The sequence below is a fragment of the Prenolepis imparis genome, unplaced genomic scaffold (genome assembly GCF_030444845.1).
Source record: "Prenolepis imparis isolate NDT839.2.m4 unplaced genomic scaffold, iyPreImpa1.0 SCAF_110, whole genome shotgun sequence".
NCBI classification, from domain to species: Eukaryota; Metazoa; Arthropoda; class Insecta; order Hymenoptera; family Formicidae; genus Prenolepis; species Prenolepis imparis.
Genome location: NW_028141268.1, coordinates 32082 through 104170, shown reverse-complemented (window position 1 = coordinate 104170; position 72089 = coordinate 32082). Strand labels below are relative to the sequence as shown.

The window sequence follows — 72089 nt, the reverse complement described above, 5'->3', positions numbered from 1 at the left end:
TTCGCTCTCACTCATTATATGATTATATTACACATGTTGAGCTTCACTCATTTATTATATGATTTATTACACATATTGAGCTTCGCTCTCATTTATTATATGATTTGCTATACATATTGAGTCTTGCTCTCATTATAATATGATTTAATATTCTTATCGAGATTTAATTCACTATTCAAAAGATTTTATTGCACACGTATAGAGAAGTATTCATTAATCTATTATGTTCCATTTACAATAATTTAATATACACCTATATGATATTCTTACACCAACAATGACCTTGTTACACTAATTCTATTTGATTCAATATGTTTGTCACATGTCAACATTTCTATATTATTCATCATATGTATTAATTATCTATGAGGTTTGCCAAGGCTTAACATTATTATTTTAATTAAAGGACTTTGATGTGCTTATGTTCATTTATTACATTACTTAATTAGAATTGGATGTACCTTATCATCGGCATATGTATATCATCATAAATATTAATTAATACTTGAGAAGAGATTGATTCGAATTGATTACGTTAAAATAGTTACTTTATCAGTATTATGCGATTGATGCGACTTGATTTACGTTAAAATAGTTACTTTATCAGTATTATAATTGTATTGTTTTACATCCAGTATTGTTTTACATGTTTAAAGACAAGAGGTTTATTTGCTAATTATTCCAACAAATTTTGTATGTTCTATCAAAATACACTTGATTTATGTTTCATGCTTTTTTTAAAGGTTATGATTGTTTATTATTTCTTTATGTACTAATACTGTTTCTTTCAGACATATTCGTATGATTATTTCGTTTTCCTTTTTAAAGCCGCCTTTAATTCCAGACTATTGTTAAAAGCTCGACACGGAAACTAGAACATAAACGGCATTATATATATATAAGCCGATTGATGAACAATAAGCCACCTGCTTTATTCAATTTGATGTTTTGAAGATTCGAAGTTTGATGTACCTATTCAGCCTTATTCCACCACTATATTTTTCACAACCATTTTTTTCACAACTTTGAAATTTTGTATTTTGTAAACGAAGCAGTTTAGGGCATATGTATATACAATGTTTTCTTCATATAATATGTCAAATAATCCATTTTCTCGATAATTTCTAGATATAGTAGTTCTGAGAATATTGGAGTTTATCGAAAGAAACACATTAAAACTGTGAGTAATCCCTTCTGAGAAGATGCGTTGTGCAATCGATAATAAGTAAAAACACTTTGCCAGCTATATTCTTCTTTTCTTGATTAGTTTTCATAAGTGTCTTAAATATATTATTATACCAAAATGCGAAACCATTCGATTCTTTCATTGAGACATTTTCTTGTAGCAACGAGTAATCTGCTCTCGCAATATTCTGACACACTTTGATTTTCATTTTAATTAATTTCATGTTTATCAGACTGATAAGGAAATAGTTGTTACTATTAAATTTGTGCAAAATATAACATTTTATAATTTTCTTTTTCAAATCGTTAACGTCAATTTGTTGCATTGCGATTTTTTTACTTGTGTGTGCTAACAAGGTTTGAACAAGAGAACAAAAGAATTTCATGCGACGTCTGCTTTGATTATAATATAAATGTTATAATTACATATTTTCTTTCTCTAATCGCTGCCTAAAGTTTTAAATAAATTTTTCAGCATCATATTGACTGGCCTCATCATCTCTTTGAACAGGATTTTGCAAAATCTCACTTCTGTTTGGAGAAATCTAGTAGAATATCGTAACGGTTTATTAAATGCTTCACAAAACTATATATGTGTCTATCACTTGTTTCCTATTTTTTAAATTGAATTCGAATGCTTTCTGAGCTCCAAGATAATTGCGTTCCTCAATGCTTTCCATTCTCGATACTATTTATATAATTGTTTGTCAGTAGTAAGTGGGCATGTGTATGGCCCGTCATAACAAACCCCCACCACTCGGCCACTGGCGCCGGCCCCACACCACTCGGTCACTGACGCTGTCAGATATGGCCCGTCAAACTAACCCCCACCACTCGGCCGCTGACTCTAGAGAGGGGAATGGTGGAGGGAATGCCGATTGGTCCCGCCGGTGAGACAAAAAAAGGGTAATAAAACATATTTGCATAGGTCCCGGTGCGTCGAAGGAAATCTTCGATAATAAATACGGTAAGAAATAATTGAAAAGGAAGAGATTACGCAATATTATATTTAAGTAGACGACTAATGACATGACAGAGGGGTGACAAAATTATCCGACAAAATAACGATAAAATGCTAAAGTCGCCGTGGTATACCGAAATCATTGTAGGGAGTATGACATCCCCGTCTACCTCTTGCGGTAGAGCGAATGGGCACCGGCGTCCATGTATAGCGCTGAAAAAAATTAACACAAGCATTTATTTCGGCCGAGCGCTTACTCAGCGTCGCATTGCCAAATATCGTCGGTAACAAAGGAAACAAAAAGATATACAAAAAATACAATCGGCCAGCGTCCGTAATTATAGCTAACCGATTACTCAACGTCACATTGACGGGTACTATCGGCACCTCAGGTAACAAAAAGAGTTCTAATAAAAAACACGTGCATTAGCATTCTAGTAAACAATATAGTTAGGAAGTGCAGCATGGACATTTGTTGGATAATAAAACAGATATGATCAGGCATGGGAGTCTGAGACGCAATATTGAGACAGCTGATGTTATCGAGGTCGTAAATTACCCTAAAGTTTTTTAAAAGATCGAGTTTCTGTTTTGCTATGAGGTTAGAGAATGTGAGAAAAATAACAAAAAGTACAAGTAAAAAGTTTCACACACATTTATTATTACTAATTCTTCATATAAATTGATATTACAAATACATAAAGTTTAAATCGATACATAAAAGTATTTTATTGAAATTACTGAATTACATATGATATCAGTTAGCAACTACGTTAACACGCCTCTTACTTCAACGAAGAAAAATTTTGCGAAATAAATGTACGACTAATCGGTCGTTGTGTTCGCAATTTTCGGTAAAAAGAGTAAGAAACTGATTAAGATCGTAACCGACAGACATATAATATAGAAATACACAGCTATATTGTCCGCAAGTTTGTGAAAAAAATCCTTGTAGTTGTCGAGTGTTCCATCGGTGGATGATGGAGTTTCGTCGAAGACGAAGGAGAAATCCGGGCTCCAAGGGTGGTATTCCATAGCTGTCGAAGTAGGTGCCTGTTCCGTGTTCATCGAGGAAAAAGGCGACCCAATGTTCTCCAGGTCGATTATGATCGTCTGTATTAGCGACGATAGCCGTCGACCTCGTCCACACCCTCGGAACTCTGTTGGCGGGATAGACACCCGCATGCCTGACATTGATATGGCTCAATGCTCGTAGAATTTCGCAAGAGTTCATTTTTTTGGTACAACGACGAACGCGTGGATCCTGGTATTATTTGAATAACTTCGGTTTTTATTTCTCCCGCTATAACGTTTTCGCTCGTCAATTTGAGCTTTGCAAGTCTTTCTTCTTTTTCTTCTTTTTTTTCAATCACCTGCTCGGCTCTCGACAATTTTTTTATCTCTAATACATTATCCGTTTAAGCTTTAATATTATGAATTAGAACGGAATTGCCATTTACGTTGCTAGCAGAATAATCCTTGTCGCAGCTGGTTTTCACGCTTTCGTAGCTGACGTCGTCGTCGCTGTCACTCAATTGATAATTTTCGGGGGAACTACAAGTATCGGGTTGACTTACGCTGAGAGTATCGCTGCTGCCGCTATTATTTTGATCGAGTAGCCAACGTTTCAATTTGTAAACGTTATGTAACGCGCAATGAAAGATTTTTCGAATTCCGTGATGAGCGCAATATTGTCCGCACTCTTCATCTAATTAGATTTTTAAATGCTGGAGAGATACCTTCCAAATTATATATCTCTCTGGAAAGTAGATTTCGCAAGTAGTGTGCTTTTTCACTGCCTCTAACGTAAATGTGACGCGTGTGCCTTATAATTTCACATAAATGCAATGTAAAATATTTTGGATTAGTCTCGCCGTCGAACCATTCGATCCCATGATAATTTCGTGTGAGTCAGCAGTTTTGTCGTCTTACTTTTTCGGGTAATTCAGTGAACGGATGCGGCGGCATCATAATCCAGTGGTCGACGATCGACGCGTTAATCGCAACAACCGCGACTTCCTTGGGAAGAAACTTCTCGCTCGCATCGCGGAAGCCTTGTATGTCGATGACTATATCCATATTGCGAAGAAAAAACTTATACGTTTTTGTTGACGAGGTTTAAGTTTTTCACGATCCGTCGACGAGAGCGTCTCAAAGGAAACTGATATTTTTTTTCGTTACATTATAAGTTTTTTTCTCTTGAAACGCATCGGTGAATGAAAGTAAAGGAGGGTGGGGATAAGAAAAATACGTAAAAATTTTTAATCGAATATGCTGCAACGAGAAGCATACCGTGATAAAAAATTTAACCGGAAAAATCGACAATGACTTGACGAGACGAATCGATTTCTATTACATTATCAAATTCTGCGTAAACAATACAGTTAATTGTCTCGGTGAGCGCCTTTTCGAAACGTACCTCTAATCGTAAACTACCGTGTCTCACCCATAGACTGGGCTAGGCGCAGCCGGAAGCCGGACCGCTATTCCGCTACTCTAAAATATTCTCGTTACCGTGGCGCGAGAAATCGCGCCTGGCGCCCAATTATTTCACGAACATACCGGGTTACCGAATTGCAGTATATTACCGAGCACCCCGGTTACCGAAGGTTCGCATATTTAACGAACGCTCCGGATACCGGAATTTCTATCGTTAACGAATAACTAATCATTACCGTTGAACTTTTGAGATTGCACGAACCCCCCTTCGCGATCGGCGTTCGCGAGGCGGGTAAAGACGTCGCAATATATACATCACGGAAATCATGCTAATAATATTATTTGCTCGCATTAGATATTCTGCTGGTCGATTGCCTTCGTCATTTAACGACTTACGAAGATTGCTCCTTGCATTTTATTCATCGTTTATTTCGTAACATCACGCGTATTCAGTGATGTTAATATAATACCTGATATAAGGATATAAGAGAAAAAAAGAGAAAAAAGGAGAGAGAAAGAGAGAGGGGAAGAGAGAAAAATTATCTGATATTAATTTTGAATTCTAGAAGCTTGGAAATTTATCATCAATTAGATATAAAGTAAACCGTAACAATAGCGGAAATGAAACTAAAATATGTTGACGTATCAAATTTAATTATTATTTTATTATATAACAAATTCTTTTTAACATTTGTCATATGTAATTATATAAAATGTTAATTTAAAATTTTTAGCAATGTATAATATATATTTCTTAATTTTCTCTACTCGAATTTGTATAATGTATTTCTCATTTACTAATATAATGAAAAGTAAATATATAAAAATATAAATATAAATAAATATAAATAAAATGAGAATTTAAAGTATTTATTTTATTCTTAATGTATGTTTTAATACGTCATCGTTCTATATTTTATTTACTATTATGTTTATAAAGAAATGTATGTGCTTATTGATTCTTTCTAATTAAATCTTGCAGTTAAATTTTTTATAGGAAACTCTTAATAAATAAAAGTCTAAATGTCTTTAGCTGTCGATTATTTTTTTTCTCAATTATGTAATATGAGATAATCACAAACACATTGCATAATTCTTCGTACGTAATATCATCGATCTATTCTGAAAATGAAAAAAGATGTTATTATGCAAATATAAACACGAGTAAAGTCATTCACCAATACACTCTGTGGTTTATTTTTGCAAATTTTGTATTGAAAAATTTTACATTTTTCAATAAAGACATTATACTTAATTGTAATTAATATCACAAATAATATCAGGTTAATATTTGAATCATGAATTGAGATTCGAGATCAAATCTTGAGTTTTATGTCAAGAATGGTATTAAATATACCAATTAATATTTTAAAATATTTAACATAAAGATCTTTAATGTTACACATAATGTTACACATTTTTGCAAATTTTTTCTATTTCGATAAATCAAAATGGCTAAATTAAAAATAATTTTAACTTAATTTTGTAAAAAGCCAATACAAGTATGACAAACGAGTTTCCTTAATCATAAACATCGTCATAATTTTGCTCATCAGGAATAATTTACTCATACGTATAAGTCGCTTACAAGAATAAGCATGCGCATAAATTACCTACGCTTCGAATAATAACATAAAATATACATGTACATACATTAATCAGCATTACAAATGGCTGACGCATCAATGCGAAATTTGTTGTCTCTACACTTGAACATTTACATATTAAATATAAGGTTCATTTTTCAGAACATTTTTGCGTAAAAAACGGAAGAGCAAAACACAATTGGAAATCTCATTAAACTATATTATAAAACTACAGTATTATAAAATATTTAATATTATAATAAATATAAATACCATATCAAATAAGACTCGTTAAATAATAAATATTATATAATAATAAATATAAATGCCCGTATTAAATTTATTTTCGATATTCAATTCTGCAATATAAGTAAAACATCTATATTTGTAGAAAATTTATACACTATAATTTTTAGATTTTATATACAATTCTCGTGATGTTTATAATATTTATTTTGTACAAATGTGTAATATATATTTATTATATATTCGTACAATTTTACGAATAAAATTTTAATAATATTAAAGCATAATCGAAATAATTTTTATTACTTAATTTTTTCTATTACTAAATTTTTGCCTACTTTGGCTAAATTCGGCTCTCTTATTAATAATATTTTTGTCTCCACTTCTAAAAACATTGACTAATTCTAAAGAAACCAAACAATTTAATTGAACGTTCTGAAACAACAATTTCATATTGTGTCTCAAGACAGTTTCATAAAAAGGACTAGTAAAAGTCAGGCACTGATATTAGGAGCAATAAAATTCTTTTTAAATTTCTCTATACCTATTGTTTAACTTTCTGGTCCTTTCTTTGGATCATCGAAGAGTGGAAACGTTCAAAATAAGTATAGAAGATTTTAAAAAGAATTTTATTGCACCTAATATCTGTCCTTGACTCTTACTAGCTTCTTTCATACCTTAGTATCCAAGACAATTTATTGATCTCAAGACAAGATAAATTTCTTTATTTCACCAAAGTGTCGTGTCCTTGAAACGCTTAATTTGTCCAGCATCGTCGAGCCTTCGCAAGATCAATTTCCATGCATGGATGAATCAAAATCATCGCAATTTAATTTTTTTGAAGCCGCCTCAACTCGCGGCCGCCTGGAACGGAGTACGAGCAGCTGTGGAAAACGCGGAAATTTGTACGCAACGGAATAGCTACACATATCAGGAAGAGATCGTCGGCGGCGAGGACTGTCTTTACCTGAACGGCTATACGCAGCGCGCTTCCGAAACGCCGTCATCCACCGCCCATCGATATCCGGTCATGATCTGGTTTCACGGTGGCGGATGGCTCACCGGGGCTGGTCATTCCGAATTTTACGGGCCCAAGTTTCTGCTGGATCACGATTTTGTCCTCGTCACCCTCAATTTTCGGTGAAGTTCGATCTTGATTATTCTTTAACCTTGAAGGGGTCGCTATTAAATGACATTATTGATTGCATGATTGACATCTGTCATCTATTTTCAGACGAATTAAAATATAAAGACATATAGGGGTCATTCTTAGATTACGTTAGGCTTTTGGGAGAAGGAAGTTGAAGTAGTTCTTACGTAAGATTTTTTAAAATGTTCCTCTGATAAGATAAAATCTAATCAAAATTTTTCTTGTCAAAATAATCATAAAAGTTTTCATTTTCATTTATTTTTATCAACTAATTTTAATTATTTTATAAAAATAATGAAAATGTAACAAACTTTATATTTTGAAAAAGAGACTTACACTTTAGTACAATAAGTGTATTCAAATTTTATACCACGTGGATGACTAATGTCACTCTAAGATTAATTGTGTAATTTAATTTTTTACACGCAGAGATGTGTAATTTCTTATATTAAAATTATGTAAAAATATTATATGCACAATGAATGATGTTTGTTTTTACGCAATTATTGGGGAGGAGGAGTAAGAAAGTTATTACAATTTCTTTTATATACGAGGCGCATTTTTAAAGTAAGGTCCGTTTTGAAATAAAAAAAAGATCTTAACATATAAAAATAATTTATTTTAGCCAAAAAACTTCTACAAGCTTACTTTATTTTTCCACATAATCATCATTGACTTCCACCTATTTTTGATATAATTTCAACAGCTTCATAATTCCATTTTCTTAAAAGTCTGCCGCCTGTGTCTTGAACCACTTAGTAACGGCGTTTATGATGATTATGTGGAAAAATAAAGTAAGCTTGTAGAAGTTTTTTGGCTATAATAAATTATTTTTTATAGTTTTATATTGTTAAGATCTTTTTTTTATTTCAAAACGGTCCTTACTTAAAAAATGCGCCTCGTAATTCAAAGAGAAATCGATTTTTAAATAACAGATGTGTTATGCGTAATAACACGTCGATTTTTTGCATTAGACTTGGACCGCTGGGCTTCTTGAGTACGGAGGACCTGGAATGTCTGGGCAATCTTGGATTGAAAGATCAGCAGCAAGCCATGCGATGGGTGCAGGAGAATATCGTTTCTTTTGGCGGTGATCCGAACAGAGTGACTCTCTTTGGCGAAAGTGCGGGAGGCGCAAGTGTTCATTACCATATGGTGAACCCTCTTTCAGAAGGTAAGGTCTTTGGCAAGATTTTCATAATAAATCACATTAATATGTATATATATTTGCATCTATATGTGTGAAACACTTTTATTCTCTCCGGTCTTTGTGTGGTTTTTAATTCCTTATAATTTATCTCTTTAAAATATTTAAATGACATTTATCTTTAAATTTATTATATTCTTTCTTTAATTATATAAATAATTGATATCAATTATATATAAAATATTATATTATATAAAATATTATATTATATATAAATATTAAATCTATTATTATATTATAATTATTATTAATTATATAAAATATAAAAAATATTTATCTTTTAATACATTATATTCTTTCTTGAATTATAATAATGCATATAGTTTAAAATATAAATTAAATATTAATATAAAAATATAAAACGCAAAGGAGATTTATTGGTACCGATCGTCTTTTCTAGGTAGGTAAATGAATTTTTTAACATATTTATCTCTGATAATAACGAATCATTGTAGATGATGTCATGTATAATATTTTCAACAATAATAATATTTTATTAAGAGAGTTTATATAATATAATTAAAAAATATTATATAAATAAAACATGAATATGACAGTTATCGTAATGTTAAAATTAAAATTAAACGGGACAATTTAATATATGTAAAACGAAATATTATAATTAAAAAATACAATTTTTTTTAATTACAATTATAGATTATTTAAAAATAAACAATTTATTTTACTATACTTCTAATTTACTGGAGTTTTTCTTTCGTTAATATTAAATGAATGAATGTTGAAACGATCTCAATCATGTTTCTTAAATCTCGAAGTAAAAGGAAGAAGTATAAATAATTTCAATTATCGAATAATTTAATACAATTTGTTTCTTACTAATTAATTTCTCTGTCGATTTATAGGCTTCGTATATTTTTCACATAAATATAGGTGTCTTAGAGTGTGCAAATGTAACATTTAATTAGATGCAAAGTATGTATATATATAATCTAAGAACTTGAATTAACTGCTGGAATTTGACCTGAATATTTAATACTTTGACTGCTTGTTAAATGTTTTCTCGTGCGGCCTTCTTACGCATTTCTTTATTCTTTATTTCGACAGGTATCTGAAGGCATTCGTTAAGCTGCCAATCATGTGTGCATAGCGTTGCTACGTGTTGCATGAAATTTATAAATTTTTATTTCCTTCTCTCTCTGGCTCTTTATCTTTTATACCTAAGTCTAATAAGATATATATTTTTTTTTTATTTATTTATTTAATATAAAATTTTTTTTATTTCTTTAAAATAGAACATCCTGTATATGAATCACATTTATTATTTGTAATATAATCTTATTTAAATTATTAATAATTATTCTAATGTAATCTCTGATTTAAATTGTTAATTACTATTTTGATGTAATCTTTATGTAAAAAGTCGAGCACATAAATCAAGTCCAGTTTGTAGTGTGAAGTTGGCGTCTCATTTTGTGGAAACTCATAAATAAATAAGAGTTCTGGCTTTATTTACAATAGTTCTAGAGTTCCTGATAGTTTAAACAAATAGTTCTGGCCATTAAAGCAAAAAAATCGATTCGGACAAACTGAGACGCCAAGTTCACGCAGCGTCTCACCACTTTGTCCTACGGCGTTTTCCTTATCAGTAATTATCAGAAATGAAAAGATCTATAGTTCTACATGAGTTCTAAGAAGAGTTCTACCTTTTAAAAGCAAAAAACACTAATTAAACAACAATAAAGACAACCGGATACCAATAGCTATAGATGTCGAAGTGAGATGCCAGTCGATTTTCGAGAGTTCTGCTTATTCTAAAGCAGTTCTCGTATAGTTTCTGACATGTACAATACATTTTTAAAGAGTTCTGATAATTAAAACAATTAAAAAGTTTGTTAAACAATCATTTTGCCCGAAAATGCATATTTTCGAGTCTAAAGGTGAGACGCCAGTCGATTTTCAAGAGTTCTGCTTATTCTAAAGCAGTTCTCATATAGTTCTGGGCATGTATATTGCCTTTCCAAAGAATTCTGATAATTAAAACAAGTAGACATTTTTTAAAACAGTTATTTTGCCCGAAAAATGCATATTTTCGAGTCTAAAGGTGAGACGCCAGTCGATTTTCAATAGTTCTTCTTCATTTAAAGCAGTTCTCATATAGTTCTGGGCATGTACATTACATTTCTAAAGAGTTCTGATAAATAAATCACTTAGAACTTTTTTAAACTAATTATTTTGATCGAAAAATGCATTTTTTCCACTTTAAAGGTGAGACGCCAGTCAATTTTCAAGAGTTCAGCTTCATTTAAAGCAGTTCTCATATAGTTCTGGGCATGTACATTACATTTCCAAAGAGTTCTGATAAATAAATCACTTAGAACTTTTTTAAACTAATTATTTTGATCGAAAAATGCATTTTTTCGACTTTAAAGGTGAGACGCCAGTCGATTTTCAATAGTTCTGCTTCATTTAAAGCAGTTCTCATATAGTTCTGGGCATGTACATTCGCTGCGTGAACTTGGCGTCTCAGTTTGTCCGAATCGATTTTTTTGCTTTAATGGCCGGAATTATTTGTTTAAACTATCAGGAACTCTAGAACTATTGTAAATAAAGCTAGAACTCTTATTTATTTATGAGTTTCCACAAAATGAGACGCCAATTTCACACACACCAATTTGTAATATTAATATTTTGTATGCACGTGAACTATCTACTTTTACTATTTAACTTAAAATGTCATCTAAACACATTCATGCACAGCTGTTAAAAGCGTAACAGTGAGAGACAAGCTCTATATCTCTGCGCGTGCATCAGTTTCAGAAAAATTATATATGTATGCTTACATACTGACATTGATATGGTTGCATGATCCGTGAACAGTCACGCGAAGTCATTTTATCCCACTTTGGAATAGGCGTGTCCCGATGCAAAATTAAAATAAACTCGAAAAAAATTATGATGATAGATCACGTTTTCATCAATCTGCATATATATATACCGGGTGTCCCATTTTAAAGGATCCACTCAAATATCTCAGAAACACTGCGTTAAATCAAAAAATGTTTCCTACAAAAGTTGTAGGGTTTCGAGGGGGACATAACATAGTAATATTCATATGACCTTGGGCCACTTCTCCAAGGTCAAGTGAAGGTGAGAATAAATGTTTTAAATGGAAACCCATATTTTTATTATAACATCTTTTTCTACTAATTAATTTGAACAACTTTTATCTGAAGCATTTTTTTATTTTCTTCAAAATTCACCTTCTCACCTTCAAATTCTCACCTTCACTTGACCTTGGAGATGCTGCCCAAGGTCAAATGAATATTACTATGTTATGTCCCCCTCGAAACCTTACAACTTTTGTAGAAAACATTTTTCTATTTAACGCAGTGTTTCTGACAATGAGATATTTGAGTGAGTCCTTTAAAATGAGACATCTGGTATATATATATTCATGAAATTTATTAAAATATTTATTTATTTATTGTGACCGATATTATTTGTTTGTTGATACTTTATTTATTTAAATAGGCGCCGTAGGAATTTTTCTGACAAGATAATTTTTATTTATGAGTAATATGTGTTTTAAATAATCTAATTCAGTTACGAAACTGTGTGAATAAATATGTTCACAAAGTTCTGGCGATGCGAGAAAAACCAGTTTAACGAGACGTGCATGTTTTTCTGTATATGTAATTGACATTTTTATTCACGCTCGTGCATCGCACCTCTATCGATTGAAATTAAAAAAAAAAAAAACAGGAAACAAGTTGCAAGAGACTGATTAACTAAAGAATCGTCATCGCTAATTATGATATCGATAATAGAAATTTTCCCTATTTCTTGAATACGATATTCTGCATATTTTATCAATCATTCAAATGTTGCGCTATTAACGAACAGATGATTAATTCTGAGAAAAATAACATATGTTTTAGAAATCTGCATAAAAATGAATTTATTTTGTGTAGAAATAATTTTATTAAATATAAAAATAAAAACAAATTTGTATTTCTACATTGAACGATTAATATTGTAATCAAAAAACGTGTATTTTAGATTTTCGGTTTTCAATAAAGGCTAAACTGATCGAGTTTTTAATAAACGCGCAATACATTATAGACCGTGAATTGAAAATCACACAAATCGCTCGATTCTTTTAATCTTGACTTGACTTTATTTTTAATACTTTATTAGTTAATACTTATTTAATATTTATTATTTAATTTTAATATTTTAATGTTTTAATATTTTATTATTTAATATTTAATTATTTCAATATTTTTTCCTTTATTTTGATATTATTTTGATATTTAATTATAGAGTTTGTTTATCACTCTATTTAGCACTGTTGTTAATTAGTTTTCTTATGTCATACTTCTTTATTACCATTCAACAAAGCCTTATTTATCTTCCTATGAAACATATGTTTTTATTCCTGGTTTTTCTATAATTTAAATTAATTAATTATCCCTTGTTTTATCTCAGCATTATGGTTATTGTCCAATGATACCCTTTAAACCAGTGATCGAACCCAGACACACAGGTGTTATGGCGGAAGATCCATTAATTTCCGTGCGACAAGGCCGTATAGCTGATAAACCTTGGATAACAGGAATTACATCAGAAGAAGGAACCCTTAAGGTAGCAGATAAGGGACTACTAACTTTCTACATAGATCTCCAGTTCAAAAACCGAGAGATTTACATGATATTATCATTTTAGAATTACAATTATCGGAAAACTGCGCAGGATAATTTTTCTTAGAAACATTTATAAAATTTTGAAGATAATTTTTAGAATAAGATCGGAAAACTACTTCTTCCTGTAACTTATTTCAACAAAGCTTGCTTGCATAAAACCTTATAAAAGTATTTGTTTTAGAAACAAAATCTAGATAACATGTAAATACAGTTTTAACATCACACTTTTAACCGTGTTGCAAATTATTACATATTAATAAATTATTGGATAATTCTTCGACACAAGCATTATTAAAATTTCGATTAATCTTATTTTATGATAACGTAATATAAAATTTCTTATATAAAATTTTTTTTAAGTTGAACAAACAATTTATGCATAAGATGCTCCTTAGGTATTTACGGACGAGATCAGGGTGAACATGTGAAGAAATTGAATAGTGATTTTCACAATGTTGCACCTCTCAGCTTATACTACGAAGAGCGATACCGTCTTCGAGATACACAATTTCGAGATGAAATAAGCACTAGTATTCGCGAATTCTACTTCGGCAATGAAGACATCGATGAATCCGATGAAGCTAGATTCAAAGTCATCGATGTAATTTAGTTTTTACTAATTACTATTTAATTACTAATTAATTTAATTAGTTTCTGTATTAACCTAATAATTTTGCAGATGTACAGCGACGCGTGGTTTAATCACGGCACTCACGAAGCTATCCAAGACTTTATTGTGAATCAAACTTCATCAGTCTATTATTACTACTTCGCGTACAGAGGGAGCATCTTTTAGCTCGATATTCGACGATAGAGAAAGGAATTATGGAGTGTCACACGCGGACGAATTGCAGTATTTGTTCCCTGTGGGTGAACAATTGTTCGTGGAAACGGAATTGTCCAAGGAGGATAACGAGATAATTAGTATCATGACCGAACTCTGGTACAATTTTGCAAATTCCGGGTAAGTGTTAATATTTTTAGCGATAAAATTTATTACTGAATACAACCAGCTATCTCACAATTCGGATTTACATCGTGATTTTATTATGACTTATATATCAGAATTTGGTAAATATGCATAATAACGGACCCAGCCCCAATCACCTTGACCTTGACAACATATGTCAAGGTCAAGGTGATTGGGGCTGGGTCCGTTATTATGCATATTTACCCAGAATTTTATATATATATATAAATTTTATAAAAATGTGAAAGACCAATGTGTGTATATAATAAAATTAATATTTAATCACGATAATAGTTAGCGTAATAATGTCTATTTTTTGCATTATTTTATCATGATTATCTTATAATAATTATACAATGAGTTAATAATGGAGTTATAATAATTTTTTCTTTTGATTATATACGTTGAAAATGATGCATTAGTATATAAGGTACATATTATAATAAAATTCTTTAGAAATCCAACGCCAAAGGTCACGAAGGCAATTCCCATAAAGTGGAAGCCGGTGAAAACAAATTATTCACCAGAGTATCTATACATAGGAAATTCGTCTAAGATAATTATGGAAAACAATCTTCTCTCGGAAAGAATGACATTTTGGAATCAGCTAACACATCGGATGAAGTTACATAGTGCAGATTTAAAAAATTTTAAGGACGAGTTGTAATTTACAGTTGTAATTAACATTTTTATAAATTGTTGTACGAAGATCTTTCAGTGATTGCAAGAACTTCAAAATGTTGAGATCTCTTAAGAATTTTTAAGAATTGATTTTCAAAATTAATTTTATAAGAATATATTTTTAATCTTAATTGAAACTTTATAAACAATTTTAATTATGGGTTATTATAAAATTTTGTATTAAAATTATTTTAATAAAGATATTAAATCTAATGTATATGTTCTCAAGTTGCATTTTCTTTATATTTTTTCTACAAGGCTTAGGCTTATTCTTTTTTTTTTTCTTTAAGTCTAAGTCTCTCTTCATAAACATCAATGCATTTTATGAAATCATTTGGTATCAATGCACATTTTCTTAATTTCTTATTCATAGATATAGTCGTAAAATTAAGAGTCATAATTTTTATAATCTTCCTATTAACAAAAATTAAAAGATAAATATATATCTTGTGATTATTAATTTTCTCAAATAGTAATAACATAATCTGTGCACAATTTTTCTATGTTATTTCAACGTGAACAGTTTCCATTTTTTAAAGAGTATATGATATTTTTCTTAAATTTTCTGAATAATCTAAACAATAAAATATAATTATTATAAATTCGCATATTTATGATTATATATTTATAATTATATATCTAATTATATATTTATAATTATATATATGTAATTATAAAAATATATATAATTATTTATAGAGCATCATAAATGTTACAAAATTTCTAAAAAATATGTCTGTTAAAGAGTCTTGTGTATTACTATTAACTGCAAAGTATTATATTAATCTGTAATATATAAGACAAAAAAATCAAAAAGGATTTTAGGCCGGAATAAATAGAGCAATACATGGTTCTAATTTTTCATCAATACTTCGTGCAGCATCGGCATGAGGAAATATTGAACATCAGTTCTAGTTTTATATTTTCTTTTAAAAACTGAGATATACGAAGTAAAATGCTCTCTCCGTCAAGACCACAAGGACATTGTTTTCTTTTCTTCTACACAACTTCTACCTACAGTCAACCAAAAAGTATATCTTGTTCTCTATTGTCCTTCCTTGTCCCTACATAATATTATCTTCAAATATGCAACGCATGATTCATCGGACAGCAATCGCTCGAAGGCAAAAATCATACCTACGTAGGTACAAAAAATGCAAGCATATTTTTATCATGATTTTTCGTACGTTAGGCTTTCTCGATATACATTGGAAACATCGTGAATGGAAAATATCGACTCATTCGAGCAAGAATAGAGCTATTTAGCAGATAAACTATATTTTGCCGATAAACATATTGGTTTGCTTTCTTTATTTATAATAAAAAAAAAGAAAGCATTAAAATATATTCCTAAGGCAGTCGTCTTGCGACAGTACAATTCAAAATTTTATAAGTCAACGTTAAAACATCTGATTATTTATGGTTATACAAGTGAAACCTTTAAGTATTTCTGACCTTCACACACAAAACAATGAGCTGCGGCGCATCCTTTTCAATCGCTCTTTCACGTCGAATAACCGTGAAAGTAAACATCTTTTTATTATTGCATTTCTAAAACTAAACGGTTAATAATTTCAGTTTTTTACTAATATTTCTAGAGTGTAACATATTCCTAAAGTGTAATTTATTTCTTCCATATATCTGTCTTATATTATTTTCTTGTTGTTCCTATTAATTATTAAAAGCTAAAACATGAGATTTTCTTACTTTTTGTGTATGTAATATCTGAAAAAAATGCAATTTTTGAGCGATTATCTCGCGTTTGGAACGGTCAAGTATTTTTAAATTGTACAAACGTGTAGATATCATATTTAATAATAAATAGCTAAATTTTCAAATTTTTCTTATTAATTGCGATTCACAAGAAAACTACCTTAAATGTGCGGCTCTTGTGTGACTCATCGTGACAATAGTAATTACTCGATGTCAGAAATCGTACATGAGTATAAACAGAAAAAGTAAAGCAGAAATACTTTTACCATGATAATTCGCATCGAGATACATTAGATTTTTCGATACACATTAGTCATATCATAAATATATAAAATATATAATACAGATACATTAGGATTTTCGAGACACATTATTTAGAATGTTTTAACAAGTTATTTCGATCTCTCTCATTATAATTATCATCATTGTTACAAATTCGTTATTATTGAATTATGAAAGAAATTTCTTCGTAAAAAAATAAGTAAAAAATTGCTTATTCAAGTAGTGCAGTTTTTTCATTCTTATTCTCAAAATTATTATCAAATTGTAAAACGTAAATGATTACTATTCTTTTTTCATATATTTTTTAATAAAATAATATTTCTTAAAAAGTAAAAAGAGAAAAACAGAAAAAAATTAAAAAAACATTACATAAATTTAATTTTAACAACACAATCAAATATGTATAAAATTCTTATTTATTAAAAATAATTAAAGTCGAGCGATTCTATAACTTTATAAAGATTATGTCAAACGATTAAAAAGACTAATTTTAAAAAAATGCGATTTTATTCAAAATTCCTAACGTATGCAAATATAACATAAAAAAAAGATTTATCAATTTATCGAATTTATATAACAAATTTTTTATTAATTAAAATAATTTTTATTTTGATTATTTATTTGTAATTTATGAGCACAGTGCTTTTCTTAAAAAGCCGCTTGGCTCAACACACATCTTACTTGAAAATTTCTGCTTGTGACCTCTCTTATTGCATTTTTTGATATTTTTGCCTGTTAGAAATATACGCTCGTAAAAATTTTCTTTGAAAATCTTTACTTTCTCCATTCATTTATCACTTTATGTATACAATGAATACACAAAAGCTGAAAATGAAAGAAAACCTGTTATAGACGGCAATAATCTTAGACCTATGTCCTGCAGATGGTCCATATTTGTACGATTCTTTGCCTATGTCTACGAAATTTTACTTAACGCGATTCATTCTTGATATTATAAGCATTTCAGAAGATTTAAGAAAAGTAAAATCAATTTTTCAAAATTTTTAAATATTTCCTTATGCGATCTGCTATATTCCTGTGATATTCAGCAATTAGTCGGCATCAAAAATCAAATATTAACTAAGTAAATAGAAAAATGATATGTAGAAATTATTGTACAACCCCATAGAGATTTGTTTGAATACAACATTAGATTCCCTATATCGACTATTTCAATTTTTTAATTACATATTTGTGTAATAATTATAATATTTGTTTATATATAATATGTGACGGCAGACCCTTGTCACATGTTTTAACCGTTTCAGCTTTTCACGCGTTAAACTCGAGGCCTTTCGGCTCGATCTGTTGCGCTCGGCCCAACTGGGAATGCCCGAGGCAGTCTATTGTCTGACTCATTTGGCGCTCAGATGGAACCATTTGGAAGGACTAAAACGCCAACTTTCGAAAAAAATGTCTTCTTTTTGTACATAAAACGTACTCAGCTCTCGACTTATAGCTAAATCACCAAATCCTCGGATCTAGCGATAAGTGTCTTTATTAATAAATGGTTGTATCTACTTTACGCAGTATAATCTTTGATGTATCAACCTGCCTCACGCACAACCTTATATAGACATGTACAATATGTTATATAAATATGTTAAAAAAAAAAAAAATTAACACTACTGATTTTGACATACATATATCACCAATGGCATGAATAATGTTAAAAAAATTTTAGCCGTCGTCTGTATTTTATTAAAATATTTTCGCGTTTAATATATCTATTTATATACGACTAAAAATTCATTTTTACATATATGAAATTTGATTTTGGAAGATAATATAAAATAATTAACATCAAGCTATGTGCGTATTCGTAAATTATTATTAAAGATTGTCGAATATAAGACATTTGCAAAAATGTATACGTTTAATTGTAGCTGGAGCCTATCAAAATTTCGTACTTTACTTCAATAAGGTCATTTTATGCTACTGAAAATTTGCTGAAAATAAAACTTTTGTTTAAACTATATACATATATTGTATTTACCAAAACTACATATAATAAAATCTTAATTTTTCCTTCATTTCGAGTCAATTATAAATTAATAGTACATAATTAACTTACTTATATACTTGATTAATTCAATTGATTTTATTCAATCCGTTCTTGAAAAGCTAATTTTTAACAAGCTTTTTCAAATTTGTAAAAATATTTTTATAATTCTTTTTACAAAATTTTACAAATATAATATTTTTTTTAGGGATTTCACACACACACACACACACATATTTTCTATAAGTTAGTGCATGTGTCGAACATACACCATAGCTATCTCTCACTTTGTTGTTTCCCCACTGTTCGCTAGTTTCCCCGCTGTTCACTGTTTGTACCTGAGTGGAAGGAAGTAGAGTAACTCTGCCATAGCCTGTCCCAAGCCAGGTTAAGAAAGGAGGAGGGTTGGGCGTGGGGCTAACAACCCCACCCAGTAAAAAGACATGTTAAAAAAGCTAAACAAAGCCTCGGAACACGGACGGACTTACGAAGCCAAACGCGGACAAGGAATGAGGAGGATCTGGCGAGATTGCGGGAAGAGTGGCGACGAATAGTACGCCAGGCCGAGGCCCTTCAAGGACTGTAGAGCCAATGGAAGAAGAAGAACAAGGAGGAAAGAGTATATAAAAAGGTCAAAATTTCTCGGGCCTTTACTTCTATAACTATAACGCATAACGTGTCCTAGCTACATCATAGCATTCTATCGTGCAAAGTATATTGTTACCGTGTGTTATCAGAAATTTTCGTAATATCTATTATTATATTCTCTTACAATAAGTGAACTTCGTTCGGTGAACAAAAATCCAAAAAAAACAATAAAATATTGTAGTAGTGTTGTGTTTCGTGTGTTCTTTTTTTGAGTGTTAGTTATTTCCATTCATAAAAAGATATGGAATTCAATCCGGAGCTGGCCATAAAAGAACAAATGCTGAGATATGCTGAAGAGCTAATGAGAATAGTATCACAAAAAAAACTATTCTTTGTTCCAACAAAATGTATGGAAGTGAATTGTGCTTTTGGAAATATCACCAAAAATTATTTATTGCCAAAGCTTGAGAGTAAATCGACAATAATAGGTAAGAATATAAAGAATAAATTATATAAAATTGTGTGTATAATAATAAATTTTAAGACAAAATTATTTTTTAATTCTCAAATATTGCGTATTACTTTAAGGTACCGATAGTTCAGAGAAAATGATACAATATGCGAGAAAAACATATAAAAGCAGCAAAGAAATTGATTTTGAAGTATTTAACATTCAAACTAAGAATCTACCCAAGAAATATATAGGTCAATTCGATCACATTTTCTCTTTTCCGACGATACTTTCTCGCAATGATATTCTGTAAGTATAAATTAAATTTTATTATATAAAGAAAAAAAGTTTTACAAAAGTTGTTTTAAATAAATAATATTTTTATAGAACCTTTTAAAAATTTTCACGAAATTGCTTTTTTTTTATTTTTATGTTGATATTTATGCAAAATATTATATATAATGATAAAAAGTACAACATATTGAAACAATAAGCTCTATGTTAATTGATTTTGGTGCAACATTAACATAAGATTAGTATTAAATAAATTTGTTTAGTCCAAAAGTATTATAACACATACATAACTGTTAGAAATTAATTATATATATATATTTTTTTTTTTTTATTTAATAGACAAGAATTTCGCAATATTTATAATATGCTGAAACCTGGAGGATACTTCTATGCAATGATGGTTATAAAACATGCGTTTAAACTTTATGAAATATTACACTACAAAAAATGGCCGTGTTCGATGTGTGTTCAACGTGTGTAGAAATAACACATAACACACTTTTCTCACGTGTACTGAACGGCTGCTGTGTTGATACTACACACTTTGAATAGAATAATACGTGTACAATACACGTAAATGTGTAGTTTTAATATGGTTAGGTGTTATACACACTTCTCGATTACAACTCGTTAACAACACGTTAATTCAAACACACTTAAAGCGTGTTGATATAATACAGAAAGTACTATGTTACACATATCGTACGGTACAACACACGTTGATAATAACGCACGAGCGAAACTAACACGGAAAAAAGAAACACATTTATAAGTGTGTAAAAAAATTAATTGAAAAAAAATACAAAGAACTAAAGAAAATATATAATGACTAACTCTGTAATGGGTGACTAACCATGTAATAAAAATGTATAATATATAAGCTAACTAATATATAGACCTATCTATATAACATGCTACCTAACTAAAATATATATATGTAAACACAACTCTATACAAATATATGTATAACAAAATATTATAATTTATAAAATCATTAATAATTGATCAGATCAGTATTAAAAGTTTGTATTTTGTGTTTAAATTCGTATAAAAGAAATAAAAATTTAATATAAACATATAAATAAATTAATCCTACGGAAAATCCATACGAAAAATGAATCAAAAAATTGGAAATCCCGCTGTAAAACAATTTTAGGGGTGTTCGACGGCCGTAGAAGTAACGTGCAAAATGTTGCATCATGTACATCGTATACACATAATGCAACGAATACGCGTAAAACGTGTAAAAACAACACGCATAGATGCATACATTCAACACACGTGTGTTCTTATTTTACACACGATGAAACGTGTAAAAAGTGTCTACAGAATAACACGCTTAAAATGTGTAAAAGTAACACACTTGTTTTTGCAATGTACACACTGCAAAAAATGGCCGTGTTCGATGTGTGTTCAACGTGTGTAGAAATAAGACATAACACACTTTGCTCACGTGTACTGAACGGCTGCTGTGTTGATACTACACACTTTGAATAGAATAATACGTGTACAATACACGTAAATGTGTAGTTTTAATATGGTTAGGTGTTATACACACTTCTCGATTACAACTCGTTAACAACACGTTAATTCAAACACACTTAAAGCGTGTTGATATAATACAGAAAGTACTATGTTACACATATCGTACGGTACAACACACGTTGATAATAACGCACGAGCGAAACTAACACGGAAAAAAGAAACACATTTATAAGTGTGTAAAAAAAATTAATTGAAAAAAAATACAAAGAACTAAAGAAAATATATAATGACTAACTCTGTAATGGGTGACTAACCATGTAATAAAAATGTATAATATATAAGCTAACTAATATATAGACCTATCTATATAACATGCTACCTAACTAAAATATATATATGTAAACACAACTCTATACAAATATATGTATAACAAAATATTATAATTTATAAAATCATTAATAATTGATCAGATCAGTATTAAAAGTTTGTATTTTGTGTTTAAATTCGTATAAAAGAAATAAAAATTTAATATAAACATATAAATAAATTAATCCTACGGAAAATCCATACGAAAAATGAATCAAAAAAATTAGAAATCCCGCTGTAAAACAATTTTAGGGGTGTTCGACGGCCGTAGAAGTAACGTGCAAAATGTTGCATCATGTACATCGTATACACATAATGCAACGAATACGCGTAAAACGTGTAAAAACAACACGCATAGATGCATACATTCAACACACGTGTGTTCTTATTTTACACACGATGAAACGTGTAAAAAGTGTCTACAGAATAACACGCTTAAAATGTGTAAAAGTAACACACTTGTTTTTGCAGTGTAGTGGTCCGTATATTTTGTCGGTATCGTGTTTATTGTTTGGGAAAATTGAGGATAATTGTTACGCGTGTCAAGATTACGGTCAGAGTTGCCCGTGCGAGGGCCCGGATCACCGGAAAATTGTGAAGACGGCTTTCGATACGTTACTTTGGTACACCCGTTGCGTGAAGACGCTCTCGCGCTACCGTTCGGGCTCTCGAGAATAGAAATTCGCGGACGCCTTCGACGATCTCCGTATCATACACCGAAAAATTGAGTATCGATATCTCTTTGATTATCGCCGCACTCTCTCTCATATTTCCTTGCGATCCTTCTACCACATTGCATTCCCCCTAAGAAATCCGACATTTATATTACTCCGTTCTTATTGTCGCGAATATTGTTACCGGCGTATGCTGAACAACTGTACAACGAAGCTATTCTCCTTTTTAGTATAATATGTTCTACTTTCTTTCTATATGTAACGTGAGCTTGGGATTTATTACGACACTCTCTCTCCAGATTCCTCTCCCCCTAAGAGAACGTCGCTCTCCGCAGAGCTACCGAAAATTCGCGTGTCGCGTATTAGTGCGTTAATTGAGACAGCGCGATTACGTGCGCCTGGCGCCCAATATTACCTGCTACCGTTCGGGGTTTTCCCTGATACCGAGCTACCGTTTCTCTTTCCTTTTTTTTTTTGGCATTTTGGGGCGATTATTCGAGATTATCGTCAATTTGGCCGTGTGCCCTCGAACCACGGCGGATTCGAGCGGAAAACACGTTGCAACACATTTAAACTATTCTAAAAATTTTAATATTATTTTAAATTTTCAAATTATTCATTAATCTGTGCTTATGTAATGTATTTTATGTTTTTAATATTTAATAGAATTTGCACTAATAAAATAAGATTTACAACTTTACAAATTATATAGTTAACAATATTGCAAATTACATAAAAACAGTTTTAAAATATATATATTTTTTATTATAAAAGTTTACAATTATTAATACATATGTAATATATTATCAGATTTACATATAAATAATCATATATTATGTACAATTATATTATATACATATAAATATATTTATATTTATATATCGCTCATTTGCTGCAACAATGACATAACTTAGAAATCAAAAATTTTCGAGTTGAATACAGAGAGAAAAGTTGCTACATTTGTACTACTATTAAATCATGTCTCCTGAAAAATCACATTTTTTTAGTTATGTCATTGTTGCAGCAAATAAGCGCGTTATACATATGTATATATAAATTTTTTTTATTTATATTATATTATATTATATTATATTATATTATATTATATTATATTACATTATATATACTATCACATAAAATAAATGAATAAGTTCATATTGTAGATAGATTAAAATAGTAGTTGATTGATACAGATAATTATTGTATGTTATAATATATAATGATGAGCTATTATGTTATGATATATTATAATAATCTGTTATGTAGAAGATCTAATATATAGGGCTTTTATACGCGAATATTTCTAATGTGTCATATGCGCCAATGTTCTTTTCACCTAGGCAATTGTACGGCAAATCTTCGTTAATTTTTGGCATTATATCCCATTCGTGTTCTAAATGCCATTTCAACTCTTCTTGTTCCTCAGATTTCAGTTGCTGTATAAAGGGAAGACCGCAGAAGATATACGCTGTAAAATAAATAATTCTCATGAAAAACATATATACATACATAAAAAGTTAATTGATTTACTGATAATATAATTCACACCACCGTTAAATAGCTACATTAAAACAAATTTGATTTCTTAGATAAGATTTTAATATCTATATTTAATATACGTATGGTAAAAAATTAAAATACTTACGTATAATGTAATCTTTTGATTTATGTGCAACATCAAAAGTAAAACGACATTTCTTGATTTCAAATCCCACGTTTTTAAGCATTTGTTTTATATCTGACTTAGCATCAAGTGCGTCATGAAATTTCGACGTATATTTCTTCATGTATCATAAAAATACAAAAATAATAATTAAAAATATGTAACAGGAGACTTACAATTAGAAAATAATATCTAAAATATTAACAAATGTATATGTACCTTAAAGTATTTGCCATAAGATCACTGCAAAAAATGGGCGTGTTCGATGTGTGTTCAACGTGTGTAGAAATAACACATAACACACTTTTCTCACGTGTACTGAACGGCTGCTGTGTTGATACTACACACTTTGAATAGAATAATACGTGTACAATACACGTAAATGTGTAGTTTTAATATGATTAGGTGTTATACACACTTCTCGATTACAACTCGTTAACAACACGTTAATTCAAACACACTTAAAGCGTGTTGATATAATACAGAAAGTACTATGTTACACATATCGTACGGTACAACACACGTTGATAATAACGCACGAGCGAAACTAACACGGAAAAAAGAAACACATTTATAAGTGTGTAAAAAAAATTAATTGAAAAAAAATACAAAGAATTAAAGAAAATATATAATGACTAACTCTGTAATGGGTGACTAACCATGTAATAAAAATGTATAATATATAAGCTAACTAATATATAGACCTATCTATATAACATGCTAACTAACTAAAATATATATATGTAAACACAACTCTATACAAATATATGTATAACAAAATATTATAATTTATAAAATCATTAATAATTGATCAGATCAGTATTAAAAGTTTGTATTTTGTGTTTAAATTCGTATAAAAGAAATAAAAATTTAATATAAACATATAAATAAATTAATCATACGGAAAATCCATACGAAAAATTAATCAAAAAAATTGGAAATCCCGCTGTAAAACAATTTTAGGGGTGTTCGACGGCCGTAGAAGTAACGTGCAAAATGTTGCATCATGTACATCGTATACACATAATGCAACGAATACGCGTAAAACGTGTAAAAACAATACGCATAGATGCATACATTCAACACACGTGTGTTCTTATTTTACACACGATGAAACGTGTAAAAAGTGTCTACAGAATAACACGCTTAAAATGTGTAAAAGTAACACACTTGTTTTTGCAGTGATGGGTGCGACTGCACCCATTCTGTAGACACTTTTTACACGTTTCATCGTGTGTAAAATAAGAACACACGTGTGTTGAATGTATGCATCTATGCGTGTTGTTTTTACACGTTTTACGCGTATTCGTTGCATTATGTGTATACGATGTACATGATGCAACATTTTGCACGTTACTTCTACGGCCGTCGAACACCCCTAAAATTGTTTTACAGCGGGATTTCTAATTTTTTTGATTCATTTTTCGTATGGATTTTCCGTAGGATTAATTTATTTATATGTTTATATTAAATTTTTATTTCTTTTATATGAATTTAAACACAAAATACAAACTTTTAATACTGATCTGATCAATTATTAATGATTTTATAAATTATAATATTTTGTTATACATATATTTGTATAGAGTTGTGTTTACATATATATATTTTAGTTAGGTAGCATGTTATATAGATAGGTCTATATATTAGTTAGCTTATATATTATACATTTTTATTACATGGTTAGTCACCCATTACAGAGTTAGTCATTATATATTTTCTTTAGTTCTTTGTATTTTTTTCAATTAATTTTTTTTACACACTTATAAATGTGTTTCTTTTTTCCGTGTTAGTTTCGCTCGTGCGTTATTATCAACGTGTGTTGTACCGTACGATATGTGTAACATAGTACTTTCTGTATTATATCAACACGCTTTAAGTGTGTTTGAATTAACGTGTTGTTAACGAGTTGTAATCGAGAAGTGTGTATAACACCTAATCATATTAAAACTACACATTTACGTGTATTGTACACGTATTATTCTATTAAAGGTGTGTAGTATCAACACAGCAGCCGTTCAGTACACGTGAGCAAAGTGTGTTATGTCTTATTTCTACACACGTTGAACACACATCGAACACGGCCATTTTTTGCAGTGTAATACTTTTCATTCGCCCGCTCCCTCTGCGAAGTAACCGAGAATCTACGCACGATACAGCGGAACGTGTAATCTCGATCCGGAAAACGGTCGCTTCGCGTAACCCGAGTTTCTCTTCGGTAACAGAGGTCACCGCGAAAGTAGACTTCGGTTTAACTTCCGGACGCGGGAATGATCGCTATGAGGACATCAAAGAAATCACACACACAGACGGGAATGACTGTCGACGACCCGGCACCTCTGAGTGGGCTCGCTTGTACAAAAAAAACGGAATCGGTATCCGGCCCGCCTCAGCCTGTCCCCGAAGCGAATTTATCTCCAATTTATAAAATTCGCTCGGTAACGATACGGTATTTCGCGAAAATTCCTAATAACAAAACAAACGGTAATTGCCGGTCATACGCCGGATCTTTTCCGCGAGCTGAGGCCGGCGTTACTCCGATCTTCTACTTCTACGGGTTACCCCAAGTGGCGGCCTTACAAATTGATTTCGCCGGCTGTGGTCGTCCCTCGGAAGTCAAAATCTGGGAGGTGCGCCCTCACTCTCGATCCTTCGATCCTCGCGCATCGATTCACGCATTGGCTTCCCCCAACCGATCGCGCTTCCCTCGCTGGGAGGGGTGTTAGATAGCGTCCCGCGCCGAATTCTTCGATCCAGTTGCCCCTCTTCGGTATCGGGGTAGATTTTCTAAACGGTGATTTCGCTGGTAGGCCCGTCTTAATTAAGCCCGCTAATTGCCCTGGCGGTCCGTCCGGCTGGCCAGGCCGACAACGGATCCTTTCCTGGGTCGGCGGGGCGTTCGGGCCGTCCAGGCCGTCCACCTGCCCTGCAGTAGCGGTGGCGGTCCTCGTGGCCTTGCGTCTTTCGGGCAGCCACTCCTCCTTTTCCTTAAGCGTCGGTAATATTGCTGTAAATTTTAAAGCAGCATCATTTCTCGGCGGGAATCGCGCGGCGGTAACCGGGCGCAGAAGAAAGAGAATACATGACCTTTTCCGGGAAAAATTCTTCGTGTCGCGCGCGAGAGGCTCCCCCCTTGCTCCCTCCCTACGGTATCCAGCATCTTCTTCTTTCTTGCTTTGACATAGTTTTCCTTCCGCCGTTCACTGGGGACCCTATGCGACTCGCTAACTACAATGAACTGTAGACGCGAACGAGACTAAACGAAACAAAACGAAAACGAAAGATGCGAAAACGGTACAACGCAGAAGTCTGCCGAACAAAAATCGGCGCCCTCCCAGACAAGAAGAGGCGCAACCCCCGGATCCCCTCCGCGGTCGAGTTACCGCCCTTGTGACGGACGCGTACCAAAGCGTCACGTCACAGTGTTGACAAATTAAATATATTAAAATAACTGTAATCAGTGGCATACATAAATACTATATTTAAAGTATACAAATTAATATAAATTTCACGAAAAAGAATTTAGAGAAGTAGCACTACATAATTATGTAAAACTTAATTAAATTTTATTTTTATTTTTACGCATATTAATTCTTCGCTGGTTTAGTTCTTTATTTCAAAGTAAAAACTTGTTATATTTTTCTTATAACTTTTGCTATGCAATGTGTGATTCCAGAATATTAATAAGAGAATAATCATGAAATATATACGTACACTTATTGAAATAATATATTTATTTTAAATATATTTTTATAATTAACATATTTTATAATTTAATAATGTAGTAGTGAGCATAACGAGAGAGATAGAAATAGCTTGTAAAAAATGCATTTTACGCGCTGCTGCTGAATGTCAGCGTAAACTCACGCAATTTCACTGTCGCGTCGAGACACACATGTAACGTCTCGCTGGATCAGCCGAACTCTTACTTCTCTTTTGCTAATAACTTAAAGATATTAAAGACTATTACCATTATTACTTATTACTGCTACTAAAATTCTTGACCATATTTTTCATTTTTTTATTTTTTTTACCGATTTTGTAATAATTGTTTCGAAATAAGCACAGTTAAATATTAATTTTTTTCTTTTTTAACAATATTAAAAGTAAAAAAAATATTTAATGCCTTAAAAAACATAAGAAAAGTTTATATATATATAATTTATGCTAAATTTATAAAATAACATTGTTTAATTTTCATATTATTTCATAAAAAATTTTTTATTTCTGTATTGTTCAGATATTCTCTTCTCGGAAAAATTATTCATTAAAGTCTTCTTAAATTTGGTTTTGTTATATATAATAATAAATTTAAATAATAAAATACAATAAATTTGGCCTTGTCACACACACATATAACAAATATTTATGTTAGATACAATTTATAAAGTTATTACCACTTATTTTATATATATATATATATGTGTGTGAAACGTATATTGTGAGAACATTTTCAGTGAACAATTGTACATTATGTAGACCAAACGTCATTATGAGGACGGTCCTCATAATATTTTATACGCAACGTATATTATGTGGACCGGACCTCACAATTCCTTTACCGACTTTTGTATATTATGAGTACCATTTTTATAATTATACAAAACGTGCATTAGGAGGACTTCTTAATTTTTGTGTTTTGTATATTGCGAGGACCATCCAATTTAATTTGTAATAATTTGGACATGATAAAATTTGACAATCATGTTTTGTTCGTGCAATTTAATGCACATGAAAAGATATTACATACGAAATAATTTTAACACGATTATTTATGACACATTTCTATGTAAAAAATAATTTAAATAATTATTAGAAATAATTTAAACTTAAAATAGCGATTTATGTGATAGTACTATTTTGATAACACAAGAAATTATCGATTGAAAAAATGCAAATCATTATTTGTCATTGTCGTTTTAGTGTAAAATACATGCCGTTTCTTTTACAGTGCGATAGATTGGTATTAAAATAATATATTTTCTAATTTACGGCTAAGAGTTTGAGATCTTAATTTGTGGAATCTTTTTGATAACTTGAGAAATTGCTGAAATATGAATAATATTTATGGCAACAATATTAATTATAAAATATAAATTGTATATTTAATTATCATATCTTTATAGAATTTTTTTTTCATATTTATAAATAAATTTATATTACTAAAAAATGAAATGATAATGTAAATAATATTGCATAATTTTTGTCAAACGGCGTAATTATTCAAACTAAAAATCGCAAATGATTGATCTCGAGCAATGTCAATTCATCATATATGCACGTAACATGTAATTACTTCATTCAAACATTTCAGTCCCCGTCTGGACTTTCTCTCTTCAGTGAAATTATAAAGATTACAAAGAAATGTATGTTATGTTGATAAACAAATAAAGTAAAAAATAAGATAAATAAGGTAAAAAATGATCAGTTCAAATTAGAAAAAAAGTAATTTTTTTATAATATAATTATAATATATTTTTTCATAGTATATGTTGCTTTTCACTACTGGAAACAATGTTATAAAATTAGTAATAACAATGTAATAACATGCTGACAGGAATAGTTAGCGAAATATATTTATAATAATTATACCAATATAACAAAAAATTATACAAATATAACAAATTTGTGCAATATATTAATACCCCTAAAGTGATAAATTTTAATACTCCTATCTTTGATATTTATCATTGATACATATTTACAAATGGTACAAATAAATATGTGCCAAAATAATAAAAATGTGAGAAAAATACAAAATGCAAAAATGACGATAATCACATCACATATCAAAATATGAAAAATTCGGGCTCGAGTTGTTTAACTTAAGTTGTTTAACTACTCACAAAGGATATTTTACAACTGTCCGAAACCGATTTGATTTTCTTTTAAATATGTTAAACACAAAAATCTAAAAGACACGTATTTTTTTATATGTTCGGATATTAAGATTTAAAGGGTAAAACACTTCTATAAAAAAACGGTTTTTCTTTTAGGGTCGAATATCGTCGAAACTATGAGATAGAAAAAAATGTTAAGCGAAAGTTTAATCTTTTGGAGAATACTTTAAAGTAAAAAAAAACATTTTTTTACTTTTATTTGTATTTTTAGTTTTTATCTAACATTTGACAAGAATTATGCAGTATTTACGTTAACACATTTTAACATTTAGTTATAAAATCATTTATAAATATGAAATACGACTTTTCTATAAAAATTATAATTAAATATACAATTTATTTAATAATTAATATTGTTTCTATAAAAATTATTTATATTTCAGCAAAGTTTCAAGTTATTAAAAAAAATACTCGTTCATAAATTAAGATCTTACGTTTTTTGGGAGTAAATTAGAAAATATTTTATTTTAATATAGTATATTGATCTACCGCATTGTAAGATCAGCATGTGTTTTGTACTAAAACGATAGATAATGATTTGAAGAATAAAACCTCTTCAATCGATAATTTCTCGAGTTAAAATAATACTATTTCATAAAGCGCTATTTCTAAATTCTTTACGTCTAATGTAGAAATGTTATAAATTATCTTTTAAATTTATTTAATGTCTCTTCTAGGTATTTCTTTTATGTACATTAAATTGAACGAAACAGCAAATGGCTTTATCATTTTATCATATGCAAATTATAGCAAAATAAATTGGATTGTCATCGCAATATACAAAAGACAAAAATTAAGAAGTCCTCGTAATGCACGTTTCGTATAATTATAAAAATGGTACTCATAATATACAAAAGTCGGTAAAGGAATTGTGAAATTCGGTTCACATAATATACGTTGCGTATAAAATATTATGAGGACCGTCCTCATAATGACGTTTGGTCTACATAATGTACGATTGTTCACTGAAAGTGTTCTCACAATATACGTTTCACATATATATATTATATTATATATATGATATTTAAATATATATGTATAATATATTTAAATCAATATTTAAGTCAAATGTTTTTGTCATTACTTACAATTCGCAGCAATATATTATTGATATCACAAGATGCAATATGGCGTTTGAAATAGATAAGAAGGACATAAGAAATAAAAGGAGCACGTAATGGGGATAATATATAATAGATTTCGAAGTATTTTTAACATATTTATTATATTTGTTTTGACAATTAATTTGAAAAATGTACTAAGTAGTTGATAACAAAATTATATTCTTTATATGAAACATAACATAACATTCTTAAGATATAACATTCTTTCTTTGTATTTGCTTATTTATATTTATAGATATAAAATTAATAAAGCAGTTGTTTGTTTATATTTAAAAAACTTACTAAATTTTTATTAGAATACAACAAAATATGTAATTATTTGTGATTACTACTTAATAATGTTGATCAATTATAATTGACAATAAGAAGATAAGAAAAATTAGTTAAAATACAAATCTATATTACTATTTGTATACACCTTACTTTTTAAGTATTTTAAAAAAAATACTTACATAAAAAATTAAAAAACTTTAACTGTAGAACAAATATGTAATTCTTTAAAATAAAAATTGTAGAAATATAGTATAATTGAAATATATAATTAAAATTGTTCTTACATATATGTATATAAATAATGTAACATTATAAAATATCTTGTATTTTTAAGAATTAAAAACAAAATATTTGAAATGTTCTTACATTATAATAACATACATTATTAGTATATTACAAAATATATTTTATAATGTAAGAATATTTTAAATATTTTGTTTAATTCTTTTAATGCATAGTATATGCCAAACATAAAATAAATCAAGTAAAGCTAAAAATAAAAAAACAATTAGGATTTTAAAGCCCTTTGCTTCTGCTTCTGATTCATTAGCCACGCTTTTATTGTGACAGCAGTTCTGCGTTTTAAAGCGATTGGATTCTTTTTAATTAATTCTTGAATTTCGTGCAACGAGGGTAACTTTTTCGAAATATAACTTCCGAACATATCCAATACAATCTTTTTTTCGGTTTCATTCCAATATACTCTTTTACATTTCCCATATGGTGATGCTAAGTAGAAAATAGAAAATGATAAATAAAATAAAAAGCAGAAAGTATATATTACATATGTATATATATTATTATATCACAGTTCTTACACTGTATTTTCTATAAAACTTACTAGAACGCTTTTTTTCTGAGAGAAGGATTTTTCTGTATCAGTATCACTGTCGCTTGAATAGAAATTATTCACATCTAAAATTTTATATTAATTAAAATTAATAACAATAAAAAAATAACATAAGTCTGTATTATGTAAATTTTTCTATTATTAAAATTATATTTGTACATATTATAACTTTGAAAAGGCAAACTTTTATACTTTTTTCTAGATTTCTTATTTCGTTGATTTTGTTGTATAGAAATGTTATAATGTTAAACAGATAGAAATCTAAGAAGATAAGTCATATTTTAATATTTTATACTTATAATTTGTTGATAAATAAAATTTATTAATAATTCGATTATTTACATTATTACAAGTTAAACCTTTTTGAAGTAAAAATTAATTTGTAAACTCTATGTAATATTTTAGATTTTTTATAATTAATTTGTTTAAGAATTGCAAATAAACTACCTACCACAATTTGAAGTACTTGGAATCATATCATTTTTGAAAGCATTATTTATTTCTTTATCATTTCTTTCTTCATCATTGAGATTATTTTCATTTTCATTTTTGCCACTTGCAGATTCTAATAATTTGGACATTCGTAAAATTTCTCGATGAACTACTGGCATTCTATAATGTTCACGATGAATTTTTTCTTCATGTCCCATGAAATTGGCAAGATCCGTAATTTCAATGTCCGTTAAGTTTAAGTTGACTCCTAATGTTGCTACATGCTTACGCAGAGTAGTACCTCGTAAAGTTTCAGGCTGATTAGCTTGACATTCAATTGAAAATCTGCGCATTAGATCACATGCTTTTAAGTATGCATGTTTACGACAATCCATATTAGGAATACCAAAAACATAAGGATTTGACAAACTAACACCGGCTTTTTTTCTATATTGAAGAATTAGTTCTACACATTTTTGTAATTCAGAATCCAATAAAACAGATACAGTACGGCTCAGCTTTCCACGTATTGTAAACCGCACATATTCCATCGCTATTTTTTGGCATTCTAATGAAAGTGCATTAAATTCATCTATATTCATTTTTGGATCAATTTTTTGATAATTCTTATAATCTTCAATTAAGGTCCTTTCCATTTCTCCTGCTCTTCGTCTATTAAATAGCTGTATTGATATTAATGTACTCTCAGAAAGCTTAAGCCAATCTTGGAATAAAAACGTTTGTTTTAGATTTTTGAAAGCTGTAGTACGTTGCATTTTCAAAAAGTTATCCAATTTCTTAATGTCGTCAATGGAAGAAAGAATAACTTTCTTTTTTCTTTTTAATTGTTGTTGTGTTTCTAAAGCAATCTTATTGACTGCTGGGCCATATTCATTATTTAACAACGTTAAAAAATTTTCTACTTGTTTTTGTTTTACAACATTGTCTTCGAATATTGTTAAAGAAATTAACGTTTTTCCTGCAGTTTTTAATAATGTGCCTAATGAGTTTGCTAATGACGGAATTTTGTAAGTTTTTGTGGAAGAATCAAAACCAGCAAGAACATTTATGACGTCGATGCATATTCTATAATATTTTGGATGATAGACTGATGATAAATCATCTATATCTTGACAATGCTGTTTAATTTCTAAAAGGAAGCGACCAAGTTGCCTCAATCGCTGTCGTATCATATCATGATGATGTGGAGATGGATATTTTAGACAAAGTTTATTTCCATGTTCCATAATTAATTGATCATAACGAATAAGACGTGTTATTCTATCGTCACGACATCGTGGCATTACTATTTGGCGTGAAACATTGTTGGCCTGGCTTGCGTATCTACCCATGATTTGCCGACTAAGCACATGACAAACTTTAGTACCTTTACGTTTTTGATCAATACAATGTGCTGTATGGTGCCTTAAATTCAGTTTATTGAAGAATCCTTTACATTTTGGGCAAGCGGTGTAATCTCGTGCAGTGTTTTTAGATTTTTCAGCAGGTCTTCTGCAAATTATCAATTCACCAGTATTTACGTCATTGCTAACGTTATAATAAAAATCTCCTTCCTTTCGCAACATGTTAATCAAATTTTTTCTTTCGTTACATTGTTTTGGTAAGTCACTGAAATCTTTCACTCGTTTTTCGTGTTTATGTTTTCTTTCTAAGTGCCGACTAATTTTTAATTGCCATGTTTTGCAAAATAAGCAGAAATGTTTTCTAAAAATACGTTTAGATCCTTTTGATGGAGCTGATTCGATATACATTTCTTCATCATTGCGCGATGATTTGCCGTAAATATTGGTTGTTAATGAAACATTAAATCCTGAATTAACGGAATTATTGAAAGAATTACTTTTTCTTAAAATTTTATTTGCAGATGTATTTAAGACATGTTCATCATCTTCCTCAGATGAATGTTTGGATGGAACATATTCACTGTGTGAATCAGAAAAGTCACTGTTATCTTGAGAATCTAAAACAATTAAAGTACTAACGTTAATGTTAATTGAAATTTACTTGTTTAAATAATACTAAATTTAAATAAAAAAATTAATTACGTTTTATTGGAGAATGAACCATAAAATTTTCATCATGTAGTTGTTTAGAATCATTGAAATTAGTTTTCTCTGTTAAATTGTGTAATGTATCATTTATCATCCCTTCATTGTTGTTCCTAAAGTTTTATATATATTAAAGAAAATTATTAATCACATATAAGACATTAGCGCATTCTTAAAAAATGACTGCCTTACCAATCTAATCCAAAAGTTGAATCTTCTAATTGTTTATCCTCAATATCTTCGCATTGAGGTACTACTAATTCATTTTTATTCCAACTCCAAGTCAATTCATTATTTAATGACTCCAATGACTCATTTATAGCTGATATTTCACTTTTCGTTAATAGCTCACTATTATTTAAACAGAATATATATATATAATATTGTTAATAATAGTTTTATAAGGAATAGTTCTTTTTAAACACAGGAATGCAAAATATTATTTCTCTAGTTTTTATGCTGAATGCGATACCGGTTTCAAAAATATTCCATCACAATTTTGAAAAAAACTCAAGGTCAAGATTGTATAAAAAGAGTTTTTGATGTACTTTAAGATGTTAAAACTATGTGACATAAAAGTTTTCTCTTTTTTAAATATAGTTTACTATTAAGACTATTAACCTTTAAAAGAAATTTTTGTGTACATTACTGTTAATAAGATTTTCAAGATTATTTTAATTACTTAAAAAATTTCTAACACGTTATACATATATTATAGTTATATTATAGTTATAACATAAAGTGCGTCCAAATAGTTCTTTTTTTACAATTTTAATTTCTTAAAATTGTAACATGATAGAACATTTTTGAAGCCGACATCGTATTCAGTATTAAAAAATTATAAGAAATGATATCTAGCATTTTTGCGTTTTTTTTTATTAAATTGTGTAATTTGTTTTGATTATTATTAGTAATAAGTGTGTGTGTGTGTGTGTAATACAAAACTTTTTATTTACCTTTCATTCAAAGAAGTTGCTACTTTTTTCTTAGCTGGTAATATTAGTATAGATGTAGAAAAAGGAACATTACTAATAATTTTGGGTCCATTATTTGGAACTTTATCAAATACAGTTTTTACAATAGTATTTTTATCTATAATATTATCTATAGTGTTATTTATAGTATTATCATATATATTTTCTACAATAAAAATACATTTGGCATTTAAGTTAGAATAATTGACATCTGTAATTTCAGATAGAAATTCAAAATAGAAATTTATTTATAATTTCATGTAACAGAAAAATTTAAAAATTCGAAAAGCGCACGTATTAAATATATATCTGATATTATTTTGTATATGTATATATTCTGATATTTCTAATGTTTTCTGTGTTACATGCCACATAAAATTATCAATAAAATTCTATCTGGAATTTTGTCACGAATTATGAACTTTCTAAAGTGATCTTGAAACTGTATTACTAATTCAATGTTTTTAAGTTGTACAAAATATAAAGAAAATTATTATTGTTTGATTAATAGTTTACCTTTATCCAGTAAATTTGTGTTTAAATTTATTATCAAAGATTCGTTGCTATTCGTGTACGATGCTGTTGGAGCATTATTATGTGGTCTTAATATGCATTTTGTAGACGCGCTCTTAACAATATTATAGCTTTCCAAAGATGTCTGAGATTTATCTAACTTTTCCTTATCTTTTAATATATCTTTTATCCTCTTGTCTTCTTTTTCTAGTAAAATTTGTACATAAAAAAGTAATTAAAATATATAATAATATTATTACGATAATATAACTATTTCAATTAATTTTTTAAGAATACTTTTTTAGAAAATAATAGTTCATATTTAAATCGTAGTAATGTACTGTTATAGCCATTATTTAAAATATAAGTTTTTCATATTATTTATTGTTTATAAATATTTTTACCACAATTTGATCTAATTAATATATATAATATATATAAATATATTCAGAATAGAAATGTTATCACAATTTGCTTAACATTTAAAAATATTTCTTGTTGATAATTATCAATATTGTAAATTAAACTTTTAGTTTATATAATTAATTCAAAATTTTAATTGTACACTTACTTTCTGATGTAACTGACGTTAATAGAACTTATAGCACAAGCTGATGAATCAAGTTGCGTTTCTGATACATCAGTTAAAACAGAAGATTGCATACTAATTGTAAGATTAGAATTTTCAATTTCTTTCATAAAAGTAAACTTGTCTTTTTTAAGATCTTTGATTTTTACTTGCGGAACGTTAGTCTTCAGGTTTTGTGTTAATTCATTTAAAATTTAATAATTACCTGCAAATATAAATAAACAGACTGTATTACAGCATAAAATTCTTTAAATAAAAATCGATTTATTTTATTTAAGATAATCTAATGTAATTTAACTCACAATGAATAGCAATAAGTTGCACAGTCTCCTTATTAGATTTTTTGATAAATAAACATTTATCATGCTTTTTCTGCTTTTTCTTCGTAAGATCAGTATATTTGCAAACTTTATATTGACCATTATCTGATAAAATAGCAAACTTTTTTTTATTCATTTTATACAAGAGATCTTACTTTTTATATCATATAATATTGTACAACCTTATTGTCTATATAAAGGTTAGGTTAGGTTAGGTACACTGCCTGAGATATACTGCGATGCGGAGGGAATATAGGCGAATACTCATGGCGCCATAAACCAGCAGGGGCTGATTGCAGAGTTAAGGCCAGAGCACAGACTTTTGCATAACGCATTACGCATATGCATAAGAAATTTGATTGGTCCATAAACGTATGCATAAGAAATTCAACCAATCGAATTTCTTATGCATATGCGTTATGCGTTATGCAAAAGTTTGTGCTCGGGCCTTTACTGAGCTAATTACCAAACGTTTAAATATAGTACGCTAGGCTTAGAACATATATAAATGAAAGGGGAATAGCAGTCTGAAATGTGTCCCAAGGAAGTGAGACAGAAAATATGGTTGCCTCTCTCTCGTGATTAAGTAGCCGCGCATGTGCACTTTCGAGCAATAAGCCACTACTTACTACAATAAGCGGCTACTTAATCACGAGAGAGAGGGAACCATATTTTCTGTTTCACTTCCTTGGGACGTTTTTCTGTCGAGAACAATAGGCATTCCCCTTCCATTTATATATGTTCTAAGACGCTAGGGCGATAAAGAATACGCGCGTGATTTATTAGAAAGCTCATTCAAAATAATATTAAAATAATATTGAATTACAAAAAATATATTATTTACTTTAAATATTATGTTAAATTTTATTTACTATTTCCTCTTATCGCATTGCATAATTATAAATTTAAGATGAAATATAAATATATTTTAATTGTTTATCAAATAATTGTTTATGTATTGTATTATGTTATGTCTGTATATATACAGTCCTATGAATAATATAATGATAATAATTGAATATATAGCAATAATAGAATATAATAAAATATAATAATATAGGTATAATATATAAGAATATAATAATAAATTATATAAATATAATACTAAATAGGAATATAATAATAATTAATATATAATTGTATAAATTTATAATTATATATAGTAGATATAACATAAAGACATATACATATTCAATTGTATTTATAAAAATGTGCAAAAAATAAAACACTATATAACACTATAACAAATATAACACTAAAAATAAGTAGCTAGTAGTAGAAAAAAATGTAGTATAAAAAGATGAGAAAGAGAGAATAAACAAATGAATTATTCCTTAATGTTAAAAAATTTTAAATGTAATTCTTTTAATGTATTTCTATGTATTTCATTGGATACATGATACAATTTTTGATATAAAAGAAAATAAGATGCTCTCTATATTGCTTGATAAAAAATGCACTAAAATAATTGTGTTTTCTCACAAATAACCACAGTAATAAAATCTTAAAAAATAACAATAAAATGTAGAAAAATGCAATATAAAATTTTTAATTAATCTAAAAAAAATTCAATTTGAAGAAATTATAGTAGTAATCTATCTATTCTACTAAGCATGCTTGCAAAGCAAGAACAAAGGAGGACGAAGGAACGCTAGAAAAAGCAGGACAGAGAGAGAGAGAGAGAGAGAGAGAGAGAGAGAGAGAGAGAGAGAGAGAGGGAGAGAGAGAGAGAGAGAGAGAGAGAGAGGGAGAGGGAGAGGGAGAGGGAGAGGGAGAGGGAGAGGGAGAGGGAGAGGGAGAGGGAGAGGGAGAGGGAGAGGGAGAGGGAGAGGGAGAGGGAGAGGGAGAGGGAGAGGGAGAGGGAGAGGGAGAGGGAGAGGGAGAGGGAGAGGGAGAGGGAGAGGGAGAGGGAGAGGGAGAGGGAGAGGGAGAGGGAGAGGGAGAGGGAGAGGGAGAGGGAGAGGGAGAGGGAGAGGGAGAGGGAGAGGGAGAGGGAGAGGGAGAGGGAGAGGGAGAGGGAGAGGGAGAGGGAGAGGGAGAGGGAGAGGGAGAGGGAGAGGGAGAGGGAGAGGGAGAGGGAGAGGGAGAGGGAGAGGGAGAGGGAGAGGGAGAGAGAGAGGGAGGGAGAGAGAGAGAGAGAGAGAGAGAGAGAGAGAGAGAGAGAGAGAGAGAGAGAGAGAGAGAGAGAGAGAGAGAGAGAGAGAGAGAGAGAGAGAGAGAGACAATAAAGAATATGATCCTCTAATAATACTACTATTTTGTGAAGACTCCGAAAATCTAATATTTAAAAGCGACTATTTAAATTAATGAAATTAGTTTGAAAAAAATACATCTATTATTTTATAGAGTTAGAAAGAATTTATAAATACAATAAAAAGATATGTCGTTTCAATGAATTTTGCTATGCCTAAATAGATATTGGGAATTTACACCCATAAGATAAGTGGTTCGTGAAATAGGAATTTCTGGATACTTTGAACCGATAAAAAGCTCTTTTATCCTCTGAATCGTTATCACCGCTTTAACACAAAATTCTAAAAAATACACCGGCTTTTTTACAATAAATAACGGCGGTAAGTCTATATAAAAATAAAATTCTGTCTAATTTACATTTAAATAGCTTGAGATAGCGATTCACAAATTTTTACCGAACCACAAAATTTAGAATGAAGACAATCTAGAAGAAGCAATAAGGAATGCTTATGTATGAAAATTGTATATTCGAACATCTATAAATACTATATTGTATACATATTGTATAATATGCATATTATATATACTATATGTATACATGTCAAAAAAATAGCATAGTGAGAAGACGGAGTAAAATAAAGCAGAGTAAACGAACAGGCAAAAAAGAGATTACGGGAAAAAATAAAGAAAAGTAAAGAAAGCATAAAAGATAATAGACAGAATGAGATAATATCATTTATGTATATCATAAGTATGATTGAAAAATAGCAAAAATAAGTATCTATAATAAGAAATTATTCTTGGGCCTCACAATAAACATTATGTATTTTTTTTATTTTTGACGATATTTTATTTTTAATAATGTATATTTATATAGTTAATTCTGTCAGAAGCTCTAATTTGTATTAAAGATACTAAATACACAAAGATATTTCAAATTAAAAAATATAATTGTATTTTATCATAAAATAAAGTATCGGTCCTCGATATATACGATCACTGTATAAAGACAAAAATGCTTAATAACTTTGAAAAACAATATACATATATAAAATTTCATTGATATACTCATCTACATGTGGATGTATATCTATGTATGCGAAAAAATATATGTATTAGTGTCGGTCCTCACAATATACCATTCACATATATATATATATATATATATATATATATATATATATATTTATATGTTTATAATACAAGACTCTTAACAGACATATTTTTTTAGAAATTTTAATGCTTTTATGTTTTTTTTAAATTAAAAATAAAGAAAGCAAACCAATAAGTCATCGAAAAAAAGATAGAGCTAGCATTATGTAAGAACAAAGAAGAACAATAGAGAACACTTTTGTTTTAATTGTGCAGTTTGGTAGAAGAAAAAAAAATTGTAAAACAATGTCCTTGTAGTCTTTTCGGAGAAAGCATTTTACTTCGCATATCTCTGTTTTTGAATGGTAATATAAAATTAGAACTGAGATTTTCAATATTTATGACTCATGTCGATCCTATACGAAGCATTGATAAAACCAGAACTATATATCGCTCTATCAATCCGGCCTAAAATGCTCTTTGAATTAGCAAAAATATAATTTCTGTTTAACTAATTAATTTATTAAATCATCAAGTTGGTAAAAAAGAAAAAAGATGCGAAATAAAATAATTGTATATTATAATAAAAATATGTATGTGTGTTGCAATATAAATAAAAGAGAAACATATTATTATACTTATTTAATTATATTATTTATTTTATAAGTATAAATTTGAATTTTTATTTATAAGATTTTATCATTTTTTATTACAATTATTACAATCAATGAACAATAATCATTAAGGACAATTAATAATTAGAGTTATAATAATTTAATAATAATTATAATAATAAAGAATTAATAATAATAATAATAATAATAAAGAAATTCATATAACACTGCTGTTATACTCATCAAAAAGGCAAAAGTAAATGATTGTTTATCGAGGACACGCTCGAGGACACGCGCGCGGTGACTTCTCACTCTTCTTTGAAATTGTATAAAAATCAAAATTTTAAGCTGCAACCGATTACTGTAGCGACTTCTTCAGCATCTCTTTTAAAATTTAAACTGCTTAAACTTGAATAATCTACACAGAATAAAAAATAAAAATTACTGTATTAATCAATATTATAAAGTTTTGCTTAAATCATGTGCATATATAAATATAATACTAACAATAAATCATTATAATTTAATTAAAAACCATATTGCAAAAAATAAAAGTAAAAAATATATTTAAACTCGCTATACTGTGTAAAGATACACACACACACACACGCACACAATTGTTTCTGGAAATATATTTATTTTTTGTTATTTTGCAAATTAATATTTTATAAATGTACATCATTCATATGCAAAATATATATAAATAAGATTTGTTTCAGTTGCAGTATATTTTAAATACATACCTGTGTTGATTGTGTTGAATAAGTAGATGTGTTTGCAATTATTTTTACATTTGACAACTGCGATGACTTGCTTTTTCTTGGGATAACATGTTTTTCTAAAAATTTTAGAGACTCGTAATACCACAGATTAGGTCTATATACCTATCAAAATATTTATTAAAATATTTATTTAAAATATACAATATAATGTTTAACTTCATGATTTACATATTATTTTAATACTCACATTTCTAATGCCTATTCCACTCTTAAGTGATCTTCTCACTTTTGCATTTTCAGTGTTAAATTGGTTTCTAAGGTTATGTATTTTTACACTGCATTTTTTTCACTCGAATTTGGTCTAATTGTGGACACTATGACACTGATTCGTCTTAATACTTCATTTCTTAAATGTTTGTTGTGATAATTTTGATTACTAGTTTCATATAAACAAGATTCATCTTTGTATGCATTAATTAAAACCTCTACTGCTTCTTTAGTCCATCCTATTACCGACATGATGTCTATTTCTTATAACAGAATTGCTGTAATTAAAATACTTTGATTTATATATACACTTAGTGTTTTTCTATATTTACTATACATACTTACTAATTTTCTTACATTTTCTTTAAAACTCACTTCTCTTTCTTTTTTAATTATATTTTTATTTCCCGTGTCACCGGATGGTGACTATTAACGTGCCTTCAACCTGTCCTTTCAGGTTATGTGACACATTTTTTAATCATATATACTTTGAAGGTTATGCTTCAACTAAAAAAACATCTTGGATCTGTTGAACGGCAAATAATCGTATGAAGCGAAAACTAACAACACTGCCATCTTAATAGCACGCAACGCAGCCCACAGAATAGTGCGCAGCGAATCTATCAGCAAAACTAGCAACAAAACACGCACCGTGTGCCGTAGGCTTTAATCAACGGAACTCTTTATATAATCGATAGAGAACTTTAGAACTCTTTGGGGGGCAATCAGAACTAGCTCATTTTTTTCAAATTTGGAAAACGTGGGGTTAACTTCACTGAGGTTGATCTGGCGCGATCCGACGGGCGAAATACACAGGTTAATCGCGGGCGCCAGAGATTCTCCGCGCGTTCTCTCTCGCTCACTCGCACGCTCGCTTACTCTTGCTCTCTCGCTCGCGCTCTCTCTTTCACGCTCGCCGGTGGTCGCGAAATGCGCTCTTATTTTATTTATTTCTGTTACGAATTTATTTCGAAATATATATGTTTTCGTGTTATATATAATATGTATATACAATTCGCGCATCTTTCTGAACGTGTATTGCCGGAGGTCACTTGCTAAGTCAGCTCCTGCGCATGTTATTATTTTTGACGACAGAATACACCTCGTCATCGACGTTCGAATATATTCTCAGTTAGTCTTGCCAAAGCCACGAGAGGCGATACACATAAATAAATTACTCTGTTCCGTATATATTCGACCGCCTTTATTTCTTTCAACCTCTCTCTCTCATATTCACTGCATAAAAAAAAACCCAACAGGTTATGGGCCCAGGTATGCGCGTGAATTGAGAGGTTGTCGTGATTTTGTTAAATAAATTAGGCGAGTGCAGTTAGTAATCATTATAGTCAGATCTTCCAACAGTGGTGACAAAGAGAGGCACTTTCCTCCACCATGGGTGACTCATTTGATCTGAAAAACATTACTAAATTCAACGGAACAAAGGAGGAGGGTCAATAAGGGCGTTTTTGTGCCCCCTCTGGATTTTCATAAAACAATTTTTTTTGTCTTGTATGATCATTAGGAATGTCAAAAATAATCATTAGGTGAGAAAAAAATTCGATCCATAAAGCCAAAATTAATTATTAGTTTAGGTGTACCACTATGGTATCTAAGCCCTTTTTATGACTAATAAGTAAACTAATGAAATATTTTCGGTCATTATAATGCTTTGCCATAATATTTATGTCATTTTAAACTATAACATGCATTGCCTTAAGATGAAGGTGAATATAGCTCATGGTAAACATCATGCGTGAAGTTGTCGCATGAGTCGAATGCAGCAACTTCACGCACGACATAATTCGTTGTCTTTTATCCATATTATTGTTAACCTCTACCAGGATCTTATATTATTACTTTGTTTAATCAATATTTCAATAATTGAAGTTCAATTGTAATCATGTCAAAAAGAATAAGTGATTCAAGTGATCTGAGTTCTAAAAAGTTAAAAGTCTCGATAAAAAATAATAAAATAAAAAGATAAAAAAATTAAAACCTCTACAATGATCACAACCTTGACGCGGTGTAGAGGCTTCAGTCTGTAGACAACTAATAGTGATCATTTATTTGTTATGAACACCCCATGTCAGGAGTAATCAAAAATTTTTTCACTATGAATTGTATTCACCTTCATCTTGAGGCAATGCATATTGTAGTCTAAAATGACATAAATATTATGGCAAAGCAGTATAATGACCGAAAATATTTCATTAGTTTACTTATTAGTCATAAAAAGGGCTTAGATACCATAGTGGTACACCTAAACTAATGATTAATTTTGGCTATATGGATCGAATTTTTTTCTCACCTAATGATTATTTTTGACATTCCTAATGATCATACAAGACAAAAAAAATTGTTTTATGAAAATCCAGAGGGGGCATAAAAACGCCCTTATTGACCCTCCTCCTTTCCAGCTGTGGAAATTCCAAATGCTGGCAGTGTTCGAAGCCAGCGATCTCAAGGGAGTAGTCGAAGGAACCTTAGCAAGACCCGCCGAAGAAGGTGTAACGTACACAGCCTGGACGCACAAGAATGCGAAAGCAAAATGCATTCTTGCTTCCTCAATGGAGTTTTCCCAACTGGAGTATTTGATCACTTGTCAAACAGCAAGCGAAATGTGGCAAAAATTAAGCAGCATTCACGAGCAACGAAGCGCAACAAACAAATCCATACTCTTATCACAATTCTATGAATATAAAATGGGAATAAACGACAAAGTAATGCAGCACGTTGCAAAAATCGAGAGCCTTGCAAGACAACTAAGCGACGTAGGAGAAGTCTTGTCCGACGTGGCCATAAACACGAAGATTTTGATGACACTTCCCGGAAAATTAAATCCTCTGATCATCGCCTGGGACAGCGTTGCTGTAGAGAACCAGACCCGCGCGAACCTAATAGAACGCTTAATAAAGGAGGAACAACGCCTGACAGTCATGGATGCAGCAACGGAGGCGCTTGCAGCAACAAATGCCGGTAAATGGACTGTAAAATTACATAGTAACAAGAAATTTGATAATCCGAGTATATATAGTAAAATTAAGAAAGACATCGAATGCTTTTATTGTCATAAAAAAGGACATTACGCGAGAGAATGTCGTAGAAGAAAAAATTCAAAAAAATATGAGCGTGATAATAACGGTCGTGTTAATCAAATGTCGAACGAGCAAGAAGGTAATTCAGATAAACATGGCGCGTTTGTAATTACGAGTTCGAATGTCGAAGAAAATGTTTTGAACGCGGACACTCAATATACTTGGCTGCTCGACAGCGGAGCTAGCAAACACATGTCTTTTCAAAGGCATTGATTCGGCGAATTGACCGAGACGAACGAAATAGTCTGTTTAGGCGATAACTCTATTTGCGAAGTGAAAGGACGCGGTACAATAAATATTCAAAAATATGTAAACGGAAGATGGATTAACGGTCGTATCGACGATGTCCTTTACGTACCCGACTTAAAGAGAAATTTATTTTCAATTGGCGTAATCACACAAAAAGGTTTTAGCTTGCGTCTAACTTCGGAGAGTGCTCTCATTTATTCGGGAAACGATTTAACAGCTTACGGGAGAAGCGCGAAAAGAATAATCTATATAGAATGATATTTAAAGTTGTCACAAAACACGAAGCAAATGTTACTATTAAAAACGATTTGAATTTATGGCATCAGCGACTTGCACATATTAATTGCAGTGCATTGCGCGAAATAATAAACAAAAATTTAGTAACCGGAATAAAATTAGAGAATGATAATAAGTTTTTCTGCGAATATTGCGTACTAGGAAAGCAGTATAAATTGCCATTCAGAAGAAGGGCGCAAATTAGAAGAAACAAAGTAGGCGAATTAATCCATGCGGATTTATGCGGTCCGATGCCTGCAGATTCGGTGGGAGGCTCGAAATATTTTTTGCTCCTCAAAGACGATTATTCGTGTTATCGCGCGGTATATTTCTTACGGCATAAGAGCGACACATTCGAGCGTTTCAAAGAGTTTGAAAATGCATTCCATAATAAATTTGAATATCGAATAAAAGCTCTGAGATGTGATAACGGTACCGAATTCTGTAATAGTCAATTCAGAGAACATTTAGTTTCACGCGGAATAAAGTTAGAAACATCGGCACCGTATATGCCACAGCAGAACGGTCGAGCGGAACGCGAGATGCGTACAATAGTAGAGTGTGCTCGTACCATGTTGTTTGCGAAGAATTTATCTCATAAATTATGGGCAGAAGCAGTACACACCGCGATTTATATTCTAAATAGATGCGCCTCATCACTATTAAACGAAAAGACTCCATTCGAATTATGGACGTGACAAAAACCGGACTTGACACAGATTAGAATTTTCGGAAGCGTAGCATACGCGCACATCACTAAAGAATTCCGTAAGAAATTTGATGCAAAATAAAAAAAATGGATTTTTGTTGGTTATCAAGCCGATTCGAAGAATTACAGACTGCGAACCGACGAAAGACAAAGTTGTAAGCGTAAGAGAAAGATCTCAATATCGATAAAGCAGAAATCCTTCGATTCGGCGGACTTTCTGAGAAATTAGCATTAAATTCGGAGTAAGGAATAAGGGCGCCGTAATCGAGGATGACTGGCGAAAATCGTTGTATGCTTGCGAAAAGAGAAAAGACTGAAAAACAGAGTCAGTCGAGCTTGAACAAGGTTGAGAATAAGAGCGAGAGAAGATCGAAGGACTGATCTGAAGCGTGATAATCGTTAAACGAGTAGTTGTATTGAAAGGTGGATCTTTGCAACAATTTGGTATTCTTAATTAATTAATTATTTTGTTTTTGTTATAAGGGATGCAAACATCCCATTTTCGTGGCTATTAAATAAATAAATAAATTTTGTATTGTTAAATAAAAAACCTGCAAACTTTCTTATTATATCTAGCTTACAGCTGGGCTTAATATAAAATAAAATCAGAAGTGGGATTGAATTCGCGAGTAAAAGACAATTGAGTTGTCCGGGAATAAAAGAAGTTTCGAGAAAATTCGGGCACGTGGTAACAGCTAGAGCGGGCTCACAACCGGAAGTCGACGTGGAAGGTCGGAACCAATCCGGAGCAGCCACGACTACGGAAAAGAAGAGAATGACGTGGAAGATATTTTAATGGATCAAACTGGACTCGACAAATTATCTATTAATCAATTACGATCATTGGCTTCGCGCTTGAAATTGCCAACGAAGGGAACACGTGCAGCGATTTTAATAACAATCTCCAAATATTACGACAAATACGGGTGGCCGAAAAATATACAAATGGATCACCGATCGGATAACGGGAGCGAAAGAGGAGAAAATGCTGCGAATTTATTAGAAATTCGGGATGAAGATACGCAAGTAGCAGGACCGTCAGGAGTTTCCCTCGGAAATGCAGCTAGCACCAGACCAAAAGACAGCATGAGCGCACAAAAAGTAAGCTCTCAAATTAATATTCAAGAAATCGTGCAAGCCGTGGTGCAGGTAATGGAGGAGCGTCAGCGATCATCCGACGGAACAAGGGGCTCGCCCGCCGCTTCTGGAGACACGGGCTCGATAGTGGAGATCAACCCCTCCGCAATAAATTGGCAGCAACTGAAATTTGCAACAAAGCTAATTCCAACTTTCTCAGGAAAGGATGAGGAAAATATAGTGAAATGGTTGGAGCGAATTATGTGTGCGGCACGTATGTATCGTCTTAACGATGAAGTGATCGTGCTGGCAGCAATCTCGCAATTGAAAAATCGTGCTCAGGAATGGTATAATCGTCAGCCTATGGATTCGGTGGCGACCTGGGAAGATTTCAAATTCCACATCCGGAGACACTTCGAAGTCAAGGAGTCCTACACAGCAACTCTCGCCAAGATCGGGCAAAGAACGTGGAACATGTTCAAGGAGAAATTTATCGACTACGCCGAAGAGAAGTTAAGCCTAATGCAAAATCTTTCGCTAACAGAAAAAGAAAAGATCGAACTACTAGCAGACGGCGTAAAAGATCCAACTACAAGGAAAATGGTCCTAAGTACGTGGATATCAAATGTTCCGGATTTTATCGATCACGTACGCAGAATAACAGAGGATTCGACCTTATCGAGGAAGAACGGGCCAAACACACGATTCGGAGAGCATAGTCGTTTTCAAAACAAAAACGCTACCTCATCCCTTGGCACCACAGACAAGACATGTTTCAACTGTAAACAGGTAGCATCTATCCAAAGATTGCAAATTTAAGAAACCGACTTGTTTTAAATGTGGAGAGGAAGGTCACATCAGTCCAGCCTGCCCGAAAAAAGGAGCGATCGCGAAAACGAGTCATCTGATCGAGAGCCAGGAGTCGGAGACAGCGACCGACCAGACATCGACTTCGACGGACACAATTCACGTGAGTGAGCTAACTACCCAGGCGGAGGACCGCCCCTGCGTGAAGGTACAAAGCTCAATTGCAAATACAATGCTAGAGTCATTAGTCGATACAGGCAGCTATGTAAATTTAATGCGGGAATCAATTTATAAGAAATATTATAGCGATAAAAAATTAATTAAAATTACTAATAATATTAAATTAAAAGGAGTTAACGATTATGTAATAAATATTTTGGGCAAAGGGCACGATCAAATAAAATTAGAAGGAGTGCCAAATTGGTTTGATATTGATTTTTTAGTAGTCAAAGACGGCACTATGAAATTTGATTTACTTTTAGGAAGACAATTTTTTCAAAAATCTAACATAACTTTGATTTATGGTAACAGTAATTATAAATTCGAAAAAAATAAAGAAGTAGAGGAATTTGTCCATTCAATATTCAGCATTGACATAATTGAAACACAAAATATAGGCGATAAGATCAGTGAAGATTTAGATCAGGATATACCTTTTGTATTAAAAAATAAATTGTTAAAAGTGTTTGAGACTGTGGATAATTTAAAGATAGAACCGGTAAAGGATGATTACTGTGCTAAAGTTTATTTAAAAGACGACTCTCTCTTTCGATACGCGCCGAGATGGATGTCGGTATATGAGAAAAAAGAATTGGATATTATTATTGATGATTTACTGAGCCGAAAAATAATAAAGCCGAGTATATCGCCGTACTGTGCTCGAGTAATATTAGTGCCAAAACGGGATGGAAAAAAAAGGATGTGCGTGGACCTTAGGCCGTTGAACCAGCGTATTTACCCGCAAAAATATCCATTTCCAATTATTGAGGATCAATTAGATAGTTTATACGGTAAAAAGTATTTTACGAAACTTGATTTAAAAGATGGTTTCCATCAAATCACGATACATTCGGATTATACGAAATATTTTTCATTCGCGACCCACAACGGACAATATGAATATCTGAAACTACCTTTTGGATTCTCGGAAGCCCTCGCGGAATTCCAGAAGCGAACTCTAAATATATTTCATGAATTAATTCGCGATGGTAAAGTATTAGTATACATTGATGATCTATTAATCGCAACGGATAATGCAGATGAAAATTTAATTATACTGCAGCAGATATTAATTATTCTTAAAAAATATAGCTTAGAGCTGAATATATCGAAGTGCTTATTTTTAAAACGAGAGATCGAATATCTTGGATATTTAGTTTCGGAAAATGGAATAACTTTATGCAAAAGACACGTACAAGCTATATTAGATTATCCACAGCCCAATAATAGTAAAGAACTCCAAGGATTTTTAGGATTGTGTAATTACTTCCGTAGATTTTTAAAAGACTATGCGTTAAAATGTAAAGTGTTACAAACACTACTTAAAAAAGATGTACCATTTAATTTTGATGCGGAATGTAAGATTGCGTTCGAGCAATTGAAAGAGGAATTAGCATCACCACCGGTATTAAGTATTTATAATCCGTCGGCTGAAACCGAGTTACACACAGACGCGAGCAGTCTTGGTTTCGGGGCTATCATAATACAAAAACAAAGCGATGGCTATTATGGACCGATAGCGTATTTCAGCAAAGCGACTACCGAAATTGCGAAAAATTTATCATAGTTTTGAATTGGAAACATTAGCGATAGTAAAAGCCATCGAGCGATTCCATGTATATTTACAGGGTATAAAATTTAAAATTGTCACCGATTGCAATTTATTAGTCTTAGCAATGAAGAAAATTAATATTAATCCCCGTATAGCGAAATGGAGTTTATTTTTACAAAACTATCAATTCGAATTGATACATCGCACATCTAATAAAATGATACATGTAGACTGTTTGAGTCGTAACATAATGTTAATTAATAACATCTCCATAGAGGACGAAATTTTATATAAACAACTAGCCGATCCAAAAATAAAAGAAATTGCGGCGGACTTAGAACTTAAAGATAATAATAAATACTTTTCTTTAGTTAACGGTTTAGTTTTTCGTAATTTTCAAGACAGACAATTATTTGTAGTTCCGGAAAACATGATTAATAATATTATTAGAATTCATCATGACGAAGTAGGTCATGTCGGAATTGACAAGACAATTCAAGGCATTCTTAAGCATTATTGGTTCGCGTGTATGAAGGTCAGAGTCAGACAATATTTGGATAACTGTGTTAAATGTCTCAGTAATTCTATTGCGGCTGGAAAACAAGAGGGAGAAATGGAAATAGTTGATATTATCCCGATGCCTATGCACACCCTGCATGTAGATCATTTCGGGCCTTTACAGGAAATTCCCGATAAAAATAAATACATTCTAGTAATTGTAGATCCCTTTACTAAATTCGTTTGGCTATATCCGTGCAAGTCGATCACCTTCAGGCTTTAATGAAAAATAAGATTTTAATTAAACTTTCTTAATAAGTAATAATAACTAATAATAATAATTCTCTTAATAGGTTTAATTATTAAAGATATTTAATAAATAACCTTTTTAATAAGTATAATTATTATTTTTTATTATATACAGAAGATAGATGATTATACAGGGTGTTTCAAAGCGACCGTATCAGCAGTTTTTTTAGGAAACAACGCATTTTCGTGAAAAATGTTTCATACAAAAGTTGTAGGGCTCTAAGTGGCGCATTATATAATAATATTAGTATGACTTTGAATAGCACCGTCAAGGTTACATAAAAATCACTTTGAATTTTTTAAATGGAACCCCCTATTTTTCATTACATATTCTTGTAGCTTACCTCGAGAGCTTTCCAAAACACTATAATTGAGTTATTTTGTATTAAGTACTTTCCGAGTTATGAGACTTAAACTTTACAGTATTTTGACATAAAATGTAAAATATCTTGTGAAACATTCAGTTTTCGGTAATCTTACTGTAATACTTTTATGCACAGAATAATAAGACCAATTAATTGGTGTAAAGAAAACACATAGTTATTTTTAAAAAAAGTATGCAATTTGTAACATATTTTTTTAAAGCAACTATGTGTTTTCTTTACACCAATTGATTGGTCTTATTATTCTGTGCATAAAAGTATTACAGTAAGATCACCGAAAACTGAATGTTTCACAAGATATTTTATATTTCATGTCAAAATACTGTAAACTTCAAGTCTCATAACTCGGAAAGTACTCAATAAAAAATAACTTAATTATAGTGTTTTGGAAAGCTCTCGAGGTAAGCTACAAGAATATGCAATGAAAAATAAGGGATTCCATTTAAGAAATTCAAAGTAATTTTTATGTGACCTTGACGGTGCTATTCAAAGTCATACTAATATTATATAATAATATTAGATCTATCTTACTGTAGGTTGACTTTGAATAGCGCCACTTATTGTTAGAGCCCTACAACTTTTGTATGAAACATTTTTCACGAAAATGTGTTTTCTCATAAAACTGCTGATATGGTGGCTTTAAAACACCCTGTATACTTAAAAATAAAATTAACATAACTTGAAAAATAAAATTTCAAATATTAAGTACTTAAAACTAAAACAGTTAAAACAGATTAACCGGGCGAGAAACATGAATGAGGCGACACGAAAGATGCGATCTTTTCGAAATCGAACCGATTATGATTCGAAATTGTCGAATTATTCATACTTTTCATTCGAAAACGAACTCGAATCGAATCCGCAATAATTCGATTCGATTCGATTCGAATTCGAATGATTCGCACATCTCTACTGAAAATCTCATATGGAATTTTTCGTGGCTGATTCGGAAAGCGATCATTAAATATTTTGCGCCGCGCATATGTGAACATTTTTAGTCAGTCTTACTTTGTCTTACTTACGTTTCACTAAATATAACTTGATAACGTTCACGTTACTTTAATAACTACCGCGTTAATTAAAAGTTTTGTGTTATTATACACCCACATACACACTCACATACACCCACACACGTAAACACACACCCACCCATACACTCACACACACTTACACACAGCAGAGAAAGTTTGGAGTCGTTAACTACCGCGGGAGTGACGAACCATGGGGTCCTTATCTCTGCTGACACACACACACACGCATCACGCACACCCTTGACATTGATGTACACATACACCATACACATGATGTGCAAAATCCGACCGAGCAACCTTCCCGTGGTGCACATTGGATAACGCGAATGCTGGCGGTATTGCTAAAAATCTTGCAAAATGCAGGGGTGACTTTGAAATGCGATAACTCGGCTCCTAGGGATGATAGAGCAATGTTTCTTGCGGCGTTTTAAAGGGAAGGGTTCCTACTTCAAAGCCAATATGGTGGCATTTATGGTTCCATCCCTGCTTTTTTCATGGACAACTACAAAGTCAAGAAATTTCCAGAGTTTTTTCGCCATCTGATTTTAAGCCTCACACGAAAAACAGTTCGATGAGACGAATAATGCTACATTACCCACTTTAAACCCGTTAAAATGCGCCCAGAAACATTGTTCTACGACCTCTCTAAGCCGAGATATGGCTTCTTAAAAATCATCAAATTTTGCAAGTTTTAAAGCGCTCCTCTAATTGTTTCGCGTAGTATACAATATATATACAAGGTGTTTACAAAATATTTGTACAAACTTATAGGGCGTGTTCCTGATGTCAAAATAAGAAAAAAGTTTATATACACTCATAGTCAAAAACGAATAGTTGTGAAGTTATAATAAAACAAAGTTTATATTGTTTTTGTTTTTAATTAAATAACCATAAGTAAACACTTAAATTATAACAAATGCTCAAAATGGCCGCTGTTCCTTTAAATTTTAGGCTAAACATGCGTGGTTTATGCACAATGGAGCACCAGCACATTTTAAACATCAAGTAAGTATTACGTCCTGTGGACTCCACGATTCTTTTCTTTCAAAGAATGCAAGGCGATGATTGAAAAATCACAGGCGTGGGAATAAGACTATGATCTGGCAGGCGAAGCAGCTGACCGGAGACGGTTAATCGTAAAAATAAAAAAAAGATATATACATACCAGATGTAACTCGCAGTGCCCGAAATTTTGCTTTGACTAGTTGACAACTCGCGCTTGAAAAGCAATAAAAATCTTTCTTTTAAAGGAAAATTTTACTTAAAAAGTAATAAAAACTTTTTAGAAGGAAATCTCCACTTGAAAATCAATAAAAACTTTTTAGAAGGAAATCTCCACTTGAAAATCAATAAAAATTTAGAAGAAAACTTCCACTTGAAAACGAATAAAATTTTACCAGACTAACAACGATAACCGAATCCAAACAAATGCCGCCTGACAGATCACCGAGATAATCTCGAGAGGATAATAAAAATATAAACCTCAACAAATTCTCCATTGGTCAAAACCTAGGGCCCTAAACAAAAGCCCTGACCAATCCCGGTAAACTTTTAAAGTCAAGAGACGCCTCCGGGACTGAAAGGGCGTTATTGAAAAATTCCCTATTCGTCAGGAAATATTAACAAACTAACGGGAAGGAGGAGCAAGAAGGTATATATACCCGCGACATCTCTCAGAGAATCTCAATCTTTTTCTCAAACCTACGCACGCGGATCATTCGCGAAAAGTTATACCACCATCCTTCGAGTCCGTAAATTGTTCGAATCTCGAACTCGTGAGCATTCGCAGTGACACTTGTGAGATCATCGTGTGCTCAGTGCTCACCGATTACGACAATTTTCGCGAGTGAACAACCGTGAGTGGAACACCATCCTCACGGAGGAGTCCTTAGCCAGATTCACATCTGGGATAATCAGAATAGTTAACACCTACCTACGCACTCAATAAGTAGTAAGTGACCCTCTTAAATTCCTAATTTTATTTTATTTTATTTTATTTTTTTTATTTTCTTTATTTTAAAAGGAATAACTCTCGGATCTTTCAATTATCTAATTTGAAGCGCAATCATTTACTTCTCTGAAAATTATCTTAGAATCCCATTAACTCTCCTCTTTCTCCCCTTTTCCCAAAATCACTCAGGATTCTTTGTGTTAGCGAAGTAATCCGTGATTTTTCCCCTTTCTCAAAATCATTCAGGATTCTTTGTGTTAGCGAAGTAATCCATGATTTTTTCCCTTTCCCAAAATCACTCAGGATTCTTTGTGTTAGCGAAGTAATCCGTGATTTCTCCCCTTTCCCAAAATCACTCAGGATTCTTTGTGTTAGCGAAGTAATACGTGATTTCTCCCCTTTCCCAAAATCACTCAGGATTCTTTGTGTTAGCGAAGTAATCCGTGATTTTTCCCCTTTCCCAAAATCACTCAGGATTCTTTGCTTTAGTAAAGTAATCCGTGAGTTCTTTTCCCACCTCTCTTCTCTTCAACCTTATTTAATTTAAGGAACAGAGAAATAAATGAGGAAACATTTATATAAAAATATTTTACATTATCCCTTGATCTAAGAATTTCCGAGAAATATTCTTGATAAATCCCCCTTATCAATTATTCCTTATTTCGTTCGTTCCCATAGTAAACGAACTCCGCAAACGACCCTCGCGAGCGGCAGCTAAATCAGCGCGAAACCGTCGAAACCGTCGGTTGAGGCGAGAATTGGCTCGGGCTACTGCGGCACTGCGCGATGATCTCCATCTAACTCGCGAGACACTAGAAAGATGGACTCAGGAGCACACTAGCATATCTAACAAATTTTCGATGTATACATAGATATCCATGTTAGATAAAAATAATTGTATTACCAATCGGGACCCTAAAATTTAAATAATTACTCTTTCCCCTTTCTGCCCCGATTGAAGATCTCCGTACTAATGTATCACCCGCGACCCATACACATACACTCACACTTTCATTAGCAACTAAGTCCGTCGATTATATTATTATGTATATAATCTCTTTCGTCACTACATTAGGAATAAACTTATAAATTTCAACACAAATGATTTTCATTTATTAGCAAGCCCGTTCCCACTCATTCCCGTAAACCGAGATCGCACAAAGTCCCATCCTGCGCAAAAGAGATTAAATTCTCTTGCCGAAAAGGGACCACCGAGCGAACGGCCCTTTAAATAGAGTAAGAGCGACCCTTGCGGTCGTTGACCTATTTGGGCCCAGACGTTCGTTCGGGTCGAACAGACGGATTGTCTGCCGTCGTTCGAGATAAATTTAGTTACGTCCTTCCTTTTGACTCTTCCTTCCTTGAGTCTGGACGTAACATAAGAAATGTGCTCAATAATAATTATTCAAATAGATGGATTGGCAGAAGAGGATCAGTCGCCTCCACGTTCCCCGGATTTAAATCCTCTAGATTTTTATCTGTGGGAACATTTGAAACATCTGGTGTATTCGGAACCTATGGATAATGAAGAGATGCTACGCCGACCATGGACCTAAGAAGATATGGATGGAGTGTAAAGTGCTCATATAGGCAAGGGGGCTGTGAAATTTGCGGTAAGGGGAAAACGTTTTCTGTCTCTTTCCAAAAACAACCTTCGGCTTTATAACGAATGTAACCGAAGATATTCGAAGTGTGCATTGCGTACAGTTTATGCATCATAACTCCTTGTAGACGCTAAAAACATCGATTGTTGTTTTCTTGAAATTTTGTTGAAAAAGAACAATGCCATATTGTGTGGTTTCCAATTGTACGAATTCTACAACCCGAAAAAAAATTCTATTTAGTATTTTTATTCGAGAGTTAGCGAATATGGGATATATAAGATATATATAGCCTTTCGGGAATTATCGGATATGCGACGGAAACACACGAAGGTTACTTGTAAAAAGAGACCGCACTATGCACCCCCTTTACCGCAAATTTCACACCGCAGAGGCTTTACACTCCATCCATATCTTCTTAGGTCCATGACGCCGACGCATTATTAACGCTTGTGAAACTATACGAAATCATCCGGGAATCTTTGAAAAGGTTCGACAATCTTTACTCCGCCGTGTCAATATCTGTCTCCAAACAAATGGCGACCATTTTGAGTATTTTTTATAATTTAAGTGCTTACTTATGATTATTTAATTAGAAAAAAAACAATATAAACTTTGTTTTATTATAACTTCACAACTATTCGTTTCTTACTATGAGTGTATATAAACTTTTTTTCTTCTTTTGACGTCAGGAACACGCCCTATAAGTTTGTACAAGTATTCCGTAAACATCCTGTATATATGTGCGTGTGTGCGTGTGTGCGTGTGTGTCTACCACAGACATCTATATATAAACTAGACTGCTAACTCCCTCAATTTCGCTTATGTAAAATGACCGCAGAAAGTATATACCAAAATATCTCATTCTGCGCAGAAAAACTCTCTTTCTGCGCATGTACATATAGTATACGTAACGTGTACTATAGAAACATGCACGCACACATACGGAATCCAGCCTATATATGTGTCAATACATAGTTACTTACAATTAGTACATAAGAAGTCGAGTCATATATACATAAGAAGTTAGCAGGCTAGTTTATATATGTATAGATGTCTGTGGTGTCTACACATATACATGTACACACAATTCTATAATTAATAATTATAATTATTATTGATAGTAATTATATGTTTAAACTATAAACAATTGGGTAATTTAATTTATAATTATTATTAATATTAATTTTATTAGAAATCATTAATTAATTATAATTATAATTATTTATAATATAATATAATTATTTATAATATATAATTATTTATAACAATTATAATTACATATTTATTAAAATTATTATAATTATTGATATAATGATCGATAATATAAATAATAATTAATAATACAATAATCATATCATAATGTTATCATTAAGAGTTGTCTATATTTGAAACATTGGGGAGATGTAAATTTTGATCTTCGAGAAAGCAAAACATTCTATGTGAACTAAAATTGTACTGTACATTTATTTTGTTTTCTTTTATTTGGAATTATTTTTTCTGGTTTTGTATCTCATTAATAACGTTTATTTTGTATGTAAATGTAAAATATGATATACAGGGTGTAACTAAACAAACGTATACGCAGCACACCACCAGGTGCAGGACAATAAACTAAATCAAAAAGTCCTGAGCCATTTTTTTATCTGAGCTTTAGTTTTTACGCTATAAATTGTTAAAGTTTGCCAATCAGCGCGTGGCTACAACGGAAGGCAGCGTAGGCGCCGCCTACTGGGTGGGGAGCGCGAGATCGGAGAGTAGCGAGACAAAGTGGGGCGAAGCGAATGTAGCATGTCTCTGCTCTTTTTTGTACGTTTTGCGTAGCTCTTAAAATTTGATTATTCTCGATACTCTCGGCAGTGTGGAATATTTAATTTTTCCATCCGGTTAGCTGTCTCCATATTTGTGTTTAGAAATACTTTTTCTTTGAAGAGAAAGGTCACATGAGTTGTAGTCCGGAGATCGAGCAGGCCACGTACTAGTACGGAATCCTTCCCATCCTTGAGGAAAATTTTTATCGAAGTAATGGCGGATACTTTTGAATAAGATTCATTGAAATTAATATTAAAAGTGGTTCTGATAATTGTACTTAAATATTCAATTTATTTTAAGCGCAAAGTATGTTTTTATTTTTAACATATTTAACAAAAAAAAACTTTCTTGATGTATGAAAACATTATAATACATATGTATGTAGTAATGACTACTTTTATTAAAATTTTTAGTCTTGATGTGTGAACATGATATAAAAATTAAACCCTGAGAGTAGAATACAGTATTGAAACTGAGATAGCGATTTTCACAATTTCGATAGATTTTATTAAACTACGCAATAAAATAATAATTATAAACATTTTTATAATAATAAAATAAAAATAAATAATAATATAAATAATAATAAAATTAAACATATTTATAATAATAAAATAAACAGTAAATAATAATATAAATATGATAATAAAATAAAAATAAAGATTTAAAAATAAATATTTAATTTATAATAAATATAAATTTATAATAAAAAATAAATTTATAATAAAAATAAATATTTTCATAATAAAAATAATTCTTATGTGTTAACAAAATAATTATTTAACTAAAATTAAAGAAATTGTTCGAAATGAGTTCCTCCCACTTCGATACATATTTCTGCTCTTTTTTGTACGTCTTGCGTAGCTTTTTGTATATGATGATTTTCAATTCTTTGAACAGTGTGGAACACCAATTCTTCCATTTCGTCTGCGGTTTTGATGTTGTTATTTAGAAACACTTTTTCTTTAATCGCTCCCCAAAGATAAAAATCACATGGGTTGAAATCCGGAGATCGAGCAGGCCACGGAGTTATTGAACCTTTTCCAAACCATCATTATGGAAAATTTTCATTAAGATAACGGCGGATGATATCTTTGAATAAGATTCATTGATATTAATACTAAAAGTGATTCAATAGATAATTAGACTTAAATGCTAACTTCTAAGTGCAAAGTGTATGTTTTTACTTTTAACATATTTAATAAAATTTTCTTTATGAAAACAAATTATACACAATACACATGTATGTAATAAATACTGTTATTAAAATTTTTAGTGTTGATGAAGCACGATATAAAAATTAACCTTTAAGGATAGACTATAATATTGAATCTGAGATAGCAATCCTAACTAATTTTGATAGATTCTTCTAAACTGTATGCAATAAACATTTTTATAGTAAAAATGTCTTACGTGCAGAATGGGCAGGTGCGCCATCATGCATGAATATCATAGCTCGTCTATTTAATGCTACATCTTCCAAATTATTCTCTGCCGGCATTAATAAATCTGGCAGATCATTTCGCAAGAAATTGAGATATTCTTGAGCATTTAAACGTTCTGGTAGTATAAAAGGTCCAATCTAAGCTCAATTAATAAACAATATGTAAGATGTGATTTGCCAGTCGAATTTTTAAACAAGGTTTAAGATTTCCCGATTCAGCGACTTTCGGATCTATATTTTTCTCGCCTATAATTTTATAGGGGGGTTAGAGGGGAGTCGGGAAATAAATCTCGAATTGAGATTATTCCCAAATAAAGTCTTATAATATAAGAATTAATTTTAGTCAGTGTTGGTCAATAAAATCTTAAATCAATTAATAAAGTTATATTAATAATAGGAACAATATTAGTAACAAAACAGTAGTATAATTAACGATTACAAATTAGAATTCTATAAAAAAAATGTTTACTGTATTGATTATAAATAAAAAAGATATGTCAAATCGAGAGAGATATTAAGGGCCAGTTTTTCAATAATAGTTTAAACTTATTGTTAGATCGAAGTTTAAACTTTGCGCAGAACACATGTGCACATAGTTTCAACTTCGATCTAATTTTAAATTATTATTGAATAACCGGCCTTAAGAGAGATATTAAAAAATAAGTTCCATTGAAAAAAAAAAAGATTAAAAAGGACTGAATAAAAATAATTTTAATTCGATTAATTTAAATTTTAATTAAATTATAATCTTAAAATACTTACGATTTGATCTCCCAGCAATCCACACCAAACATTTACAGAATATCGGTATTGAAAAGAACTTGACCTAGTGAGAAATGGATTTCCATGGCTCCAGTAATGATAATTGTGGGTATTAAACATTCCGTTTCTCGTAAATGTACATTCATCAGTATACAAAATCCGACTTCCGTAATTATGTCTCAAATTCATTTGATTTAAATAATATTCAGCAAAATTCACACGAAATGGATAATCTCGTGGAAGTAAATGTTGTACTTTTGTATAGTGATACGGGTGCTGCTCATTTTCTTTAAGCACTCTATAAACATTCGTATGCGATATATCAAACTAACGAGCAACAGATCTTGTACTTAATGTGGGATCATTGCGAAAGACAGCCATAAAAGCATTTTCCATCACAAGATTGCGTATTTGACGTGGACGACCTCCGTTTCTATTATTCGGTAAAACATTACCAGTTTCTCGTTTGTATTTTATAAACGGAGAACAGGCTGCACCTGCCGCAGTGCAATATGCTAATTTATACCCGAATCGACATCATCCAAGTCCAAATGTAATAGCTGGTGCTGTTCGACCACTACGAGAAACTGGTAGCGTTTTACCGAATAATAGAGATGGAGGTACACAATCTTGTGATGGAAGATGCTTTATAATTGTCTTCCGCAATAATCCCACATTAAATACAAGATCTATTGCTCATCAGTTTAGTATATCGTATATGAATGTTTACTGAATGCTTACAGAAAATGAGCAGCATTCGTATTATTATACAAAAGTACAACATTTAGTTCCACGATATTATCAGCCTCGCGTGATTTTCGCTGAATATTATTTAAATCTAATAAAAACCAAATTATAGAAGTCGGATTTTGTATGTCGATAAATGTACATTTACAAGAAACATTTTAGGAATGTTTAATATCCACATTCTCTTATCATTGTCATTACTGCAGCCATTTGGAAATCTATTTCTTACTCGAGAGAGATCTTTTCAACATCGAATTCCGTAAATATTTGGTATGGATTGCCGAGAAATCAAATCGTAAGTAGGTATTTTAAACTGAAATAAAATTAAAATTTAATTGTAATTTAAATTAATTAAATTGAAACTATTTTTATTGTTTCCTTTTTAATCATTTCTCTAATGTAACTTTTTTATTATCTTTCGTCTGTCTATCGATTTCAATTATTTTTTTATTTAATCAATGCAATAAACATTTTCTTTCTAGAAAAATAATGTGTAATCGTTATATTACTGTTTACTATTATTACTAGTATTGTTCCTATTGAATTATTTTTCCTATTGATATAAACTTATTGACAGGACTTAGATCGAACTTTTTATATTATCACGCTTGAACTCTCAAAAGTAGTCTCGATTTCTTACAAAAGGATCTGCCAGATTTGTTAGTTCCGGCAGAGAATAATTTAGAAGAGGTAACATTAAATAGATGAGCTACGATATTCATGCACGATGATGCACTTGCCCATTCTGCACCTAAGAATTATTTTTATTATAAAAATATCTATTCTTAATATGTATAATATATCTTTACTCTTATTTTATTATTATTATATTTATATTATTATTTATTTTTATTATTATAAAAATGTTTATAATTATTATTTTATTGCGTAGTTTAATAGAATCTATCGAAATTGTGAAAATCGCTATCTCAGTTTCAATACTGTATTTTACTCTCAGGGCTTAATTTTTATATCATGTTCACACATCAAGACTAAAAATCTTAATAAAAGTAGTCATTACTACGTACATATGTATGATAATGTTTTCATACAAGAAAGTTTTTTTTTGTTAAATATGTTAAAAATAAAATTATACTTTGCGCTTAAAATAAATTGAATATTTAAGTCCAATTATCGAAACCACTTTTAATATTAATTTCAATGAATCTTATTCAAAAGTATCATCCGCCATTACTTCGATAAAAATTTTCCTCAAGGATGGGAAGGATTCAGTACTAGTCCGTGGCCTGCTCGATCTCCGGACTACAACTCATGTGACCTTTCTCTTCAAAGAAAAAGTATTTCTAAACACAAATATGGAGACAGCTAACAAGATGGAAAAATTAAATATTCCACACTGCCGAGAGTATCGAGAATAATCAAATTTTAAGAGCTACGCAAAACGTACAAAAAAGAGCAGAGACATGCTACATTCGCTTCGCCCCACTTTGTCTCGCTACTCTCCGATCCCGCGCTCCCCACCCAGTAGGCGGCGCTTACGCTGCCTTCCGTTGTAGCCACGCGCTGATTGGCAAACTTTAACAATTTATAGCGTAAAAAATAAAGCTCAGATAAAAAAATGGCTCAGGACTTTTTGATTTAGTTTGTTGTCCTGCACCTGATGGTGTGCTTCGTATACGTATTTGTTTAGTTACACCCTGTATAAAAATAGTCAAAATTAGATATTAGGAGAAGCAAGGTCTTTGAATTTTACTAAAAAATTATTTATTAAAAGATTGTGCTCGATAATATATTTAAAATGTATCAAAGTTTTGAAATCATATTTGTCTGATAAAAAAATTTTTTTAGTTATTATCGCTATTATACTGCTTAATATATTTGTCAGAGTTGCAAAGTTTATATTTAATAAATATCTTTACATGTTGTTTTATACAATGTAGAATAAAAATTTTGACTCTTTTTTTATTATTATTTCCATTATTTAATGCAAGAATGCGTCAAAAGCATTTACATCTGTTTTTGTGCGATAAATATTTCTTACGTATTTATTAAAATTAATATTATTTATCAAGTCATATTTCGAGACGTTCTCCAAATGAAGAATTTGTTTTAGACAATTTTCAATGTCACCACTGGAGATAAGGTAAAACGACAGAAGTCCCTCGTATATGTTATATGGACTAAAAACAAAATCGTTCTTCGGCTTGAGCTTTATATATTTATTCAGACTTGTGATTGCAAACTTAAAAAGTGCTTCCTTCATTATATTCTCTGGCAAATAGAAAAAAAAAGAATATAGAGAAAGATCAAATAAAATTGATTAAAAAATTATATTAGAAATACAAATTCTGAATAAATTATAATTAAAATTTATAAATTAATTATAACAATTAGCAATATTTGAAATTAAATGGATGTAAATACAGTATGTAATAAACTAAAATTTTTTCGACATTTATTTTGAATATATATATAGAAGAATTTTTATAATATTTTAATAATTAAATATTTGACTCAAAATACGATAAAATCAATATACATATAATGATAATCAAAAAAGGAATGGATTTTTACATATGTTTACTAACATATCTATTTTGTTAAATGTAACGAACATTTTGAATAGTATGTTGATTATATTTCCAGCAAGTAAAATAAACGCAAAATTCAAAATCGATCGATTATTATTGATGAAATTTAATAGTAATATTTAATACTTAAAAATATATGTATAGAAGAAATTATATATTCTGCAATAATTCTATATATCTAAACATCTGACATTTATTCAAATATATTTTTAATACGAAGTGAAAGTTGTAACCTTAATATTAAACTTATTTCGTGCATATCTAGTATGCAAAACGATTCGCTAAAATATTGTTAATACCGGTAAACATCAAAATAATATACGCGACTCTACTTGAATCTAAAGAATTGCGAGACTTGCTATGCGATGCTCGCGCTATTACATGGGAATATAAATTACCTAAGAATAATTTGTTAAAAAATAATAATATTAGCACAAAAGAAATATTAGCGCTCTATATCTTAATTATCTGTTTATGAAATCGGCAATCAAAATTATTTAATTTTGTAAAATATCTTTCGACTCACCAAATTCCTCCTGTTCATTTTCCAGTTCCATTTTTGGCTGTACAGTAATAAAACCGTGGCAAACTTTCTTTGTGTATTTGTGCCTCGATGTAACCACTGCTTTTATATATGTATTTATATTACGCTGCGCACGCGTAAATTGTCATCGGATACGTGCGAAAAATTTTGGTCTTATCCATTATGACTATCAGAATCGTAACATATAGAGACACACGAATATCAACACACATATTCACATATACACATAAACGGAATATCAAAACAAATCATTTGAAATTAATGTGCAGAATTCAAAATTTATTATATTAACATATAAAATTTATCTATAATTATATAAATATTTGTTATCTCATACATCATGATACATATATGAAAATACAAAGAAATAAATAGACATCTATTTATATTGCAAACGTCATGTAAAAAAAAAGTCTAAAATCTATCGATTCTGTTAATGTTGAACCATAGAAAAGAAGATTTAGAATTAATATAAATTATCGAAAATATAAAGTATAATGCTATTACCTATAGCAATATTTTAGCAAAATTGAAATAGAGTTAAGTTTATCGCATGGTTACACAAATTTAAGGGAGGGAATCAATTAAAGTTTTTTTTATTACATTATAACAGCACAATTGACATTTCTACAAATTTTGTATATTATTAAATATGTTATTTAAATATGTACGCAATAATATATAATGTTAAATTTCGACTACATATATTATTTTATCGCTTCCAAATGTTTCTTATATAGAATTCGAAAAATATAATTTAATAACATTATTAGTTTTATTAGTTTATCGAAATTTAACATTTACATATCATCAGACAATAATATCAACGCTTTTTAATGTTAGTTATATGTATGTTTTTCTCTACAGATAATTAAAATAAAATAAAATTGTAAAGCAATGAAATTCAAATGCAAGAATAAATTAATGAGAAACATAAAACAGGCTATATTTCCGAAAAACTTTGAAGGATACGAGATCTTCTGTTTTACTCCAACTCTTCAAATAAAATCATAAATTTAGCAAGGAAACATAAATTTATGTAACCAAAAAGATTGATTTATTTCATCTGTCTCGGAATTTTTAACAGTAGTTGATCATTGAGTTTATCTCGCGTTTGAAATATAATGTATCTTAACTCGAATCGACAAAACATTGACTTGAAACAAATAGTTTCAAGAATTAAAATACTTTTAAATAATTATTCGTAAACGTTTTATAGTAGTTATATTTTCTAACGAATAAATAAGTTTTATATTATTTAAAATATTTCATTATTTTAATTTTTACAATATATATTATTAATTAAAAATTTAATTAGCAAATTGACGCTTTAGCTGATTTCAGCTGATTCTGAAAAATATTAATCTAGTTTAAACAAAATTTATATTATTTTTTTAAATATAAAATTTTTATAAATATAAAATAGAAGAATGGCGCAGCTGGTAGTGCGCACTTGTGTTGTTCTAGTGTTGTAATTAAATCTCAAAGTAATAATATATTATAAAAATTAAAATAGTAATATATATGTTGTAAATAATATATTATAATTCTTTGTTCTCGATTAATATTTTTTGACAGAATTCAACTGATAACTGTCAAAAATAGTAACCGAGTTTAAGTAGCTAATTTCTATCAAAAAATATTAACAAATTTTTTCATCAATAAAATCATAATTAGTCTCGATGTTGTGATTATCACGATTATCAAAAGATTCTTGTAGAAAATTCTATTTTTTTGTTCGCATTTTCTGTTTTAGATTTAAATACTGAATTTTTATGCATTGCATAATTAATTATTATATATTATTTTTTATGCATTGTGATTGCAATGCATGCATAAAAATATGTGAATTAATTATGCAATGCATAAAAATTCTTTATTTAAATCTTAACAGAGAACAAAAAAAATAGAATTTTCTACAAGAATCTTTCGATCAAAATATCTGCGCTTCCATTAGATTCGTGCGTCTGTACACATCTACCACGCTCAACGTCTCGCGCAAGACTGACCGCAAGACTCTGAGAAGCGTTGTCGCCAAGCGCACCCCATACGTCCTTCGCGCTGCGCGTTTCGCGCGAGACTGATCGTCAGTCTCGCAATCGCAACATCTCGAGAATCGAGAATCGAGAATCAGTCTGGCGCGAGATGCGCACCATGGTGGACGTACAGGCTGCGCTTGGCGATACCGCTGCTTACCAGAATCTTGCAGTCAGTCTCACGCGAGATATGCAGCGTGGAGATGGTGGATAAAGTATTATAGCATATTATTTACAACATATTACTGTTTTAATTTTTATAACATATTATTACGATGAAATTTAATTATCAAATTAATTTATTAATATTTTTTGACAAAAATTAGCTGATAAAAGCGTTAATTTGATAATTAATTTTTAAAATAATAATATATTATAAGAATTAAAATATAATAATTTTATAAATAATATGTTATAATAAACTCAAATATTTTTTGATAGAAATCAACTGATAACTGTTAAATACATATATTATAAAAATATGTTATAAAACATTTCATAAAAGTTAAAATAATAATATGTTTCAAATAATGTTATAATATTATAAACTCGATTAATATTTATTACGCAGTTATCAACTGATGTCTGTCGAAAAATATTAATCGAGTTTATAGTGTATAACGTATTATTTAAAACATATTATTATTTTAATTTTTATGAAATATTTCATAACATATTTTTATAACATATTTAAGAGTTATCAGTAGTTATTAGTTCTTGAGTAGGATTACTTGTGAGCTGTCTTTTTAAAATCGTTGAAAGATTCAAAACTTTTTCTTATCGTTTATGAAAAGTTTGGATTTAATTAATAGTATTAATATTGTTTTTACAATAATAAATTTTTAATATATTAATAAAGTATTAATATTTTTTTAATAATATTTTTTAATAATTATGTTATTGATAACTCGTAATGAAGAAATTATATTCTACAATTAATTTTATATAAAACAGAAATATATATATAACAAAATAATATATGTCGATGGTTGAAAAAAACACAATTCGATCCTAAATTGAGTATCATCGCGTTAATTATATGTATAAAGCAATTCGTAAAAAAAGCTGACATTATTAACAAAATAAATTAATATTATTACGGTAATATTGATGTGTGTGTCGAGTGTAATTTATGCGTAGTTGAGCTAAATGTGAAATATTGTTGTTTTTCTTGTATATCCTGACCTGATATTTTTTTCTACAATTCTCAAATCTAAAACCGTCCTCTCGCTTGATTCTTGATTCTGTACTGAATACAACAATTCTATCAGATTCGTATAATTATTATGCACATATACACACAAATACAAACACATTCATATACACATAAACGAAACATATCATTGAATTTTAATGCCAAAGAATTTTAATTTATTTATAATTATATAAATATATGTCATCTCGTACATCGTGATACAATTATGAAAATGTGAAAAATAGAGAGACACCTATATTCGTACGATATATATATAGCGTACAAACTCTTTCAAATGAAAGAGGAGTCAAATATCAATTATTGCTGGATCATAAATAGGAAGGTTGTAAATATAATATAATATAAAAAAAAAATTAAGTATAATGCTATAGCAATATTATAGCAAAATTGAAGCATTTGAGTTAAGCAGATTGCACAATTATTTTAAATATAAAATTAATTAGCAATTTTGAGCCTGGCGTAGACGGTCGAACGCAAAAATAAAAAACAAAAAGAAAATTAAAATTCTTACTTAATTTATATTAGATAATGTGTACAGACTAAATTACATATTAGCGGACGTTTCGGACCCATTTTTGGGCCATCTTCAGCGCAAATGACATAATTCGTAGAAAGTTATAACATAAAAAATAAAAGAAAAAACGATTACTGTAAAGTTACACATCGAGATACTTTCTTTCATCGTCTTGTCCGAGAAAAGCTTTCCGTTCTTAAGTTAAATTAAGATCATCCATAATGGGTCTCTAGCCACATTGTTCCAAGGTTCATGAGCCAAGAAACGACTAGACAGAATGAATGCGTGATACCCCTCTGATAAAAAATATCGATAGAAAACAATAGGAACCGATACGATCTGTAGAAAATCTTATCGTTTCTTATTGTTTTACTTTTTAGATTTCGAAAGAAATGTTATCGTTTTTTATCGTTTTCTTTCATTCTCTGTAAAAAGCGGATTTAGTCGTTAGAATACGATAAAATTCTTATTGTGATATATTGTTTTGCTTCCTCATAGAGGAAGCTTTGTTTTCGTGAAAAATTTTTTTTTCCGGATTTCTATGCCAATGTGTTTAGAATGTTCCAAAACATCGAAAAATCACATTTTTACAAAATGTCTGTATGTATGTATGTATGTATGTATCCATGTACGGATTTTTCAAACGTCCATAACTCAAGAACTGCTTGAGCTACAGCGCTTTAATTTTGCACACAAGTAAAGTAGTACAACACTTTTATTTACAGTAATTTTTAGAAAAATTCATAAAGTGTTTTAGATTTTAATTCAATTTTAATTTTTTTTAAAAATGGCGTGATTTCTCTAACTTCCGTAAATTTTGAGATATCGGGTTAAATTTTTTTATACAAATAGATTATCATTAAAGGTTGGTTGGTATTGAATTTGGCTTGAATCGGCTAAGTGGTTCTTTTTTTATAAAATTTTGAATTTTTTAAAAAAAGGGCGTGATTGCTCTAATTTTCGTAAATTTTGAGATATCGGTTTAAATTTTTTTACACGAATAGATTATCATTAAAGGTTGGTTGGTATTGAATTTGACGAAAATCGGTAAAGAGATTTATTTTTTATGAAATTTTAAATTTTTCAAAAAATGAAAATTTTACGAAAGAAACATACGAAAGGAACATACAAAAGGAAGTACATACATACATACACACATATATATACGTGACAAAAAATGTTATTTTATATGAAACAAGTGTGCAAATTGGAAACTTGCACATTGCTTCCTCACCATTCTATTTCGCTCATTAAGCTTCCTCTATGAGGAAGCCAAAATTGAAAAACTAGCTTGCTCATAGAGAAAGATTAATGAGCGAAATAGAATGGTGAGGAAGCAATGTGCAAGTTTCCAATTTGCACACTTGTTTTATTGTTTTATTGGAATTTATCAAAAATGATTGAAAATCTATTCGTAATCAATTGTATATTTAGAATAAAAAAAGTTTTAAGTTTTTTAACGTACAATTACGAAAAAACCTATAATTTTTAATCATGCATCAACCATAAACAATTGAAAACGTATTTTATAAATGTATTATCGTAAAGTTACAACAGAAAACATCCCTGATAAAAAATCGATAGAAAACAATAGGAACCGATACGATTTGCAAAAACAGTACATTGCAATTACATTGCAGTAATATTACAATCTTGCAAGTTGCATTGTAATACTGTAGGGACATTATAGAAACATATAACTGTAATATTTTATGAAAAATCTTACAGCAACATTCCAAAAATATTATAAAAAAAATAGTATTCAGTCAAATCGTTAGTTCCTTCATTTACCGCTATGCGACGCGCGATTCACTATCTATCTCGTACTTAAGTTATAGTCAGGAGAATTATATAAAGTTGATGAAATTAGCTCTAAGACTAAAGGTACAATTGTCTCTTAACTTTAAAATGTCGAGTAAATGCTAGATTTAACGCTTGATGTTATAATATCAATAATGTTTTATAACATCAGCATAAACTAGTATTTACTTAATTTAAAGTTAATAATTATAGAAATATATATATTTTACTACATTAAATTACTATAAGTAAACATAATGATGAAAGCGCGTAATATATCGAAATAAAAAGTTTTATTTAATATTATTTTTAATATATTGCACCGTAATAATACCATAGTATTACATTGTAATTTTTTTAAAAGCGGAAATTTTACTGTTGCCACATTCTTGCAGTAATATTGCAGGAATATTTCACAACTCACATGCAATATTATAATGTTAGATCTATGCAATATGTTTCTACAATCATTCAATGCTGTATGGGTTAGCGAAAAGAAATAATAAGAAACGATAACATATTAATAGGATACTTACGAAAGGAAACGCTAGAGAATCAATCATACATTTACGATATTCTTTCGTTAACTTTCGATTCATGTACGTCCATCATATTCATTAGTGTCCGATTTTAAAATTCATCGAACAGGCGATCCAATTAAACGCAGTTTGTTAGATGTATGATTAATGTATATAATTCGGTATGATAAAACGGTCGCAAGAAAGAATGTTAAATTATTCCAAACTGTTTTAACAAAGATCGTCCGTTAACTCAATCAGTCAGTCGGAATTAAAACGTAAATTTATTAATTTAAATTAATTACGAAAGATTCTTATGGTTTATTACGCAATTTGTGTGTAATTATTCTTAATTTATTCAAAACATTTTAGTACTTTCTTTGGACCATCCTCAGCTTATTGTATAAATAGTGAATGTTGTTTTTTATACATCATACCGAACACGTATTATTAAACGATAAGCTAAAGATGATCCAAAGAAACGCCCATGGAAAAATATATATTCAAAAATATATTCTAAAATATATTTTATACATATATAAATATATATTAATACATATATAAAATATATAAGTGCATATAAGAAATTAAATCATTTTTTGCCGCTTATAATATATTTATAATATATGCAAAAGTATATATGAAATATAAGTCTGCATATACAAAATTATATAATTTTTTGTTATTAAAAAATATAAATAGTATATATTTATGTATATATGCAAAAAGATATTTATACATATGCAAAAATATATTTATATATACAGGGTGTCCCATAATTCGCGAACCACCCGTCAGTTGCAGGTAGAGTAGGTTAAACTGAGTAAAAAAGTCCTCTACCATTTTGCAATTTTCTCAATAATTAATGAGAAATAAATTAAAGAAAATCAGCCAATTCGAGCGATGATAAGCCTGCAGCGAGAAGAGACAGCCCACTCGGGGGTCCAGAGTTAGCGCTACTCGTATATAGTTACTGTCTTTTGTAAAGCGCTCCTCCCCGCTTCATCGCGCGCCGAGCAACCGTGTAACATTATACTGTTTCTTTTCGCCGCATGCTTAGTAACGATATGAAACTGGGCTGTCTTTTCTCGCCGTCGTCACACGAATTGGCTGATCTTCTTTAATTTATTTCTCATTAATTATTGCGAAAATCGCAAAATGGTAGAAGACTTTTCTATTCAGTTCAACATGCTCTACCTGCAACTGACGGGTGGTTCGCGAATTATGGGACACCCTGTATATATATACTATATCTTTATACAGTTTAAGTGATATCACACATATATGGAAAAATCCAATTATAATAATATATACAAATTATTATTCAAAATATATAGCATATATATATATGCATATAATATTTATTTGTTATAGATTATATTCAAATTCAATATAATAAAACTATATTTTTACTTACATATATATTTAAATATATATATAAATTATATTATGCAAATATGTATTTATATTATACATATATTTCAAAATATATATAATATATTACATATATGTCTACATATATTTTTACATATATATTTTTCCATGGGGGACAGAAACGTTCTGAATAAATAAAGAATAATTACACACAAAATATTTGCGTATTAAAATGCCGACGCATCGGCTCTTATTAGTTCATTTCCTTCAATCTTATTATATTATATATCTTTTCATATTTTATATATTTTTTTATATTCTAGTTATTTATCCATTATCATAAAACCATGGTACAACTAGCGCAGTACGATTTATTTGATAATATGTGAAGAAACAATGCATCACTTATAATCAACGAGTTCGCCAAAGAGCTAAAAAATATATCTGAAAAATGTATGGATGTTGGTTGTGGAC

General features: G+C 30.3%; 2 protein-coding genes, 2 long non-coding RNA genes and 1 pseudogene across 6 annotated transcripts; 2 read left to right on the top strand and 3 right to left on the bottom strand.

Moving 5' to 3' along the window:
* Positions 1–7225: 7225 nt before the first annotated feature.
* LOC145947639 (carboxylic ester hydrolase-like) lies at positions 7226–15214 on the top strand (annotated as a pseudogene).
* A 17122-nt stretch (positions 15215–32336) lies between these two features.
* LOC145947636 (uncharacterized) lies at positions 32337–36288 on the bottom strand. Its single transcript, XM_083057427.1, has 6 exons — positions 36212–36288; positions 35448–35606; positions 35253–35368; positions 33206–35167; positions 32746–32819; positions 32337–32633 (listed from the first exon to the last, which is right to left on the bottom strand). Exons 3-6 carry the CDS (start codon positions 35350–35352, stop codon positions 32511–32513), a joined length of 2259 nt encoding a protein of 752 aa, XP_082913553.1. The 5' UTR covers positions 35353–35368; positions 35448–35606; positions 36212–36288; the 3' UTR covers positions 32337–32510.
* A 284-nt stretch (positions 36289–36572) lies between these two features.
* Positions 36573–38476, bottom strand: LOC145947637 (uncharacterized). The gene is made up of 3 exons (XR_014427217.1): positions 37634–38476; positions 37314–37536; positions 36573–36949 (listed from the first exon to the last, which is right to left on the bottom strand). It is a non-coding gene; the product is annotated as an uncharacterized LOC145947637 (long non-coding RNA).
* A 3359-nt stretch (positions 38477–41835) lies between these two features.
* On the bottom strand, positions 41836–45074 carry LOC145947645 (uncharacterized). 3 transcript variants are annotated; one of them, XR_014427222.1, is made up of 4 exons: positions 42885–45074; positions 42520–42817; positions 42294–42434; positions 41836–41968 (listed from the first exon to the last, which is right to left on the bottom strand). It is a non-coding gene; the product is annotated as an uncharacterized LOC145947645 (long non-coding RNA). The 3 variants fall into 3 exon arrangements; XR_014427221.1 differs by having other exon boundaries at positions 42897–45074; XR_014427220.1 differs by having other exon boundaries at positions 42520–45074.
* LOC145947644 (uncharacterized) lies at positions 45051–47550 on the top strand. Its single transcript, XM_083057431.1, has 2 exons — positions 45051–45515; positions 47445–47550. Exons 1-2 carry the CDS (start codon positions 45107–45109, stop codon positions 47459–47461), a joined length of 426 nt encoding a protein of 141 aa, XP_082913557.1. The 5' UTR covers positions 45051–45106; the 3' UTR covers positions 47462–47550.
* Positions 47551–72089: the final 24539 nt, after the last annotated feature.

What these genes read in the sequence shown, in the direction of transcription:
- LOC145947644 (XM_083057431.1), top strand. Translation starts at nt 45,107, where the DNA reads ATGGAGTTTTCCCAACTGGAGTATTTGATCACTTGTCAAACAGCAAGC.
- LOC145947636 (XM_083057427.1), bottom strand. Translation starts at nt 35,352, where the DNA reads ATGATAAATGATACATTACACAATTTAACAGAGAAAACTAATTTCAAT. An exon ending in GGTTCATTCTCCAATAAAAC is followed by an intron (nt 35,168 to 35,252) that starts GTAATTAATTTT and finishes TAATTGTTTTAG; the next exon opens with ATTCTCAAGATAACAGTGAC. An exon ending in CTCAGAAAAAAAGCGTTCTA is followed by an intron (nt 32,634 to 32,745) that starts GTAAGTTTTATA and finishes TTTTCTACTTAG; the next exon opens with CATCACCATATGGGAAATGT.